The following is a 72,089-nucleotide window of genomic DNA, read 5'->3' on the forward strand; positions in this document are numbered from 1 at the left end:
GTGAGAGCAGGTCCTGACCTCTGTTTGCAGCCTGTAATGGTTTTCCTATAGATTTATTCATTCAGGTCTCTGCAGCTTCAGAAATATAGCACTCGCAGCCTTTCTGGATAAACACAGAGGAGAGAGAGTTAGCTGGTCTTTGTCTTTGTGTGTCTCGGACTCAACTGCTCCCTGAGGTCTCTGAGAACCATCCCATTGGGGTAGGATCCAATCACCACCTGTTACCAGGCAGAATATATCTCTCTCTGGTGCCAAAATGTCTGAGGACTCCTCTTCAAGCTGGCAGAGTGTTCTCTCCTTTAACTTCTGAATTCCTCACTCCTCTCCGCTGCTTGACTTAAAGACACATATTCATTAATCATTCATGGATCAAAAATGATAATGACAAAAGAAAAGGAAGGGGAAATAGGGGAATAAATAGTGTTGCTAACTTTTGGTTGGCTCTTAATTCGTAATTTGCTCTGTTTGTTTAACCTTGCTCTAGAGTCGCCAGGTATCTTTATGATACCGCCACGAGGTTCAAGTTCAAGTACTGATCAATAACTCAACACACCAATTAGTAAGATTCAAATCAAAACACATTTATTATATACAGTAAGTCACTACTTATGCATATAACTCTACTTTCTAGACTATTTCTATTACTAAAAGGCCTATACTTAGCTTCGGAATTGGCCCACCAGGTCAGGGGAACAAATGGCCTTTCATTCAGGCCCTGAGTCTGCAAGATTCAAAAGCTGGTATGGACTTGTAGCTAGGAGCGCCTATCTCGTAGCGAGCGTTGACTGGAGACTTACTTGGTTGGTGCGGCAGCTGGGCAGTTCACTCTCAGGGGTTGATTCGCATTGTTGAGTGACCCTGCCAAGAAGACCGATTTGAACTTGGGGGCTCTATAGTCCCCAGGGGCTTCCCGCCCTTCGGGGCGGACCCTGTACCTGGTTCCAAGTGATTGGACTGCGTTCCGATCACTTGGATCGATTTCTCCAATACTGGAGTTGTTCCCTGATACGCTGGGCAGTCCCTGAGTGTCCGTTGGCCTTCCTTTGTCTTGGCTCTTGCTGGCGCCGAGGAGTCTGGCTTGGCCTTATTCACCTGAAGTGTATCAATTGTGCCTGGGAATCGCCCATTACTATGCAGATGGCTGCTGGTTTCAGTGCTGTCTGGTTTTTGCAAGTTCCAATACACAGGATTTCTGCACTTGCTCGTTTTTGCCTGTGTTGGCCGAATTTCCCTTTAGTCTTTGCGGTTCTCCATTTTAAGTCGGGAAGTGGCCAACCCAGGTGGCTACAACAGGAAGGACCATTACACATCTCCGACTTAATAGAGACAGAGGTGGAAAAGTGGCATTGGGTTGCCCGCCTGGCACCCTCCTGCCCTTCATTGGGTCAATTAAGGCCCTTAAATAGCCAATTAATGGCCACTTAAAGGCTTCGCCCATCTGCATCATTATTTGACCCATGCCGGGGGAGGCCCACACCACGAGGGAAGCCTAACATCTTGAGTTGTGTGGGCTAGTGTTGAGCAAAAGGGATACCTCCCTCACCTTGAGGGAGGACAATAAATTCCACCCATTAAGTGCAAATGTTTCATAAGAGGCAGACATTGTAATGTTGATTGGGAACCTCAATGAACATTTGCTAAGGCACAGAAATTAAATGATATTGGTGCCGGCGGTAATTAGGAAAATTAATTCAAGCTTCAGACAAGAATTTTTTTCTCAGAATCATGGAACTAGACATGAAGAGTCCTTAAATCCCACAAATTCACAGGGACAATAATAAGAAACAGTTGCAGCTGGCAAGAGTTCTCAAGGACAAAGGCCAATGAAATAAGCGCGAATTAGCTTGTTCCAAAGGAGAGCATTCCCGTCCCAATAAAATCTGTGGAAGGTGAAACTGTCGAAACAATTACGAAGTTTTACTTTAGATGTAATGTTGACGTCTTTTAAATTCTGTGCTCCTAACAACGTTTAGATAGTGTCATAACCCCTATGAGGCCCACGGCGAAGCCATTATCGATCTCCCGATGGGGCTCATGGAGAATGAACTTGGATGGAGGCCAACTGGAGCTCGTCAAACTGAACATAAAAGCCGGCCCGAGCAGGGACCAGCATGTTGGTTGGTCGAACGGGTGCTGTGATGTGTACATGGTTACTGCCATGGGCAGAGTTAATGCTTACAGTAAATTAATTTTCAACTTTCCTACCACCGGCTTCCTTGGTAATTAAAGATAGTAACACTGAGATGGTAAAATAGGGCTGCATTTCACACTCCCCCACGGGTGGGTTTGAAAGCGGATGCGGGAGGCTTTTTTTATTCGTTCACGGGTGTGGGCGTCGCCGGCTGGGCCAGCATTTGGTGCCCATCATTAATTGCCCTTGAACTGAGTGGCTTGTTCGGCCATTTCAGTGGGGGGCAGTCAAGTGCCAACAGCATCTCTGTGTGGGTCTGGAGTCACATGTAGGCCAGACCGGGTAAGGACGGAGATTCCCTTCCCCTGAAAGACATTAGTGAGCCAAATGGGTTTTTATGATAATCAACAAAGGTTTCATGATCATCATTAGACTTTTCATTCCATGGGCGGGACTCTCCGACTCCTCGCCAGGTCGGAGAATCGCCGGGAGCTGGCGTGAATCCCGCCCCCGCCGGTTGCCGAATTCTCCGGCACCGGATATTCGGCGGGGGCGGGATTCACGCCAGCTCCCGCCGATTCTCTGACCTGGTAAGGACGGAGATTACCTTCCCCTGAAAGACATTAGTGAGCCAAATGGGTTTTTATGATAATCAACAATTATCATAATTGACGGCGGGCCCCCCCGGCATTTCTCCGGCCCACAATGGGCCGAAGTCCCACTGCTGGAATGCCTGTCCCGCTGGCGAGAATCAAACCACCTCTCTTACCGGCGGGACTAGGCGGCGCGGGCGGGCCTCCAGGATCCTGGGGGGGGGCGCGGGGCGATCTGGACCCGGGGGGTGATCGGGGCCCACCGATCCGCGGGCGGACCTGTGCCGTGGGGGTACTCTTTTCCCTCCGCCTCGGCCACAGACGTCACCATGGCCGACGCGTAAGAGACACCATCCCTGCGCATGCGCGGGGATGACGCCAGCAGCCGCTGACGCTCCCGGGCATGCGCGGACGTCTGCCGACTGGCAGAGTCCTTTCGGCCCTGGCTGGCGTGGCGCCAAAGGCCTTTCCCCCCCCGGTCGACGGCGCGCCAACCACTCCAGCAACAATAAAGGAACGACAATATAGATCGTCAAGATGGTTTCTGGGTTGGAGGGGAACTCCCAGGCGGTGGTGTTCCCATTGCATCTGCGGCACTTGTTCTTCTGGGTGATGGAGTTCGAGGGTTTGGAAGCAGCTGTCATCCCACCCTTTAACCCTCTTGAACCTTTCCCCATGCCCTACCCCATCCCCACACCCCATCTCATCCCCACACCCCTCCTCATCCCCACACCCCTCTCATTGAGACCCCGAGCCAGACTTAAACCTCGGTGGGAGGAGTCCCACCAATGGCTACCGCAGCTGAGTGGCACTGTTGGGACTACAATGCTCCCAGGCATCCGATTGGCCGACAAGAAAGGAGCAAAGGAGAACACCTTGCAAGCCCATTATACTTGTTTTCACAAAGACATTAAACCTGGAGGTTGCTCCCAGAGGGCTCTGTGGCCTCTGCATGATGTGAGACAGGGGCACGGGTTTGAGTTAGAGCTTTAACATTGTGGATATACGCCTGTCCACACTTCCACAGAGTGAGACTTCATCGGGAAGCAGTGGAGGATCCTTTGATAAACCCTTTAAAAGCAATGCATTCGCTGAGGTGGATTTTGGGGAGCAGAAAGAAGGCTGCATAAAAGTATTTTCTTTTATTTGTGGGGACACAGCAGTTAAATTGCACCCCCCCCCCCCCCACCCACATACAAACATTAGCCTAAGGCAGCTGCAACAGAAGGAAATCATGATCTGCATTGCAAAACTGTGCTTGTGCCGGAGAAGCATCACTTCAGTGATACAACGCCAGAGAAATAAAGGTCACTGTCCCATCTGATTCCACATTGAGGAAGAGGAAAAGTATCACCATTCTCCGAGCGGCTGCTTTGCCAATGTAAAACACTGCTGCATTTTCTCGATGTGACTAATTAATTTATTGCATGTGAACTGCTTTGAAATGCGTCTGAAAGACATGCTAAGGTGCGACATAGATGCATGTCTTTCCGAATCTGTTCCCTTGCTTTTAAAGTCACAAAACTAGCTGTTCAAACCGGCTGTCCTTCCCAGGAGCTGATGACCACAGGATTGAGAAGTTCTGGTTTTCTCCCAACTGTGTACTGACAGAAATGATAAGACAAGATCGACAAGGCTCCTTAACTTACCCGCCAAGATAGTGAGCGTTAATGCGCGTTGGAAGCCCACTATTAGAAGAAGCAGCTCCAGCTGCCACAGTTCAGTAGCGGCTTCATAGTCACGGCCAATGTTCCATTTTTCTTGGTAGCGTTGGCATGAAGCGTGATGCTAAGCAGCTTCACTTTACAGCAATCAAAAAACAGGCTGGATTAATCACATCTGACCTTTCAACATGTGTCTATTGATGCTGCTGACAAACAAGAATACAGGAGGCAACCTGGGATTATTCAGAGCCCACGTACAGGCCCGGATGATGACACAGAAGCATGTGGTTGTCACAAAAGCTGTAGAAAAAGAAGAGAAAAATTTCCATCAAACTGACATTATTAGCCAGTCATTAGTCAGGTTCAACCATTAACAAAGCAGTGGTTTAGGTTTTTTTTAAAAATATACTTACTTTAGTATAGATGTGGATCAATTCTCCAAACGGGTTGTGACGTAATATGCCTTTAAGGGATATTAGCATGACATCACTGTGCTACCGTGCTGCCCGAAATAAACCCAGAAAGTGATTGGTGCTTTGGTCTTGACAGTAAATAAATCCAAGGATTGGAACATTGTCGGAACAAGAGACATGGGGCTGGATTTTCCGTTCTAGACACTTACGGCTGGATTCTCTGATTCAGAGGCTATGTCCGGAGCATGTGTCTAGTCCTACGGCCAAAACGTTGGTGCCGCCCCCACACCGATGCACCACCCAGTGGGGGGGCTAGCAGCCACACCACGTAAAGCCCCGGCGTTACCTGCAGATACGGGTGGAGAATTGCCGGGTCTGTGGCTTTGCAAGCGCAGGGCGGCGACCTGAAGTGGTCACGCCATACAATATGGCGCCAGCCACGCTTCGCCCTGACCTGTCAGATGGTGCCCCCCTGTAACCCCACTCGCCATCCTTGGACCACCCCCCACCAGTCCCCCCCAGACCCTGTCGAAGCCCCCCTGGCCAGCGGAACGCCCTCCCCCCCACCCCCCACCCCCCCCCCCCCCCCGGCTGTGGCAGCGCTGTCTGCAGCCCCCAAGTGAAAACCTTGAGCACAGGCGACCCACGCCGTTGGGAAGTCAGCCCATTGGGGACGGAGCATCGAGGAAGGGCCTCAGGTGCCATCCTGAGACCGTCCCAACAATGTGCGGGGGGGGGGGGGGACATCTGAGAAACAGCGCCATCCCCGATTTTGGCGTAAAAACAGTTTCTCCGGCCAATTGCCGAACACAAAATTGGAAATTGGAGAGTCCCGCACTAAGTGCTCCCACCAATGGAGAATTGCTACTGGTCTCCGCTGGCACTCTGAGTGGTGCCTACATTCCCTCTTAAGGAGTCCCTCTCCTTACCTAGCCGACCGAGAGGTCAGTGGAGATATGCACATGCTAATTTCTAGAGTCAAAGAATTTGACATGTTCCAGACTTGATTATCAGCCCTGTATTGTGTGGGAACTATAATCTGGATTTGGTTTATAAATTTATTTAATTTGGATGTTGTTTGGGGAATTTTTAAGTTTAGGTATATTGTGGAACAAGGGGTACGTTCTGCATAAACTGTGTGCGCGTTGAGTGATTCATATACTTAATTGTCTTCGAGTAGTGTAGTCCTGTTCATGTATTCTCCGGCGCCGTTTTTCGGGCGGGGGCAGGATTCCCGCCTCCCCCCCCCCCCCCGGCGATTCTCCGGGCCACGATGGGCGAGCGGCCATCCACTTTTGGCCAGTCCCGCCGGCGTGAATTATTCACCTCACGTACCGGCGGGACCGGGCTGGTAAGTCGGCGGGGGCGGTCCTCGGGGGGGGGGGGGGGGGGGGGGCGGAGGGATCCGACCCTGGGGGGGGCCCACGGTGGCCTGGCCCGTGATCGGTGCCCACCGATCTGCGGGCGGGCTTGTTCCGTGGGGGCACTTCTTCCTTCTGCGCCGAGCATGTGCCAAAATATCATGCCGGCCGTTCCATGCATGCGCGAGATCACGCTGGCCCTTCGGCGCATGCGCAAACTCGTGCCATCCCGTCGGCACCAGCTGGAGCAGCGCCAATCTTTCCGGCGTCCACCTAGCCCCCGAAAATGCGGAGAATTCAGCAATTTTGCCGGCTGTTGATGACGGAGTGGTTGCCGCTGGTTTTCCCGCCTGAGTGGGGACTTAGTCCCCAGAAGGGAGAATCCCGGCCAACGTTTCTTTATATTGTATTCTTTAGAATGTTGGGTAGTAGCCTCGGCTCAGTTGGTCGAGCTCGCATCTCGGATTCAGGTCATTGGGTTTAGGCCCATTCCAGAGACCTTTGGGCATGTAACCTAAGCTGGCACACCAGTGCAGTACTGAGGGATTGCCTCTGTTGAAGATGCTCTGAATTTAAAGGAAAGGGTTCACATGAGCCCTGAAGAAGGTGGAGTACCTGTATTAGTACAGCACTAACGGTACTGTATTCCAGCTACACTGCAGTAGCCTGGATGGTACTGTGCAGGCCTTGTTCCAGAAGTAATAAGACTCAACTAAATTTAAAGGGACCACAGACCGAGAAAACTGGCTGCTTCAAATGTAATGTTGATGTGGAGACTCGGATTATCCTTATTGTCATAACTTATATCCCTGCCTAAAGTAGACATGGGGCGGGATTCTCCGACCCCACGCCGGATCGGAGAATCGCCGGGGGCAGACGTGGGGCGTCATTATCCGCCCCCCCAGAGGGTCGGAGAATGGCCGTTGGCCGCCGTGAATCCCGCCCCCGCCGAAGTCTCCGAAGGGAGAAAGGTCGGCGGGGCGTTAATGGCGCCGCTGCCGCGGAGAATGTCACAGGTCTGCGCAAGGCAGCCGATTTTCGGCCTGCCGATATTCTCCCTTCCGGATGGGCCGAAGTCCCGTCGGCGTGATGGCCGTTCACGTTGACGTGAATCAAACCTCCTTTTCATCGGCGTGACCCGGTGCTCCAGGCTCACGCCGACCAGCGAGGAGGTGAGTGACGGCCTGGGGGGTTGGCTCTGGGCAGGAAATGGCGTGGCCGCAGACTGATTGCGTGAGGAGAGGTGTGTCTCGGCTTGTGTGTGTGTGTGTGTGTGTGTGCGGCGGGGGGGAGGGGTGGTTAGAGTAGGCTGGGCTCCGTTAAGTGCCGGGAGGGGGTCCGTGCTGGGGTGGAGGTTGGGGGTTGGGGGGGGTCCGTGCCGGGGTGGAGGTTGGGGGTTGGGGGGGGGTCTGTGCCGGGGTGGAGGTTGGGGGTTGGGGGGGGTCCGTGCTGGGGTAGAGGTTGGGGGTTGGGGGGGTCCGTGCCGGGGTGGAGGTTGGGGGTTGGAGGGGGTCCGTGCTGGGGTGGAGGTTGGGGAGGGGGTCCGTGCTGGGGTGGAGGTTGGGGGTTGGGGGTTCCATGCTGGGGTGGAGGTTGGGGAGGGGGTCCGTGCTGGGGTGGAGGTTGGGGGTTGGGGGGGTCCGTGCCGGGGTGGAGGTTGGTGAGGGGGTCCGTGCTGGGGTGGAGGTTGGGGGTTGGAGGGGGTCCGTGCTGGGGTGGAGGTTGGGGAGGGGGTCCGTGCTGGGGTGGAGGTTGGGGGTTGGGGGGGGGTCCGTGCCGGGGTGGAGGTTGGGGGTTGGGGGGGGTCCGTGCTGGGGTGCAGGTTGGGGAGGGGGTCCGTGCTGGGGTGGAGGTTGGGGGTTGGGGGGGGGTCCGTGCCGGGGTGGAGGTTGGAGGTTGGAGGGGGTCCGTGCCGGGGTGGAGGTTGTGGGTTGGAGGGGGTCCGTGCTGGGATGGAGGTTGGGGAGGGGGTCCGTGCTGGGGTGGAGGTTGGGGGTTGGGGGGGGTCCGTGCTGGGGTGGAGGTTGGGGAGGGGCTCCGTGCTGGGGTGGAGGTTGGGGGTTGGGGGGGTTCCGTGCCGGGGTGGAGGTTGGGGATGGGGTCCGTGCTGGGGTGGAGGTTGGGGGTTGGAGGGGGTCCGTGCTGGGGTGGAGGTTGGGGAGGGGGTCCGTGCTGGGGTGGAGCTTGGGGGTTGGGGGGGTCCGTGCCGGGGTGGAGGTTGGGGGTTGGGGGGGGTCCGTGCTGGGGTGGAGGTTGGGGAGGGGGTCCGTGCTGGGGTGGAGGTTGGGGGTTGGGGGGGTCCGTGCTGGGGTGGAGGTTGGGGGTTGGGGGGGGGTCCGTGCTGGGGTGGAGGTTGGTGAGGGGGTCCGTGCCGAGGAGGGTGATGGGAGGGCAAATGAGTTGGTCCACCTGGCCAGGTGCCAGCCTCCAACAGTTGGACCCATGCGGTCCATGCCACCTGGCTGGGGGGAGGAGGGGATATGGGCAATGATGACATGTCGTCGTTCCCCTCCCCTCCACCAGGCCGTCATGTTTTCAGATCATCCAGCGATGTTGGCCGCCGTGGTGGCAGCCGCTCATGTCTATGTTGCCCTGGATGAGGAGGAGGAGGAGGCGGAGGAGCATGCCAGAGAGGCGGCGCAGGCTGCCGCAGAGGGGCAGGCGGCAGCCGCCCAGGCTGGAGGGACACCTGACCGACAGGACGAGGAGGGGGAGGAGGACGTCGCGGCCCCACGGCAACGGAGGCACCCGAGGGCGCCCCGTGTGTACCGGCCCCGGCAGTCATACCAGGACCTCACGGACCGGGAATGCAGGAGGAGACTCCGGATGAGCCGGGAAACCGTGGCACACATCTGCCACCTGCTGGCACACCTGTCACCACGTGGCACTGGCGGGGGACACCCTCTCCCCGTGTCCGTCAAGGTTACGGTGGCCCTGAACTTTTATGCAACGGGGTCATTCCAGGCACCGAGTGGGGACCTGTCCGGCGTATCGCAGACATGGGTGCATCGGTGCATCCGGGCAGTGACAGATGCCCTTTATGCCATGGCGCACCGCTACATCCGCTTCCCCGTGGACCGGGCCAGCCAAGATGCCCGGGCTGTGGGCTTCTCTGCCGTGGCCGGGTTCCCCATGGTCCAGGGCGCGATCGATGGGATGCACGTCGCCGTGCGGCCTCCTGCAGATAACAGGGCCGTGTTCACTAATAGGAAGGGGACCTATTCGATGAACGTACAGGTGGTCTGCGACCACCGCATGATGATCCTGCACGTCTGCGCCCGTCACCCAGGCAGTGTACACGACTCATTCGTGTTGTCGCGGTCATCCATCCCCGGCATGTACGAGGGACGGCATCCCCGGCTGAGGGGCTGGTTGCTGGGCGACAGGGGCTACCCATTGCGATCGTGGCTGATGACGCCGATACGGAGGCCACGCAATGAGGCGGAGAACCGCTACAATGATGCCCATGTAGCGACAAGGGGAGTGATCGAGAGGTGCTTTGGCGTGCTGAAGATGCGTTTCAGGTGCCTGGACCTCTCTGGGGGCGCCCTCCAGTATCGGTCAGATAGGGTCGGCCACATCATTGTGGTGTGCTGCGTCCTGCACAACATAGCCCAGCAGAGGGGCGATGTGCCGCAGGCAGAGGAGGGCGGAGTGGAGGAACAGCAGGAAGAGGCGCAGTCCTCCCCAGATGAGGGGGATGGGGGCAATGGTCAGGGCAGACGGGGTAGACACAGGCGGGTGGCTGTCCACCGTTACCGGCTGGCCCAGCGGGCACGGGACAGACTGATAGCCGCCCGCTTCACTGACTAGATGGGCGTGGAAATCGGGTAGTATGACCACAGACCGCACACCATGGCAACAGCCGACCACCCACACCCCCCACCCATCCACCCACCCAGCACCCTCACCCCCCTCCCCAACTCCACCCACCCCACCCGCATGCACACCACCCCCCCCCCATTGCCGATCCACCGGCGGCACAACGGGCCGGGCTCACACAGTTGCGGGTGGACGCGTGTCTATCGCAGGCCATGGAGGATGATGACAACCCGCCCTGCGATGAGCTCCTGGCTCTACACCGTTGGACTATGTCTGACCCATGGCCACAGTACCACCATCCACCCGGACCATCCCTGCATGCGGCTGTGACACTTCAGCGCACGGTCCCGTCCTCTGCCCGGGGGATGTTGATGGCGGCCCAGGGGGAAGGGGGCAGACTCACCTGGGGCTGAGGTAAGACCACCCCTCACACACACACTTGCGCTCAATGTACATGACACGCCCGCACACTTTGGACAGAGCACAAAGGCAGCTTTGGTAGGTGTAACATTGACTTTAATAACCAAAGGAGTTCATGCACGTGCCCCAGCCCCTAAAACTCATGTGTGCCCTGCACCCGTGCCAACTTGCTCAGTGTCTAATTGTTTGGCCTTACGGGCCCTTTGACTACGTCTACGTGGTTCCCCAGACGGTACAGCAGAACTGGAGGTGGACTCCTGTGATTCCTGCCCTCTGACACTGGATCCCTTTGGCGGCCGTTTCCTGGGGCGTCCTGGCCTAGATGGGCCAGGCTGCGGCCCGGGCGACTGGGATGGCAAGCTGCCAGCCTGTCCTGCCCGTTGCCCACCCGATGCACCTGGGACGGAAGGGGGGGAGTCCGAGGTGTCGCGGTGTACCGGGACCTCCCCTACAGAGGGAGCCGGGACGGACCACACCACCTCCTCCTCCCTCGGGGTGCCCGATGGCCCCCAGGCCTCTACATGGGTGGGGGATGCGAACGGACTGGCCATCCGACGCCCCCCCCCCCGACATCTGGCGCTGCCAGTCCTGGAGGCCCGTGCTGGTATCGACAGGGGTCTGCAGGTTTGCAGCCATGGAGCCCAGGGTGTTGGCAAACCCTGTCTGTGACAGTGCGACGCCGGCTCGCACATGGCCACTGGCGCCGATGCCCTCAGCGATGGCCTGCTGAGACTGGGCCATGGCCTGCAGAGACTGGGCCATGGCCTGCTGAGACTGGGCCATGGCCTGCAGAGACTGGGCCATGGCCTGCTGAGACTGGGCTATGGCGCTGAGCGCCTCTGCCATCTGGCGCTGGCAGTGGCTCATGGCCTCCTGTGAGAGGGCAGCCATTTCCTGGGCCACAGACGCCGCCTGCACGGAAGGCCCCAGGCCTCGCAAACCGTTCCCCATATCTGACACCGTCGCAACCATTGCCTCCACCGCGGACGCCACCCGTGCGGTGTCAGCCTGGGTGGCACGCATGACCGGGACCACTCCCAGCTCCTGGACGCGGGTGGACTCCTCCACCTGCGACCGCAGCCGCCGCAAGCCGCCCGTCACCCTCTTCGCTCGTCTCCGGGTCGGTGGTTGCATCGGATCTATGTGTGGGTGTGGTAACTGCAGGAACCCGGGATCCATCTGGGCGGCAGATGTTCGCTTGGCCTGGGCTGCCCTCCGACCGCCCGGTCCCTCTGCTGCTCCTACCTCCACCTGCTGTACCGGGACGGCTGTGTTGTGCGCACCAGTGAGTGTACCAGACGCCTCATCACTAAAGTGCCCAACCGTGGTGAGTGTTTCTGCGATGGTGGAGGGTGTTGGTGACAGCAGTGGCGTTGTGTCGTGCTCTTCGTCCCACTCTGACTCCATGGCACTTTGGGGTGGGGGTTCGTCTCCACCCATCCACTCTGAGTCACTGTCCGGTATTTCGTCTTCCCGGGTAGGGGTGTCCTGGGTCGTGCTGTCCCAGGTAGGGGAGTCCTGGGTAGTGGAGTCCTGGGTAGTGGTGTCCTGGGTAGTGATGTCCTGGGTAGTGGTGTCCTGGCTCGGATGTGACGGGGGCCTGTGGCTGCCCCCTCATCGCTGGGTGGTCGCTCCTGCACGTGACGGGGGTGTCGTCTCCCTGTTGCTCCAGGTCTCTCCGTCTCCCGTGGTGTGCGAGGGGCATCCTGCGGGCGTCGCATGCTGGAGGGTCCGGGTCTCTCCGTCTCCCGTGGTCTCCGAGGGGCATCCTGCGGGCGTCACATGCTGGAGGGTCCGGGTCTCTCCGTCTCCCGTGGTCTCCGAGGGGTATCCTGCGGGCGTCGCATGCTGGAGGGTGCGGGTCTCTCCGTCTCCTGTGGTCTCCGAGGGGTATCCTGCGGGCGGTCTGCATCTGCAGGGATGGGTGCCTGGACGTTTGGTCCTGCGATACACAATGAAGCATGCATGGTTAGACATCAGGCAGTGATCAGGTGATACGGGGGAGGGGGATATAGGGGAGGGGGGATATGGGGACGGGCTGTCGGTGGCTCACTTGCTGGTGCGCCCCCGACCTCTGCATCAGCAACCTCCCGGTCCTCAGGTCCGCCAGCCAGTTCCAGGGCCCTTTCCTCGTGTACGGTCAGTGGCCTCTCATCAGCGGGCCCTCCTCCAGTCCTCACATGCTCCCTATTGTTGTGTGCGCGCTTCTCCTGTGGGGGGGGCGGGGTGGTGGCAGGGGTAAAAGGCAACAGTGTTAGGCTGGTATATGAATGCACACCATCGGTTGCGCGTGCATTGCAGAGGTTAAGGCTAGGGCTGGATTCACTTGGGGATATGGGGGATATGGGGGGGGGATATGGGGGAGGGGGGGATATGGGGGAGGGGGGATATGGGGGAGGGGGGATATGGGGGAGGGGGGATATGGGGGATATGAGGGAGGGGGGATATGGGGGATATGGGGAGGGGGGATATGGGGAGGGGGGATATGGGGGATATGGGGGATATGGGGGAGGGGGGATATGGGGAGGGGGGATATGGGGGATATGGGGGAGGGGGGATATGGGGGAGGGGGGATATGGGGTAGGGGGATATGGGGGATATGGGGGAGGGGGGATATGGGGAGGGGGGATATGGGGGATATGGGGGAGGGGGGGATATGGGGGAGGGGGGATATGGGGGATATGGGGAGGGGGGATATGGGGGAGGGGGGGAGGGGGGATATGGGGGAGGGGGGATACGGGGGAGGGGGGATATGTGGGATATGTGGGAGGGGGGATATGGGGAGGCTCACCCTGCCTGCTCTGACGAGGTCGTTCACCTTCTTGTGGCACTGGGTGCCTGTCCGTGGTGTTAGGGCCACAGCGGTGACGGCCTCTGCCACTTCCCTCCACAGACGCCGGCTGTGGCGTGGGGCAACTCTGCAACCGTGCCCGGGATACAGGGCGTCCCTCCTCTGCTCCACCGCGTCCAGGAGCGCCTCCACATCGCGTGACTCGAACCTCGGGGCTGAGCGACGGCCAGCCATCCAGTCGGGTGTTGCGGTCGGGTGTTCCGGTCGGGTGGGGGGGTGCTGCGCGGCCTTATGAGCCGTCACGCCGTGCAGCGCGTATGACGCTGCACGGCGTGAACCACTGCGCAAGCGCGGATCCTGTTACGTCGCTGCTAGCCCATTTCAGGCCGGAGACTATCGTCCCATTTTTATGACGTGACGCAAGTGGGATTTGCGCCGTTTTTTGCGCCGATCGGCAGACTTTCCGCCGATAACGGAGAATTTAGCCCGTGAATCCCGCCCCGCCGTGTCCCGAAGTCTCCGTCACCAGAGATTCGGCGGAGGCAGGAATTGCGCCGCGCCGGTCGGTGGGCCCACCCCCGCTGATTCTCCGGCCCGCGATGAGCCGAAGTCCCGCTGCTGGAATGCCTGTCCCGCCAGCGTGGATTAAACATTTTGAACAGCGGTACAAGGCGGCGCGGGTAGGCTCTGGGGTCCTGGGGGGGGGGCGCGGCGCGATCTGGCCCCGGGGGGTGCCCTCGTGGTGGCCTGGCCCGCAATCGGGGCCCACCGATCCGCGGGCGGGCCTGTGCCGTGGGGGCACTCTTTTTCTTCTGCCTTCGCAATGGTCTTCACTATGGCAGAGGTGGAAGAGACCCCCTCCCCTGCGCATTCGCGGGGATGACGTCAGCAGTCGCTAACGCTCCCGTGCATGCGCCGATCCGCATCACCCGGCGAAGACCTTTTGGCCACGGCTGGTGTGGCACCAAAGGCCTTTCCCGCCAGCCAGTGGAGCGCAAACCACTCCAGCGCAGGCCGAGCCCCTCAAGGTGAGGACTTAGCCCCTAAAGGTGTGGATTTTTAAAAAAAATTTATTCATAAAATTTATCATAAGCATTACAGAACATTTCAAATCAAATTGTCTTGACTGTACATTTCCGGCAGAGTTACACATTGCCTTGACCTGCTTCCATTCAATTTTGATAATGTTATACACATATCACTCTTTACATTACAATTCCTTCTTAAATATTTACATTGTCATGTTTGTTTTATACATTGGAGTGTTGGTGGCCCAGACCGAGGGGGGTTTACACTGTTACCCACCCTTCGGTGTACATTTGCTGGAAAGACCTTACACAGTGGTCTTTCCCCATTGCGCCTTGGCGGCAGCTGCCCCAAGCTTGAATGCGTCCCTCAGCACGTAGTCCTGGACCTTGGAATGTGCCAGTCTGCAACACTCGGTCGAGGACAATTCTTTGCACTGGAAGATCAGCAGGTTTCGGGCAGACCAAAGAGCGTCTTTTACCGAGTTGATGACCTTCCAGCAGCAGTTGATATTTGTCTCGGTGTGTGTCCCTGGAAACAGTCCGTAGAGCACAGAGTCCTGTGTCACAGATCTGTTCGGGATAAACCTTGACAAATACCACTGCATCTCTCTCCAGACCTTCTTTGCAAAGGCACATTCCACAAGGAGGTGTGTGAGTGTCTCATTTCCCCCACAGCCACTCCGAGGGCAGCGTGCATTGGCGCAGAGCCTTCGGGTGTGCATGAAGAATCTGACAGGGAGGGCCCTTCTCACTACCAGCCAAGCTAGGTCTTGGTGCTTGTTTGAAAGTTCTGGTGATGAGGCGTTCTGCCAGATGACTCTGACAGTCTGCTCAGGGAACCATCCAACGTCCTCCACGGTCTCCTTTTCCCTGAGGGCCTCGAGGACATTACGTGCTGACCACTGCTTCATTGCCTTGTGGTCAAAGGTGTTTTTCTTCAAAAACTTTTCCACGAAGGACAGGTGGTACGGTACGGTCCAACTACTTGGAGCGTTCCGCGGCAATGAGGCCAGGCCCATCCTTCGTAACACCGGGGACAGGTAGAACCTCAGTATGTAGTGACACTTGGTGTTTGCATACTGGGGGTCCACGCACAGCTTGATGCAGCTGGACACAAAGGTGGCCAACAGGATGAGGGAGGCGTTGGGTACGTTCCGCCCTCCCTTCTCCAGAGGTTTGTACATGGTGTCCCTTCGGACACGGTCCGTCTTGGATCGCCAGATAAATTTGAAGATGGCCCGGGTGACTGCTGTGGCATAGGGTCGGGTTATGGGACAGACCTGCGCCACGTACAGTAGCACCGAGAGTACCTCACACCTGATGACCAGGGTTTTGCCCGCAATGGAGAGGGAGCGTTGCTCCCACCAGCCCAGTTTCTGCCTTACCTTTGCTATGCGCTCCTCCCAGTTTTTGGTGCATGCCCCAGCAGCTCCGAACCATATCCCCAGCACCTTCAGGTAATCTGACCTGACAGTGAAGGGGACAAAGGACCGGTCGGCCCAGTTCCCAAAGGACATGGCCTCTCTCTTGTCACGGTTTACCTTGGCTCCCGAGGCCAGTTCAAACTGGTCGCAGGTGGTCAAGAGCCTGGAACGGAAGATAACCTTGGAGGCCTCCGAGGTGTAGAGCGAGGCTTGCTGGCTCTTCACCTCTTGGAGATCCTCCTTGAAATCCACCCCCATCGACTGCAGCTGGAGCAAATTTTGCATACTTTTCTGGAGCCTGGACATGACCCCTCGTCTCTCTCTCACCTTTTGAACACCCTTGAGGATGAAAAACCTCTTGATATTCCCCTTGATTGCTTCCCACCAGAGGTGTGGGGCCTCAAAGAGGGGTTTCACGGTTCTCCAACCTTTGTAATCCCTCCTGAGTTCCTCGAGGTTCTCAGGGGTCAGCAGTTTTACATTTAGCTTCCATGTCCCCCTGCCTACCCCCTGGTCTTCCTGCAGGTGGCAGTCGGCCAGTAGGAGGCAGTGGTCAGAGAAGAGCACCGGCCTTACGTCGGTGGACCTGACCGTGAAAGCTCGGGACACAAAGAAGAAGTCTATCCTGGAGCGGACGGACCCGCCTGGCCGTGACCATGTGTATCTACGCTGCGCTCCGTCTGCAGGGTTGCTGCAGACGTCGAGCAGCTTGGCGTCTTTTACCGTTTCCATCAGGAGTCTGGACGTAGCGTCTAGTTTGCTGTCGGCTCTGCCGGATCGTCCAGCCGCATCGATGATGCAGTTGAAGTCACCACCCAGGATGACCGGCTTGGAGGTGGCCAACAGCAGTGGGAGTTGCTGAAGGACTGCCAGCCTCTCACTTTTTACGGCCGGGGCGTACACATTAATAAGTCTGAGAGGGGTGTTTTTGTATTTCACGTCTGCTACGAGGAGGCGCCCGCCCACCACCTCCTTAACGTCGGAGATGGTGAAGTTGCCTCCCCACAGCAGAATACCCAGGCCGGAGGAGCGGCAGTCGTTTCCTCCTGACCAGATGGATGGCCCGTGGGACCACCAGCTCGACCAGCGCCTGTAGTTGCTGAGATGCGGGATTCCGCACTCCTGCAGGAACAGTAGGTCAGCTTTCACATTTGCTAAATAGTTGAGTGTGGCTACACACCGCGAAGTATCTTTGATGCTTCGCACATTTATGGATGCAATTTTTAAACCCATTATAAAAAGGTAGATTTACCAGTCTCAAGAGTCCAGAGTCTATACAGTTGGCTGTTCCAGCTGTTGGATGTTCCCCAGCATGCCGGTGGTGCTCGCAAACTTTAGCACAGTTGCAGGGCTGAGAAAACTGTTCTGGTCCGCACTGGCCCCGTGAACTTGATGCAGATGCATTGGGGGGTTGGTGTAGCCCTGGCGTTCGTTGTGGCAGTCAGTAGGTGTTGGGGTTGCAGGCCGGTCTTCGCCTGGGTTGTTCTGCTTGTTACTTTCGGGGGTTGGTCTGTGACCTTGTTTTCAATGTCCGGCGTTTGCTGGCCGTTGGTCATATTGCTGTTCCCATGAGCCAGGGGTTGATTGTCTCGGCAGGTTTTATTTTCTTCCCGGTCTGTGGTCTGGGGGGTCTGTGCCTCCCATTCCACATTGGTGCTTTGCCTCTTTATTTGAGGCCGATTCTTGTCTTGTTTTCCCTCATCGGAGGAGGTGTCGGCGCTAAGTGCGCTGGCTGAAAGGTGTCGCTTTTTGCCACTCCCCATCGGGGGGTTCTTCAGTTTGTTTTTTTGTTTTCTCTTTCGTTTGTCCCTGTTCACTGTTTCTCAGGGCTCTTTATTCTTTGTCCCATCCTCTTCCTCTTCCATTGAGTGTTCCTCATCAGATGAGGTTGGGGTTGAGTTGTCAGGGTGAGCTGGGGCCTCCTCTTTTTGTTGGGGGCCCTTCTGTTGCTTTTCCGCATTCTGTGCCGTGGTGTCTTTTTCGGTGTAGGGTGCATGAACCTCCTCTCTGGTCGCCTTTTTAACTCCGCTGATGATGATCTGTGCATATGTCGCCCCGCGTTTCGGGCAGGCCCTGTAAAGATGGCCGGCCTCCCCACACAGGTTGCAGCACTTGTCTTCTTTGCAGTCCTTAGTCATGTGTCCCTCCTGCCTGCAGTTTTTGCAGAAGGTCACACTGCAGTTTGCGGCAACATGCCCCGTTTTGCCACAGGTGTGGCATACTCGTGGCTGTCCCACGTAGTAGAGGTAGCCACGATTTCCTCCAATAGCGAAACTGGAGGGGGGATGCAGGATGGTTCCGTGTGGATGTCGCATTTCATTCAACCCCCACTATCTGGCCTGGGCTTGCGATATCCTACTAACTGTCCTGGCTTGACACAATTCACACCTCTTTAACCTGGAGTTACCCCATCTCTGGATCTGTAAAGATTTAATCTCCTGCTATTGCTCGTATTCTAAGCATTGTCTTGCATCTTTGAATTTGTCTATATATATGTTTCTGGAACCTACCTCTTCATTCACCTGAGGAAGGAGCAGTGCTCCGAAGCTAGTGTTTGAAACAAATGTGTTGGACTTTAACCTGGTGTTGTAAGACTTCTTACTGTAAAGTAGACATACCATCTGACCGATGGGAGGATGTGGCAAGTCGCTGGCAGGAACTTACAGGATTGGTCCCTAACAGCTAGGTGAATGGGAAATTAGAGAGGTGTTTACGTGGAGAGAGGAGATTGTGAGGCAAGGGAAGCCCAGGCTTCCTGGCAAAACCTAGAGCAGGAAGTGGTGCACCACCAGGTCAAGGAAATCTTGCTTTAAAAAATAATTAAACTTGCCTGCACAGGCCTCGCCTGTCGCAGTTCCTCCTCCCAACATTGTTGGTCTGATGGGAAAAACAAGCACTGTTCCCTCACTAAAGCCTCAGGTTAAAGTAACATATAGGACGGGATTCTCCTGCAATCGGCGTGGCGGACCGTACCGGCGCCAAGAGCGGCGCTAACCACTCTGGCGTCGGGCCGACCGAAAGTTGCGGAATCCTCCGCACTTCCAGGGGCTAGGCCGGCGCTGGAGGGGTTGGCGCCATGCCAACCGGTGCTGAAGGGCCGCCGCGGGCCGGCACGAGTTGGCGCATGCACAGAACTGCCGGCGAGTTTGCTGCGCATGCGCAGGGCGTTTCTTCTCCGCGCCGGCCATGGCGGAGCCTTATAGAAGCCGGCACAGAGGGAAAGAATGCCCCCACGGCACAGGCCCGCCCGCAGATCGTTGGGCCCCAATTGTGAGCCAGGTTCCCGATGCGGGACACCCCCCCCCCCCTGCGGACTCCGCAAGCCGCCCTCCAAGCCAGGTCCTGCCGGTGGTATGGACCATGTCCTTTTCACGCCGGCAAGACTGGCCGAAAACGGGTGGCCGCTCGGCCCATCATGGCCCGGAGAATTGCCGGGGGGCCGCTACCAACGGCCCCCGACCGGCACCGCGCCATCCCCGCCCCCGCCCAAAAACCGGCGCCTGAGAATTTGGCAGCCGGCATCAGAGGGGCGGGGCGGGACTCACCCCCCCCCCCCCCCCCCCGGCGATTCTCTGACCCGGCCCGGGGGGGAGGGGGGGGGCGGTGTCAGAGAATCCCGCCCATATGGTCCCAAGTGTATCATTGGGTCCAATCTGAAGATTTAAACCGGACCCTTCCATCTTTGTTTGGGTGTCCTGCTTTCCTGCTCAAAAGTGCTGATCAATATTTGGACCAATTGGGGAAGCAGGGTTCAGTGGTTCCTCTCAATGCAACTTTCTCCCACTCCTTCCCAGTTTCCAATAGCAGAGGCTTTTAAAATATGAAATGCAGTCTTCTGCATGAGACATTAAACCGAGTCTACCCTCTCAGCTGGACATGAAAATTCCCACAGGATAGTTTTCTATGTCCTGGCCAATATTCAACCCTGAACTGACATCTAAAACCAATGATCTGCCCATTATTTCATTGCTGTTTTTGGGAGCTTGCAGTGTGCAAATTGGCTGCCAACGTTCCCTGCATCAAAGTAGTGTCTACACTTCAATTCAAAAGTACTCAATTGACTGTAAACCTCTCTGGGACATCCTGAGACCACGGGCGAAATTCTCCCGAAACGGCGCGATGTCAGACGGGCATCGCGCCACCTCAAAGGTGCGGAATGCTCCGCATCTTTGGGGGCCGAGCCCCAACATTGAGGGGCTAGGCCGACGCCGGAGGAATTTCCGCTCCGCCAGCTGGCGGAAACGGCCTTTGTTGCCCCGCCAGCTGGCGCGGAAATGACATCTCCGGGCGGCGCATGCGCAGGAGCGTCAGCGGCCGCTGAAAGTTTCCCGCGCACGCGCAGTGGAGGGTGTCTCTTCCGCCTCCGCCATGGTGGAGACCGTGGCGGAGGCGGAAGGGAAAGAGTGCCCCCACGGCAGAGGCCCGCCCACGGATCGGTGGGCCCCGATCGCGGGCCAGGCCACCGTGGGGGCACCCCCCGGGGTCAGATCGCCCCGCTCCCCCCCCAGGACTCCGGAGCCCGCCCACGCCGCCTTGTCCCGCCGTTCAAAAGGTGGTTTAATCCACGCCGGTGGGACAGGCAATTTATCGGTGGGACTTCGGCCCATTCGGGCCGGAGAATCCAGTGGGGGGGCCCGCCAACCAGCGCGGCCAGATTCCCGCCCCCGCCGAATATCCGGTACCGGAGTCTTCGGCAACCGGCGGGGGCGGGATTCACGGCAGCCCCCAGCGATTCTCCAACCCGGCGGGGGGTCGGAGAATGACGCCCCATAAAAGTACTATTTAAATATAAGTTATTTTGGTCTTTCTGCTGCCTTTTCATACAATCGAAGTATAATTGGTTTCTGAACTGAAGTTTCTTCACTTCTTCGCCCCTATCACTTCCAAGCAAAAGAAAAATGACTCTTTGTCGCCCTCCTTTGTATCAGCCGTTGTCATCACTACACTTGGCTGTCCTAATGAGACTGAAACCCAGCATGCCCACGCTCACTGACTATGTAAAATTATACCTACCCACACGAAGAAACGTTCTACACAAAAATGCAACCTTCTGTCGGCGTGCGAGGTGGGCGGAGTGAAACAGTGGTGGGAAGGGTTGTTGGCCCAGGATTCCCACTGCTAATCTTCAAACATCATCTCGGGATGACATCATTGGGGGGAAGCAAGGGTGGATCGAGAAAATAGAAAATGAAGCAAGGTACTGAAGGAAACTTCGGTGCCACCTCAGGTTTCCTGAAGAAAAATAACAGTTACAGTTTGGACATTTGTTTTTCCACGGTATTTTCAGGAGAACAGAGGCTTGTTCCCAACTTTGAAACTATCTAGTGGAGAAAATTGCTGCTACGCTTTGCCTAATTTCCCTCCCTTTTGAAAATGTCTGTGGATAACAATTTATTAACAGTTTCCTTTTGTGTTAACAGTAACTTACGTTATGGTGCACGTTCAATGTGATCAAGCATCACACAGTGCTTCACAGATAGAAGCAGGCAGAGCTCAGCCACATAGTGTGATATTGAGCCACATTGACTCAAATCTATGACAGGACCTTGGTTCCTCATATTATAAAATTAACTTAGAGGAGCTTGGAAGAAGTTACAATGTTTACTGGAATTATACTGGAACTGAGAGTTCATACCTATCCGGAAAGTTTAACCATTCTGGAGCTCTGAGGTGACCTGAGATAGGCCTTTAAGATTGTGGGTTGAATTGTATGCTGAGCGTGGGCTCCCTGCTCCCCAGCATCAATGTAGAAAGCATGCCCACCTCTGCCTGACCAGCTTGCCCTGCTTTAATGTGTCAGGCGACGGCCCTTTCACTGGTAGGGGCTGCACACTGAGCGTCAGCTTCTCCCACCTCCCACTAAATCAGAGCGGCGGTGAGTTGAGGTCCTTAATTGGGTGTTAAAGCCAAGATAATGGCCTCAGTTGGGCCACAAATGGGCGCTCCACCCGATTGTGACAGGAAATGATGGGCACAACGCCAATGGCGCAGTGCCAGATCCTGCCATTTGATTTCCTATCGCGAGTGGACAGCCCGATGAAAAGGTTTGATAGGGTCGATATAGAGAAGATGTTTCCACTGGCAGACGATATCAGAACGAGAGGCATAAACATAAAACAAATCATTAATAAATCCAGACGGGGTTTCCAGACACACATCTTTGTTTCGAAAGTGGTTAGAATGCGGAGCTGACTACTACCGGTTCAGCCAAGACATATTCGCAATTCAGCAGACAAATTTTAAAGTCCGCTTTCGGGAGCTTTTAATGGGGTGACTCTCGGCAGCTGCAGTGACGAGAAACGCCACCGCTGTTCAACAGCACGTTGCCGTATTTTTGACTTTGGGGAGTTTCACCCCACCGAAGCTGCACTGACAGGGATCCCCTGCTGGCGAGCTGATCTCACCAGCAGGAACAGCTGTTCGCAGATCGGGCACCATTTTGATCAGCAACCCTGATATTTCCACCCATCCCTTTCAGGCTCCCTCCCACTTTATTGCCCACCCCAACCTTGTCGAGGCCCCTTGAGCCCCCCTCACTGCCCTACAAGTTGCAAGGCACCCCCCTCCCCCCCCCGCCCCACAAGGGCCTGATCTCTGAAAGTGCCAACATTCAGGCACCCAGGCACTTCCAGTTTGGCACCCTGGAAGTGCCCCTGGCACCCTAGCATTGCCACCCAGGGTGCCACACTCACAGTGCCAAGGTCCCTGGTTGCCAAGGCGCGTGCCAGGGTACCACCCTGCCCTGTCCCCGACTACCTGGGGGTCTCCAATGACCTGCGAGACCCCTCGAGGTGCTGCCAAAGCTGGTTCATGTTTGTGGGGCCCAGTACCAAACGATGCCCTGGCCAGGCCTCGCAGGCATGGCTGTGGAGTCCCAGGCGCTAGGTGAATCTGGCATTGGGGTATTTAAATAAGTCATTCGGCTCATTTAAATATGCCGATCTGGATCTTGCCCAGCGAATCGGGTGACTGGCGATCGGCCCAGTGCAGAGCCTAATTTGTGCTCTTGCACAATTCATCCGTTACGCCCAGCTCCACACCGGGTCGCTGAATCACACCCATTGATACCGTTGACAGGATACTAGGTTAAGAGATGAGGGAGAAAGAATCAGCAGGATATACTGATGGAGTTAGGCAAAGAAAGTGGGGGAGGCTGAGTGAGTCGTAAACAATGACCTGAAAGGCTTGTTTCAAAATTTTATATCTGGCCTGTGCGGTTCAGAAATAGGTCATCAGTGGATACGCAATAGTTGGACAAAGCCGGAAAATTTAAGTTGAAGTGTGATACTTTTCCTCAATCTCTGTTGGAAATGTTGCATGTGTTTGGTTGAAGATACGATCTGGTCAACAGTTTGCGTCAAGACTCTGTGGGCAGTTGGATGAGTAGCTGGAAGGCTGCCAGTGACTGTGGAGAGATACTGCAGCATGAGTCACTACACTGGAGGGGAGGAGTGGAGAGAGGGAAGAAAGTTGAAAACAAACAAATCAGCACATACGCTGCCTCGGGTTTCCTCTTACTAGTCTAAGGCCTGGAGCTAGTGCAAATAAAATAGGGAAGATGCTGTTGCACATTTACTTCACACCGTCTGGGGCCTCTTCCAACCATTTCTTCCTCCCATCGTCTGGCCATCTTCATTGGAATCTGGCTGGCTTCTGCATAATGATAAGCCAAAAGGTTTTATTCTTAAAGAGTGCACTTTGGGAACCAGAAACACTATCGTGTTGTGTACTCTGTATAACCTTTCAACCTCCAGGACTGTAAATATCTTCCTGGCAGAGACATTTTTAAAAATCTGGTCAAATGAATAAAAAAGGCAGAGATTTTGATTTTCATTGCTTTGGTCAGTTGAGAAATACAAGTGAGACCCCCGTTAGCCCTCTCAACTGGACAGTTTTAAAAATTAATTCATGGGAGCTGGACCAACATTTATTGCCCATCCCTAATTGTCCTTGAACTGAGTGACTTTCAGAGGGCATTTAAGAGCCAACCACACTGCTGTGGGTTTAGTGTCACATGTAGGCCAGACCAGGTAAGGTTGACTGACTTCATTCCCTAAAGGACATTAGAAAGTGCATAGTGGGCTAAACAGCTGGCTTGTAATGCAGAACAATGCCAGCAGCGCGGGTTCAATTCCCGTACCGGCCTCCCCGAACAGGCGCCGGAATGTGGCGACTGGGGGCTTTTCACAGTAACTTCATTGAAGCCTACTTGTGACAATAAGCGATTATTATTATTATTATTATTATTATTATTATTATTAATAAAAAGATCCCACGGTGCTAGTTTGAATAATGGTGGAATTCTCTCAAAGTCCCAGCGAATATCTATCAGTCTTCTCAAAGACGAATAGGAATGGACAACAAATGCTGTCCTTGACAGCAATCCTTGAATCCCCAAAACAAATTTTTAAAAATTCACCCATACCACTAAAGCACATTATGTGGTCATTATCACATTGCAGTCTGTGAAATCTTGCTATGTGCCAAATTGGCTGCTGTATTTCATATGTTACAACACTGACAATAAATGTACTTCATTGGGTGTAAAGTGCTTTGGGCCATACTGAGTTCATGAAAAATATAAATTCACATCTTTTTCTTTCAAGGGCTATTCACTGTGTGAATCACTTTGACAGGCTTCAAAGTGATATAGAATGCAAGTGTTTGGTCTGATTATATTGCTATGCAGTCAAGTTACTCCACCAATTGGAAATTGTATTGGTTGAGAAACTGGACACAGACTAAACTTATAGCTTTTTTCAAATATTTCTGTTCAAATAAGGAATATACATAACAACATATAAACAATCAATCAATAATAAAATAAACAAAATACAACCCTCCTAATTTGAGACTTTTTCTCTTACTTCTATTAAACCATTCCCTCCCCCCCCACCCCCATTCCATCTCCCCTACCCCCTCTCTTTACCCACTGGCAGCAAATAGATCTGTAAATAGAGACAAGAACAGCTTCCACCTCATCTAGAATTCCCCATCTGAGCCACAAAGGGCAAACTTAATTCTCTCAAGTTTAAAGAATTCCGCAAGATTCCCCAACCATGTCGATAGTTTTGGCAGATCTTCGGATTTCCATTCTAATAAAATCCACCTCCGGGCGATCAATGTGGCAGAGGCCAACACATCAGCTCTTTTCCCTTCTATTAGTTCTGGTATTTCCGACACTGCAAAAATTTCCTCAAGAAGTCTTGATAATATTTCCACCTCTACAATTTTTGATAATGTTTTAAACACCGAGGTCCAAAATCCCACTAATGGTGGACATGACCAGAACTTGTGGACATGGTTAGCCGGTCCTTCTTTACACCCCTCACATTTATCTTCTACCCCTGTGAAGAATGTGCTCATTCTTTCTTGTGACATATGGGCCCTACGTGTTACCTTGATTGGTATTAAGCTTATTCTAGCACTTGAAGATGAAATATTGACCCTGTGCATAATTTCACTCCATAATCCCCATTCCAATTCCATATCCAACTCTTTCTCCCACTTTTGTTTTATTTCTTCAATCAATGATTTCGAAGTGTCCATCAGCCATCTATCAATGTTAGTAATTTTCACATCTCCCAAATCATCTGGTAAGAGCAATTTATCAAGGAGGTTGGTATCTGGTAGTCGAGGGAAAGAGGACCTCTTTCACCAAATTTTGTAATTGAAGATATTTAAACTTTTTTCATAGAATTTCATAGAATTTACAGTGCAGAAGGAGGCCATTCGGTCCATCGAGTCTGCACCGGCTCTTGGAAAGAGCACCCTACCCAAGGTCAACACCTCCACACCCTATCCCCATAACCCAGTAACTCCACCCAACACTAAGGGCAATTTTGGACACTAAGGGCAATTTATCATGGCCAATCCACCTAACCTGCACATCTTTGGACTGAGATGGGAAACCGGAGCACCCGGAGGAAACCCACGCGCACACGGGGAGGATGTGCAGACTCCGCACAGACAGTGACCTAAGCCGGAATCGAACCTGGGACCCTGGAGCTGTGAAGCAATTGTGCTATCCACCAAGCTACCGTGCTGCCCTTCTCCTTCTGCATTTTATGTTTTCCCTCAATTCTTCAAACAAAACATATTTCTAAGGTATGACTTTTACATCAGGTTTAGATGAGTACCAAAGTTTATATTAGCACCTTACACGTCTCACTGAGTAAGCACAGTTAAAATACCCAAATCAGAAGTGGACCAACTGTAAATGCATAATATTCGTTAGTGCCCCTTTTTCTCTCTTGCTGTATTCATGTTATTCATGTATTCACTCATGTCTTCAGTTGAAATGATCTGCTTCAAGGTCTTCATCAATGCTGATGTACAACTGGCCTCAGGGAGACATGAAGGAGTCTGCCAGTGGCATCCCCCCTCTGACTTTTCCCATCTTCTCTATTTCCATTCTTGAAGATGTAGACAGATGGTCCATGGTGCTGGACTCCATCAAGGGAAAGGCCACGTGCTACGTGCGAGGACTTCACAGGAAAAGTGGCAAGGTCCAACGTAGTCGGACTTCACCAAGAGAAAGAGCGAGCAGGACAGGAAGGGAAATGTGCACAGCTCAAATCTGAAAAAGTGATCAGGAAATCAGCAAACTTCTTGGTCCTACCACAGTGGAGATTAAGGAGGAAATTAATGCAGGACGGAATATCTGAAGCTTAAAGGAACGGAAGAGGAAAATTCAGAGGGGCACTTATTCTTGATCAAATTATAAAGAAGAGAAACATTAACTTCAATAGAAACAAAATGGAGAGAGAAATATGTGGCCAATCTAATAGCAGAAGTTTACACTATTGGCAAATGGCAAAATTACTCTGAGTTGTCCTTGGTAACAGCAAGGCTTAGCATGTCCTCACCTTATGTTGAACTGGGATCTGAAGTATGTTGAGTCGTTGGACAGTTACACACAACAATAAATTATATCCTCAATTCCATTGCATACCCGTGGTTGACACATTAGTTAATACTGAGAATTTATCCCACAACCGCATCGTTGTGAAAAGTGATTCTCCATCAATATAAACTGACCCTGAGTTTCCTTTAAGTTGACTCGCGCTTCAGATGGTTGTTAACTCCATTTCTCCAAGTGTTATTCTGCCAAGGGTATGAGGGGAAATTTGGAACAGTGCCTGAAACAATTTTACTGAGAAGAATAATTTCTGCCTGAGCCTCAGTTGTCAGGGCCTTGCTGACGTTCCTGTTGCAATGTGCAATCTCTTTGTATGTGGCAATTGTTTTTTCTTCAAGTAAAATGTTAGTAACAGCAAAAGGAAGTCTCAAAACCAACACAAGCCCATTGATAGAATCTGCTCCTTCAACAAATCAGAGCTGACCGTCACATTGGAGGTGGAACAAAACCAAAGATGAAGATGGAAAAAAAAATACAAATTAAAGGTCATTCCACACACTGAATATCTCAAAAGCTTTCCTAACTGATAAACACGTGGAAAAAACTAGTCGGCAGATTGTGACAAGTAACTGGAGTTTCTCAATCATTCCTGCAACCTGTGTAATACCCATACGGTTAATGCTTTCCCTGTACCAATCCAATGCCGATACCAACTCCAAAAGGCATAAGGTATGGAAACAGGTCATGTAGATTGGGTTACATTTCCTGGAATAGAGAAGATTAAGCAGTGATATAATTGAGGTGTTTAAGATGATTAAAAGATATGATAGTGTGGAGAGAGATAAACTATATTCCCTCGTGGGAAAGATTCCAGAGCAAGGATTAAATTAGCTCTGGGCCGTTCAAGGGTTGTATCAGGGAATATTTCTTTACACAATTCGTACATGGTGATGTGTTGGGTACTCTGCTACACAGACGAACCAACACGGTTGCGAATGGTACAACTCAGTTTTATTACTAACATTTATTTACAGTGGTAAACTGGTTACTGAGGTTCGATCATAACCCTAGAATCTGTGGACCTATTCCTAATACCATCTTGGTGTGGCACTCAGCACATGGTGGATGTCTGAGTTGCTTGCTGTGAGCTCTGTGCACTGAGCTGTCTCCCGCTGGAATGCCCGGGAAGTGTCGTGTTCCCTGTTTTGTAGTGTGTATGCTCTTGCCTGTGATTGGCTGCGGTGTTGTGTGTGTGTTGATTGGCCTGTTGATCTGTCCATCAGTATGTATGTATGTTTGTACCATGATGTTTACCTGAATATCATGACATCCCCCCTTTTTTACAAGAACATGTGCCTATGTGGTTATAAATATAGATGTGTACTGAGTGCAGCTGGATGTGTGTGTGTGCAATATCTACAGCAGGTACATGGGGCTAAATTATATACAAGGGGCGATGTTGGGTGCGACATAGCAACGAGGTTGTACCATAAACAAAGAACGGGGAAATGTTGAACGACAAAACAAACTCCTGTAACGACAAGGAAGAACAGAAACATATTAACACATTTTCTATTTCTACCAGTGCCAGGTCACAGTATATTAAATTTATGAGGAAGAGTTTACCTCAACACTCTTACCAAAGGTGGGGTAGGAGAATGAGGGAGAATTCCGAAAATCAGAGAGTAAGGCCGACAAGCATCTTGGGGGCCCTGATCTAGATTTTCCTCCTAGAATCGTAGAATCATAGAACTTACAGTGCAGAAGGAGGCCTCTACCCTATTCCCGTAACCCAGTAACCCCACCTAAACCTTTTGGACACTAAGGGCAATTGATCATGGCCAATCCACCTAACCTGCATGTCTTTGGACTGTGGGAGGAAACCGGAGCACCCGGAGGAATCCCACACAGACATGGGGAGAACGTGCAGACTCCGCACAGACAGTGACCCAAGCCGGGAATCGAACCTGGGACCCTGGAGCTGTGAAGCAACTGTGCCTATTACTGTGCTACCATCCTGTGCATCTTCCCTTCCCTCACAGCAGGGTAATTTTCAACTGCAGTGCCTGACATAATAAGGTGGTGCAAATCATCGCTCCATTGGAGATCAGTAAGAAATCTAATTAATTTTATCCCTGGGTTAACATGGGACTGAGTACAGTACTTTCCACACAATGATGTAAGACGGAGCGGCACAGTGGCACAGTCATTAGCACTGCTGCCTCAACGCGCCCAGGGACCTGAGTTCAATTCTGGCCTTGGATAACTGTTATGTGGAGTTTACACATCCTCTCCGTGTCTGCGTGGGTTTCCTTCGGGTGCTCCGGTTTCCTCCCACAGTCCAAGGATGTGCAGGTTAGGTGGATTGGCCGTGCTAAAAATTGCCCCTTAGTGTCCAAAGATGTGGAAGTTAGATGGATTGGCCATGATCAAGGGTTACGGGGATAGAGAGGGGGAGTGGGCCGAAGTGCAGTGCACTTTCGGAGGGGTAATGCAGACTTGGTGGACCAAATAACCTCCTTCAGCAATTTAGGGATTCTATGGATATCAAAAACATGAGCCATACCTCAGTTGGACAGAGACATGAGTAGAAGCAAGCATGGAGACAACTCCTATATGGATCTTTACTGTCTAGTAGCTAATAACTACTTACTGTTGAACTATCTAAGTTCATGATTGCTTTAGTAAGACTCACCAATCTACACCCAACACCTTAAAATATTACCCACTCATAGGATTATAAATTACCCTCTCCCCGTGCAGAATTTTTAATGTCTCTGTGTAATTCTCACTGAATGGCTTGCGTGTATTATGTTACTGTTGTCAAGAGAATGGTTACAGTTTGTGTACACCGTGACGTTGACTGCACTGGTTTCAGCAATGTAAGGAGTACACACTCAGCATTTGTGCTGACAAGGTAATCACGCTAGCATGCAAATCTCTGATTGCATTAATGTATGAGTTGTCAACCTCAGATCTGGCGGTCGTTAAAGATGCATGGAGTGAATATGCGGTTTGTGCATCCAAAAAATGAAAATGAATGTTGATTTTCACAAAATTAAAAAAGTGGGAAAGTCACCAAATTGAAAAATACGTGGATCAGGTATTTTTTCCTCCCCTTCTGGAATGAAACAAAACTACCACATCCAAATATGTATTGTGTAAAAACACTCAGCATCCTGGACTACAGCCAACTTATCTCTAAGCGCCAATGACTGCTGGGAACCACTTCCCCCACATATCCGTAGTTTGGTAAATGTTATATTCATCAAATGACATCAGCAGTTGAAATTCCAGCTTTCCCTCTTGGAAGTTGGCCGATACTCCATGTGTCCCCAGTCAGTCATAGGCTCAGCAATTATCCTCTTGCTGAGTTTTCCGTGGGGTAGTGTGAAAATAAGTAGTCAGGAGGCGGTGCATCCATATTTGCTCTGAATAATATGCCAGCAATCTAGAATTGAGCCTGCACTTGCAGATTGCAAAGACTTCCCCAACGGTGATCTGATTTCACTGTGCTGACTGGTGCAATGGGAGTACGAGCAATCTGAGGTTAAGAACTGAGGATATTTGCCTTTTTCCCCACACTGAGCCACGTTACATCTGCTAAACAGATTGAAGCATGTTCGCCCCGATCTGGACCCTTTGCATTGTTAACACACTGGAGATTTATTTATATGTGGGGGAGTAAGGTTGCACATCCTTATTGAGAGGTAAACCACCGAGGAAAATTGGGCACATACAGTACTTGTGAGTAATAGCAACATGACGCAAACAGTTTACTTTACGTAAACCACGAGTTCCTAACATGTATTCTAATAATGAAACACTTTGATATGCGTTGTGGGTGTTTATGCCTTGTAACTGCTTGCTGGGTAGGTTTTTCCTGTAAGCTTATTGATCTGACAAGCCAAGACATTTTTAATTGATTGTGGGACGCAAGCTCATTACGCTGGATTTTACCAGGCAGCTGGAGATGGGCTGGGAGGCAAGTTGGCCCATATAGTGATTTAGGGAGGTGGGATGGATGCATATTTGCGAGCTGGGGGGGCGGGGGGAGGGGGGGGGGGGAAGCATACCTGAAATTTTTCCGTCACCAAGCTACCTTGCAAGAGCTCAATTGAGCTGCTTGAGCGGCCAATTAAGGGTCTCTTCCTGCCTCTGTCGTTGATGAGGAGCAGCCCCAGCTCCCGCTGACTGCAAAGTGGGGTCACGCCAACTCCCCCCCCCTCACCACTGTCACCCCCTCCCCGATGTCTTCCTGCACTGAGTAATTCCGGTGAGTGGAGCTCCTCAGTGCAGGAAAAGGGATTAAGTGCGGCCTCGGCAGGACGTCCCCCGCTGAGGCCCTGTATTTCAACAGAGTCCTGATAGATAGAGTGGTCTTTCCCAGCACTGCGAGCTCATTATGGGACTGTTCCAATTTGGTTAGATTGCACCCCTTGCATTTATGTAGCACCTTTCATGATCTCAGGATGTTCCCAAAGTGCTTTCCAACCGAGTAAGTACTTTTGAACTGCAGTCACTGCTATAAGTTTGGAAACGCAGCAGTCAATATGTGCACACAGATTCCCACAAACAACGATCAAATTATCTCTTTCCGTCATGTTGGTTGGAGATTAATGTCCAAGTCATTCACCTTCTCTGCTTTGGAATGGTGCTGTGGGACCTTTTAAATCCACCCGAGTGGGCAAATGGGGACTGAGTTTAATATCACATCTGGGGCGAAATTCTCCCCCAACGGCGTGATGTCCGCCGACTGGTGCCAAAGCCGGCGCCAATCAGACGGGCATCGCGCCGGCCCAAAGGTGCGGAATGCTCTGCATCTTTGGCGGCCTAGCCCCAACATTGAGGGGCTAGGCCGACGCCGGAGGGATTTCCGCCCCGCCAGCTGGCGGAAATGGCGTTTGTTTCCCCGCCAGCTGGCACGGAAATGCGGCGCATGCGCGGGAGCGTCAGCGGCCGCTGACAGTTTCCCGGCGCATGCGCGGGAGCGTCAGCGGCCGCTGAAAGTTTCCCGCGCATGCGCAGTGGGGAGAGTCTCTTCCACCTCCGCCATGGTGGAGGCCGTAGCGGAGGCGGAAGGGAAAGAGTGCCCCCACGGCACAGGCCCGCCCGCGGATCGGTGGGCCCCGATCGTGGGCCAGGCCACCGTGGGGGCACCCCCGGGGTCAGATCGCCCCGCGCCCCCCCCCCAGGACCCCGGAGCCCGCCCACGCCGCCTGGTCCCACCGGTAAATACCAGCTTTGATTTACGCCGGCGGGACAGGCAATTTCTGGGCGGGACTTCGGCCCATTCGGGCCGGAGAATTGAGCGGAGGGTCCCGCCAACCGGCGCGGCCCGATTCCCGCCCCCGCCCAATCTCCGGTACCGGAGACTTCGGCGGGGGCGGGGGCGGGATTCACGGCGGCCAACGGCCATTCTCCGACCCGGCGGGGGGTCGGAGAATGATGCCCCTGATGTTTAACCTGCGACAGTGCAGAACTCCCTCAGTACTGCCCTGGAATGTCAGCCCAGGTCATGTTCTCAAGCCTCTGGAGTAGCATGTGAACCCACAGCCTTCCGACTCCAAGTCGAGTATGCTGCTAACCAAACCATAATATAACAGGATCATTTTGTAAGCTGTTCAAAGTAAATGATACTGGTTTTCAGTAATTCCTGCAAACGTCCAACAAACACACCCAAACCATGTCACAGCCTGGTAAGGAATAACCTGATGATTATTCTTAAAACACGATTACATAAGCAGATGATTTTCCAGTATTCTAATGCCTTAGCACCTCCTCACATATTTATTGATGAGGTTCCTACCGATTTCATTTTGATTAGTTTTTCTGCTCTTCGAAGTGTAGAATCTTTTAACTGTGGCTAATCTTTGCAACCCATCTGTGTACGGAATTTCCCCCCCAAAATGACAAAGTGTCAGGTTCTGACTGAAAGCCAGCCCGCGGGATTCTCCGTCGGGCTCATCCGCTTCGCCAGCAATGCACCCATGCCCACGGGTTTCCTGATGCTGTGGGGTTGCCACAATGGCCGGCTGCAGAAAAGGAGAATCCCGCTGCCGGCAGGGGCATGCCATGCCGGAAAATGGGGCTGGCGGGATGAAGAATCCTGCCCAGTGTGTTTCTCCGCCAGAGAAACAGCCAGGTTTTTTTCTCCGGACCTTCTGACACTCAGTCAGTTTTGCACCCTCAGTTTTGAGGGACGGGGCCTAAAGATGATGCACACCCAGTCCCACAAAGATTGGCGCACCGTTTTTAAAGAGCACCCCTATCTCAAAGAGAAACTGAAGGCCCTCCCCCAACACCACTACCGGCATTGGGGCTTCATTCCCCTGCCCTGGCCACCCCATCGCTGTGCCCAGCCCACCCCCAAACAATAAGAAACCCATCCCCATGGGGTTTCCTGGAAGCCCCGCACTCAGCCCTTGCCCAGCCACCTGGCAGCTCCAGGTTGGCACTGCTAGGTTTGCACTGATAAGGTGTCAAAGGCAGTGCCAGGATGCCAGGTGGCAGTGTCAAGGCATCACCCAGCCATGTACCTCACCAACTGGGGACTATACTCATCTATCAGCCCCGGCATGGCCATCAAGACTGGTTTCCATTTTTGGAAACCTGTAGTGATTCCCGCCAGTGTGACATCTCGCCAGCAGGGGCGAACATTTGACGTCCCAAGATGCCAGAGCATTAAGCTGTTTAAGCATATCGAAATGAATTCCAATGTACAATAATCAGGTTCATGCATTCGATGGGTGTGAACCTAATTGTATAAGTGGAGAGGAGCCAGGTACATCGCTTGCAGAATTCCCATAGGCACAAATCCTATGTTTGGCCTCTCGCAAGAGTTGGTGGCCATACGAGATTTGCGCCTGTGGCGAATGGGCCCCAAAAAGCACGGCCTGGGTCTCAAGTAATGTCAGATTTTGTACTGCTTGGGTCAGGCACCGTGTTAATGCCCTTCCTCACTATTTACTCTATCAGTGCATTTTACCAATTGTAGTGACTATTGTGCATGAAACTATTCATTTATTTCTAGATTGTATGAAAATTTAAGGGGAGATGGTGGCCTCGAGGTAATGTCACTGGACTATTAATCCAATTACACCTGGCTAATCCTGCTGACATTTAAATTTAGTTCATAAAATCTGGAATTAAAGGATTGTCTCAGCAATGATGACCATGAAGCTATTTTTTGAAAAACTCCATCTGAAACACTCATGTCCTTTAGGGAAGGAAATCTGCCATCCTTACCGGGCCTGGCCTAGATCCGATACCAGATTCACAGCAATGTGGCTGACCCTTAATATACTCTCTAAAATGGCCCAAAAAGCCATTTAGATTAAAGGCAATTGGGGACGGGCAACAAATGCTGGCCCATCAGGCGATGCCCGCATCCAATAAATTGCAAAAAAACGTTCTGATTGTGTTTGACAATCTTTCACTCAACAGATGCTTTTCTTTTTATTAATTTTTTATGGGATGTGAGCTTCGCTGGCTGGGCCAGCATTTATTTCCCATCCCTAACTGCGCTCCATTTCAGAGAGTATTTGAGTGTCAACCACTTTGCTTTGGATCTGGACCACACCTAGGCCAGACCAGGTAAGCCCAGCAGATTTCCTTCCGTAAAGGCCATTCGTGAACCCGATGGGTTTTCACGACAACCGACAATGGCTTCTTGGACATCATTAGACTTTTTAATTCCAGCATTTTTCAAAATTTCGAATTTCACCATCTGCCGTGACCTTGCCCTGGGTCTCTGGAATACTGGTCCAATGATGAATCCACTGCCTCCCCATGAACCATAGAATATAATGAGAAGGCTTCACAAGTTCATTAGTTTAGGTTGCTCAGTTCCATTGTATGTGCAGAAATCTATGAGTGGGAATTACATTAAAAAATCAAAAATGGGACTGTTACTTCGATATCAGAAAGTGATTTCAAATATACCTTTGAAAAATGCAGCATTTTCCCACTATCATCTGCTAGTAAATTTATAATTCTGTATAGTTCTATTTCTCTTAATAAATATGATTTCATCACTTAACCTGAACTACATGGTCTGTAGTGTAGCGTTTTCCCACTGGCCAAGAGAAATGAGATATACATGATGACAGCCTATGCCGCTTGCAGTACATTTCTGGAAGTACAAATATGTACTTTTCACACGTTGGCCCTTGACCCTTGGAATTTCACACAGGTTAAGTTTTTGTTCATATGGGGAAGACAAGATTGTCTTTGGAAATTGACTTTTGCAGAGCGCACAAACAAACTCTATTGGGAGATAGCCTGAATCATGGCACTAAATGGAGGAATAATTGCTTCATATTTAAAATTTTGGACTCATAGAATAGCCAGCTGCATTGTGCAGCAACTGCTGATCCCACTCAATCTTTCAATAGGAAAATGGATCAATCCCTAAATGAATAAAGTCGCTGGATAAAGATTTTACAACAATCTCTGTATCCCACTGGGGTTATGTGGAAAAACCTTACTCCAAAGCTGTTTTCAGCATTCTACTGTTCCTGATGTTTTGCTTGCACTTGAACAATATAACAAAATCGTTGGAGGGTTTATTCCCGATCACTATGGAAGTCAACCACATGTGTTTGAAAGCAGGGGGCCTGATGTAAGATACACTCACCAAATGTGAAATGGCACCAAGAGAGGAGCTGGAGGTTGGTTCAATGCAAGTGTTGAGTGATGCTGGCATGTCTAAGTGAACTACAGGTAAACCATTCCTCCCTTTCAGCTTGTTCTACCATTCAATTAGATTGTGGGCGACCTGTATCTCAATTCCACCTATCCTCCTTGGCTCTGTAACTGTAACCCGCTTGACGAAAACATCCATCGATCTGAATTTGGAATTAAAATGAAGCTTAACTTAAAATTGGCTTCCACAGCTGAGTTGCGAGAGAGAGTTCCTGTTTGAGCGTCCTGACAGCTCCCCTGACCAACTGAGCTCTAACTTTGAATTTATACCCCTTTATGCTGCACCCTGCATCAGAGGAAATAGTTTTTCTCTCAATCTGCCCAATCAATTCCTTTAATTGACACAAAACACCCTTTAATCTTCTATGCCGATAGAAATTTGAGGGTGACTAGTTTTCCTGCTCTCTTGCATGGCTGAGCCCAAAAGAGAAAGAAAATAAATAGGACTCAAAATGCGCTCTAATGTCTGTGTGGTGTGAACAATTCACTGCTAGTTTGAGCTTCCATTGTTCATTTGACAAGGGTAATTGGTTTGAATAAAAGCTCACAACAACAGCATTGGATCAGCCATGTCACATCAGTGGCAGAACATAATATATGTTCAGAGGATCAATTTTATTCCAGGAACTTAACATTTTCACTGCAGCCCGCCTTCCTTTCAAGACCATGGCAGCTGTGTCGAATAATTAGTTTCTTGATGAAAACAAAAAGGCCCTTTTATCAGCTGACTATAAAATGAATTAGTGTGGGACCCCACACTGTGTCAATTTTATGCACAGTGCTATCATGCTCGGCTATCTTGGGCAGCTTTGTCACACATGAATTACATCTGCCGCTGCAATATTTTTGGAACTTGAATGTTCTGGTGTAATAGCTCTCTGCACATTTGCCAGAGACTCTTTGTCCTTCTGGGATTGCTGACAACGCACGGGACCTCTCGGAGAAGGCAAAGTCAGGAAAATAGTGCTGGGAAGGTCACTGCGTTCTACTCTGTAGATGCATCAAACCAGTAAACCCCAGTGGAAAAGCCATAGATAAGGGCCAAGAAAAAATCAGCTGTGGAAAACAGCCTCCTATAAATATGCAGGATTCTGAAAACAGTCACCGGCAGTCTGCTTATTGATATTTGAAGGTTGTGTAATGTCTAATTTTCCCCATAGGGCCACAATGTAGGAACAATGTAGTTCAACAGTTTTAGATCATAAACTCTGCCCCATTTTGTTTTGTGTTTTTCTGCTGGTTTATTTTATTTCTTAATCCCTTTGCTTTGTGTTTGGACAGCTGCTATTCTGCCATTCGCACCTCCTCTGGGTACATCTTCCATTTTTTTTACTTGTCCCATTAGGGCAGCACACTAGCGCAGTGGTTAGCACAGTTGCTTCACAGATGGCAGGGTCCCAGTTTCGATTTCCGGCTTGGGTCACTGTCTGTGTGGAGTCTGCATGTTCTCCCCGTGTCTGCGTGGGTTTCCTCCGGGTGCTCCAGTTTCCTTCCACAAGTCCTGAAAGACGTGCTTGTTAGGTGAATTGGACATTCTGAATTCTCCCTCAGTGTACCCGAACAGGCGCCGGAATGTCAAGACTAGGGGCTTTTCACAGTAAAGTCATTGCAGTGTTAATGCAAGCCTACTTGTGACAATAAAGATTATTAATTATAATTATTAAATATCTCTTCATTGGGCCTCATCCATCGTGTAACCTTTTGTTATTGAATCTCTCCTGCCCTCCACCCTGTCACAGATTTTCCTTTCTATCCATTTCCCTGTTTTTCACTTGCTCAAAACCTCTAACATGCCTCAGTTCTGATGAAAGGTCATTAGCCTGAAATGTTAGCTCTGCCCGGGATATTTTAGCCCCTTTGCAGGGAACGCGGCAGGTCAGCCAAAAGTCCATCAACGTTTGGTGGAACTGGAAGATCCTGGTGACAGATGGGGCTGCAAAATCACAGCCTCTGGTTCTCTCTCAAAGATGCTGAATTGCTGAATATTTCTAGCATCTTCTGTTTTTGTTTCCGATTTCCAGCATCCGTGGTATTTTGCTTTTGCATAATTATTGGTTGTTTTGCTTCAATATATTACAAATCTTCCATTTGCTGCTTGTGCCACAATGTTTTGGCTATGGAGCAAAATTCTGGACTGGACCTGCTTCCGAGTCAGAAGGTGCAGCAGCTGAATCCCACTCCAGATAGTCCAGGAGATTGTTCAGTTCCAGCTCTGAATTCTGGGTGGACATCCAACTGGGTGCTCACATTTGATTGGGTGTATTTGGTCACCCCTCATTGTATGGGCTGTGGGGCCCCGTGAAGTCCTCCCGCAGTGTAGGGGGAACCCATCGGTTGGCATAACGATGGGCATCAGGCTGTCAATCAGCTTGCCCATTCACCCACTATTCTCCGAGGGTACAGCACCGCAAATATGGTAGAATTCAATCTGCAATTTGAAAGAAAGAAGGTAGAATCAGATGTAAAGGTGTTACAGTTAAATAAAGGTAACTACAGGGGCATGAGGGAGGAACTGACGAAAATCGACTGGGAGCAGAGCCTAGTGGGAAAGACAGTAGGACAGCAATGGCAGGAGTTTCTGGGAGTAATTGAGGACACAGTACAGAGGTTCATCCCAAAGAAAAGAAAGGTTATCAGAGGGGGGATTAGGCAGCCATGGCTGACAAAGGAAGTTAGGGAATGCATCAAAGCAAAAGAGAAAGCCTATAATGTGGCAAAGAGTAGTGGGAAGTCAGAAGATTGGGAAGGCTACAAAAACAAACAGAGGATAACAAAGAGAGAAATAAGGAAAGAGAGGATCAAATATGAAGGTAGCCTAGCCAGTAACATTAGGAATGATAGTAAAAGTTTCTTTAAATACATTAAAAACAAACGGGAGGCAAAAGTAGACATTGGGCCGCTCCAAAATGACGCTGGTAATCTAGTGATGGGAGACAAGGAAATAGCTGAGGAACTAAATAAGTACTTTGCGTCAGTCTTCACAGTAGAAGACATGAGTAATATCCCAACAATTCAGGAGAGTCAGGGGGCAAAGTTTAATATGGTAGCCATCACAAAGGAGAAAGTGCTAGAGAAACTAAGAGGTCTAAAAATTGATAAATATCTGGGCCCAGATGGGCTACATCCTAGAGTTCTAAAGGAGATAGCTGAAGAAATAGTGGAGGCGTTAGTTATGATCTTTCAAAAGTCACTGGAGTCAGGGAAAGTCCCAGAGGATTGGAACATCGCTGTTGTAACCCCACTGTTCAAGAAGGGACCAAGGAAAAAGATGGAAAATTATAGGCCAATTAGCCTAACCTCGGTTGTTGGCAAGATTCTAGAATCCATTGTTAAGGATGAGATTTCTAAATTCTTGGAAGTGCAGGGTCATAGATCATAGAATTTACAGTGCCGAAGGAGGCCATTCGGCTCATCGAGTCTGCACCGGTTCTTGGAAAGAGCACCCTACCCAAGGTCAACACCTCCACCCTATCCCCCATAACCCAGTAACCCCTCCCAAGACTAAGGGCAATTTTGAACACTAAGGGCAATTTATCATGGCCAATCCACTTAACCCGCACATCTTTGGACTGTGGGAGGAAACCGGAGCACCCGGAGAAAACCCACGCACACACGGGGAGGATGTGCAGACTCCGCACAGACAGTGACCCAAGCCGGAATCGAACCTGGGACCCTGGAGCTGTGAAGCAATTGTGCTATCCACAATGCTACCGTGCTGCCCGGATTAGGACAAGTCAACATGGATTTAGTAAGGGGAGGTCGTGCCTGACAAACCTGTTAGAGTTCTTTGAAGAGATAACAAATAGGTTAGACCAAGGAGAGCCAATGGATGTTATCTATCTTGACTTCCAAAAGGACTTTGATAAGGTGCCTCACGGGAGACTGCTGAGTAAAATAAGGGCCCATGGTATTCGAGGCAAGGTACTAACATGGATTGACGATTGGTTGTCAGGCAGAAGGCAGAGAGTTGGGATAAAAGGTTCTTTTTCAGAATGGCAACCGGTGACGAGTGGTGTCCCGCAGGTTTCAGTGTTGAGGCCACAGCTGTTCTCTTTATATATTAACGATCTAGATGACGGGACTGGGGGCATTCTGGCTAAGTTTGCCGATGATACAAAGATAGGTGGAGGGGCAGGTAATATTGAGGAGGTGGGGAGGCTGCAGAAAGATTTAGACAGTTTAGGAGAGTGGTCCAAGAAATGGCTGATGAAATTCAACGTGGGCAAGTGCGAGGTCTTGCACTTTGGAAAAAAGAATAGAGGCATGGACTATTTTCTAAACGGTGACAAAATTCATAATGCTGAAGTGCAAAGGAACTTGGGAGTCCGGTGACAAAATTCATAATGCTGAAGTGCAAAGGGACTTGGGAGTCCTAGTCCAGGATTCTCTAAAGGTCAACTTGCAGGTTGAGTCCGTAATTAAGAAAGCAAATGCAATGTTGTCATTTATCTCAAGAGGCTTGGAATATAAAAGCAGGGATGAACTTCTGAAGCTTTATAAAACATTAGTTAGGCCCCATTTAGACTCAGGAAGGACATACTGGCACTGGAGCGGGTCCAGCAGAGATTCACACGGATGATCTCAGGAATGGTAGGCCTAACATATGATGAACGTCTGAGGATCCTGGGATTATATTCATTGGAGTTTAGGAGGTTGAGGGGAGATCTAATAGAAACTTACAAGATAATGAATGGCTTAAATAGGGTGGATGTAGGGGAGTTGTTTCCATTAGCAGGGGAGACTAGGACCCGGGGGCACAGCCTTAGAATAAAAGGGAGTCACTTTAGAACAGAGATGAGGAGAAATTTCTTCAGCTGAGAGTGGTGGGTCTGTGGAATTCATTGCCACAGAGGGCGGTGGAGGCCGGGACGTTGAGTGTCTTTAAGACAGAAGTTGATAAATTCTTGATTTCTTGAGGAATTAAGGGCTATGGAGAGAGAGCGGGTAAATGGAGTTGAAATCAGCCATGATTGAATGGTGGAGTGGACTCGATGGGCCGAATGGCCTTCCGCTTCTATGTCTTATGGTCTAAATAGGAAACCCACAACATCATTATTCTGGGAATAACGCTGTTGATTTTATCAAACTATGTCAAATGAAATCATCAATTCTGCTGCAACCACTCTTGCTTGTCGCACGAGACTGATAGTTGACTGGGCACCCATCTGTTAACATTTCCTGAGGGGAAAAAAAAGTTGAGCAAAAACATCCTGAGCATCATTTTTCAGGAAATGGTGTGTGCCATGGTAATGTAGCAGGAGTTGAATCTTGCCCGCATTCCTGTTGGGAAGCACCCAGCACTATTGGTGCTCCATAGAATTATGTCACAAGCAAACACACATTTCATAATAATGGAAAACATCAGAGGGAAGATGTACTAAGGTGGTTCCAGGAGTGCCAAACTGTGCTTACAACACCCGCAGGCCTAACATTTCTGCTTTTCTTTAGTTCCATTACTCAGACAAGCTTTGTTCCACTACTCATGTATTCTTAACCTTTTGCGAGTTCCTACAATGGCATTTGTTTTTCATTCTCCAGATAAATAAAGTACCTGATGTGCTTGGCTTTGTGCAGCCGGGCCAGCAAGTGGTGAGGAGTGAACAGCTCCTTGTGCTTCCAGTGTTCTCGCTGTCAAACCTTTCCGCTGTGCTATGGCCATTGCTGATTCTGGTCACAGCTGCTCAAACTCCAGTCAGAAACCTGCCTCCGATCCTGGCATTGGCAAGGGTGAGAACACAGCGACGAGCAAGAGCGGGCCGAGCAGGGTAATTTCCCTCCCCACCAAATCGTTCCAACCCAAGGTCTCTCGACCATGGAGCAGTAGAGCAGAGATTGGAAAATTGCTGAAGAATTCTGTTTGGGAAGAGGGCAGTAGCTCGTTATCGGATGCAAGCAATGCTCTCCGAGCTTGATGAAGGTTGTTAGAATGTAGTTACGATGCTGGTGACTGCTGTCAACATTTAGAGTCAGTGTGTATGAACCACTTCCAACAGTGTCGCCGCTCTCCTTTCCTTCTTACAACTGAACGTTCTCCCCATTGCCTTGATTGATTATCCAAGTCCACGGGTGCCCCCTACATACGAATAAAGACTTGCATTTATAATGCACTTTTCATGACCAGGCAATCTTTCAATGTGCTTTTAAAATGAAGTATATTTGAAGTGTAGTCACGGTTATAATGTAGATAACATAGCGGCCAATTTGTACAGGTCAAAGAACAACGTCAGAATGACTCGATAATCTGTTTTGTGATGTTGATTGAGGCATATATATTGGACCAGGGCACCAACAATATCTTCCACGCTCTGGTCTGAGATAGTGGCATGGGATCTTTTAGTGTCCACTCAAGCAGACAGGTGGGGCCTCAGTTTAACATCTCATCGAGAAGCCAACACCTCTGTCAGTGTAGCATCCGCTGAGTGGGACACTGGAGCGCCAGCCTTGATTTTTGTGCTTGAGTGCTGGAGAGGGCCTTGAACCCAGAGCTTTGTGATTCAGATGCAAGGGTGTTTCCTGGGATGAAGAGGATGTCTATGAGAAAAGGTTGTGCAAGTTGTGCCAATACACATTGGAGTTTTGAGGAATGGAAGGAGATCTTATTGAATTCTGAGGAGATTTGACAAGGTAGATGCCGAGAGGATGTTTCTCCTCATGGGAAATCTGGAACTAGGGGCCAGTTTCAAGATGAGGGCTGGGATTCTCTGAAATCTCGGCCAAGTATTGACACCGGCCTCAAAACCGGTGCGAGCGACGCCGACGTCAACGGGCCTCCAGGCCCAGGTATTCACCCCTTACTAGGGGGCTAGAACGGCGCCTGAGTGCTGTCTGCTGCTCCGGCGCCGAAAGCCGGCGCGGGTCCACACATGCGCGCCACGGCCGTCTCCGCGCCAGCCCCCCCGGCAACATGGCAGAGCCCTACAGGGGCCCGGCGCGGAGGAACATAGTAACCCTCCGGACTAAGCCCACCCACCGATCGGTTGCCCCCGATCGCGGGCCTGGCCACCATGGAGGCCCCCCCCCCTGGAGTCGGCTCCCCCCCCCCAGCCAGAACTCCAAGGTCCCGCCGGGTAGGACCATACGCAAACGCCGCCGGTGGGACTCAGCGGAACTCGGCGGGCACTTGGCCCATTGAGCGTGGAGCATCGCCGGAGGGGCGCTTTCAACGGCCCCCGACCGGCACGGCGGCGACCGCGCGGGTGCGGTTGCCGCAATTCTCCGGTCGGCAGAGAATCACCGGCCCGGCGTGGGAGCGGCGTGGCGGGATTCGCGGGGGCCCCCCCGCCGATTCCCCGACCCGGCGTGGGATCGGAGAATCCCGGCCAAGGGATTTCCCATTTAAGACAGAGTAGAGGAAGGATCTTTTCTCTCCGATGATTGTTAGTGTTTGGATTTTTCTCCCTCCGTAAGCAGCAGAGGCTGGGCCATTGTATATATTCAAGGCTGTGTTGGAGTTTGAGAGACAAGGAAGGCAAGAGTTGAGGGGCACAGGCAGGAAAGTGGAGTTAAGACAACAGTCAGGTCAGTTATGATCATAGTTACTGGGGCAGCAGGCTTGAGGGGCCGAATGGCCTACTCCCGCTCCTTGTCCTTATTAAGCTATGGCGGACACAAAGGTGTGATCGAGCAATCTCTGCCAAACCCTTTGATAGTCGTACTCTATAGGCCGTGGTTTGTGGTAGCGGCACGATTTGCCATGTTATTGGAAAGCAGGGCTCTTCCAAACATGGCATCTCATGGCAGAGACTGGAAATTCGTGGTTCCAAATTCCATCTTGATTTCAACAGCAGGACACCGTGCTCCATTTATATTTATTGCAATAGACCTTGGGCACTTGGAAATTTATAGTTGCTTCCCCCCCACTGTCCCCCTCACCCCCTCCTTTAACTGTTAGGAACTTTCTAGGTCTTGAATATTTGGAAAAATACATGTATTTTTTGTGGTTGTTTTGAATGATTTTGAAACATTTTTGTTTTAATCATTTCGCTTTTATTCTTTTGCCTTATTTCTCCAAATTGCAAGGACCCCTGCTGGAAATTGCATTCGGGAACAAGAAGGACAATTCAGACCAACTGAACTTGTTCAAACTGTGAGTGATTGGGGTTTGGAGCAGGAGCCTTTTTATGTGCACTTCATAGATTTAAGAAGCTCAAACCTATGAAAAGCCAGTTTAATGAAAATACTACAAGACTGAATTTACCAGCTAGCCAATGTTGTACGTGGGTGGATTCAATTATTGTTGGAATAAAACTAATCTGAGTTGAATCTGTGTTGCTTGCTCTCAGAGAATCCCTACAGCGCAGAAGGAGGCCACTCGGCCCATCGGGTCTGCACCGCGCTTCAAAAGCGCACCCCGCCCAGGCCCATTCCCATAACCCCACCCAACCTGCACATCCCCTGGACACTAAGAGACAGTTTTAGCATGGCCAATCCGCCGAGCCTGAACATCTCTGGACTGTGGGAGGAAACTGGGGGAAACCCACTCAGACACTGGGAGAAAGTGCAAACTCCACACAGGAGTTCACCCAAGGACGGACTTGAACCCGGGTCTCTGCTGCTTGGAGGCAGCAGTGCTAACCACTGTGCAACCATGCTTTTATAATTCTAACACCAGCATAATTGCTTCCACATGGAGGTGGATATTTCATTTATTCATCTGCACTATTGCAGGAATCATTCCCAAATACAAACGCCGAAGAGTGCAGATGCTGAAAGTCTGAAATTAAAATGTTGGAAATACTCAGTGTGCTGGGCAGCATCAGCAGTGAGAGATACAGAGTTAACGGGCTACACTTTATGTGCCCCCGCTGGGTGTGTTCCTGGCACAGAGCGGCACACCCCAGCATCTTTCCCCCTCCCCCCCCCCCCCCATCTCACCCCCTAATATGATGGGGTGGGCAGGCACTAAAATCTTCAGTACACACACCATATTCAAATAAACAATCAAGACTGGTTCCCAAGCAAATTGATCCTGCTAAAACACTGCCGACACCATAAAACGTTTTGAGTAGGCAGCCGGCTGAGAGAGGGCAGCCTCGTTTTTGAGAGGTGACCTTCCATGGCCACGAAGGGAGAGGAGTTATATCATCGGAGGAGGGGGGGGGGGGGGCTACCCCTTGTGGATTAGGAGGCTGATGCATCCTCCCCCTCACCAGCCTTCAATCCGAACGCCCCACTTCTCCTTTCCCCCTCCCAGACCAGCTGAAACCCTCCTTAGCCAAGGTTCTGGACTTCTCAGCTTTGGAGAGTCCTGTGTCATCTCTATCTTCCTCTTGCAGTCCTGGCAGCAGCTACTAACGCACTCTTGGTGCTGCTGCGACCGATGGAGCTGCTGGCCAATTGTATGAGCCAACAGCTCCAGAAGGTGAGGCCTCCTGCTCAGCAATGGGTGGAAGTCCCACTTGGCCCTGTTAAGTCCGTACAGATTGCACGTTGTGGTTGCTGGGTGGACATGAAACAGGCAAGTTCCACAGAAACTTTGCTTCTTGGGGAGGGGGGGGGGGGGGGGCAGTGCAAAGGGGGCAAGTTGTCTGCTGTCCCCACCTGTACCCCAAGTTTATTCAGCCCAATGTTTCAAGTCAATGGCTCTCTATGAATACAGGAATTCACTGTCTAGTCGAGGGGAGTGGTTGGCAGATGGGTAAAGGGATAATGTGCGGAGACATTTTTTGGTTGAGTATCAGCTTGGGTCCTTTGACCCCCTTCATTCCATCAGTTGGTTTTGCTTCCCACGGGGTAAGATTGCTAACTCTGTTTGGACATATTCCTGAAGGTTTAATCATATGCCTGCCCTGCCCCCACACTCCCATCACAGGACATTCAACATGTCCATTCACCAGGCGCAGCATCTTCCTGAGCTAATTGAAATGGAACATGCTTCAGTTAGTCGTACTTTCGCCTCTAAGCCAGAGTTCGTGGCTCCAGGTTCCAATCCAAGACTTGAGTTTTTTAAAATCTGACATTCCAGCGGAATGCTGCACTGAGGGAGATCCTGTTGAATATCTACAGGGGCAAACTGTACCCCCAGTTGTCTAATTGAGGTGCTCCACCCTGCTGTCCTTCGCTGGCAGTAACAGAGTTGCATATCTCTTCAGAAGAGGTCACACAGAGTTAGACTGCTTTCACCAATAGGCGGTACGGTAGCACAGTGGTTAGCACTGCTGTCTCACAGCACCAGGGACCCCGGTTCGATTCCCGGCTTGGGTCGCTGTCTGTGTGGAGCTTGTAGGTTCTCCCCGTGCCTGTGTGAGTTTCCTCCGGGTGCCCTGGTTTCATCCCGCAGTCCAAAGATGTATGGGTAGGTGGGTTGGCCATGGTAAATTGCCCCTCAGTGTCCAGGGATGTGAGGGTTAGGCTATGAGGTTACGGAGGAAGGGGGAAGGGGGGGGGCGGGTTGGGTGAGTGGACATGGGTAGAGTGCTCGCTCGAATGTTCGGTGCAGACTTGATGGGCCGAATGGCCTCCTTCTGCACTGTAGGGACTCTATGATCCTTTCTGTTTATCAGTGTGGCCCACTTTCATCTTGGAAATCATAACAGCTATTCCCCCCCCCCCCCCCCCCCCCCCCTCCCAGCACACATTGCAGATCTTCCAGCACACAGAAATAGCTGCTATTGTTATCCCGGCAATTCAGCTTGCGATAAAGGTAGCAATGCAGACAAGGAGAAGCAGGGTGCAGTGGAACAATTAAAATGTGAGAGAACACAGCCACAGCTCTGGTCTAAAAATAGCTCCAGCAACAGCAGTGACGCTCCTGGGGTTTTTTATTTGTCGATAGCATCAGATTGGACCATCTGCTTCAGGATGTCGGGGTAGCCCCCCGCTCAGTGACTCCGCGTATCAGGCGCACAGTGCCCTCCCCTGCACAGGCAGCGCAAACACCGATGGATAGCACAGGATGATGTCACTTGTTTTTGCAAAGGGAGAACCCTGTTTCCATTAGAACATTCAGCAAAGTACAGCCTGAAATGTATTTCACTCAGCCACCCTCCCCAGGGCCTCCTGCTGACTGCATTTTCTTCATGTAAACGGGCAGAGTGTTCAGTCCTCAATGAGCAAAGGTAGATCATGATGGAATTACCCCCGCTATACTCTGATCAGGTTGTCTTGTTTTTCCACGTTACACACAAAGAGACAAATTAGTAGTCTGCTCAGCTCAGCCCATCGATCCTGCCCAGCCACTCGATAAGGTCATAGCTGATCTGATTGTAACGTCCACTCCACACTCCTGCCTACCTCCTATAACTTTTATGCCCCTGGATTGTCAAGAATCTGTTTACCCTGCTTTGAAAATATTCAGAGACTCTGGGCGGGATTCTCCGTCACCCGGCGGGCAGGCCGTACCGGCGGCCAAAGAATGGCGTGAGCCACTGCCTCGGCCGGCGTGAGTTGGCACATGCGCAGGAGCGCCTGCGTGTTCCCAGAACCGCTGCTGTTATTCCTGCACATGCGCAGGGGGTTTCTTCTCCACGACGGCCATGGCGGAGCTTTAGTGTGGCCGGCGCGGAGAGAAAGAGAGCCCCCACGGCACAGGCCCACCCGCAGATCAGTGGGCCTGGATCGCGGGCCAGGCCACCGTGGGGGCCCCCCCGTGCCCCCCCCCCCCAAGTACTCCGCAGGCCGCCCACAGAGCCAGCTCCCGCCGGTAAGAACCTTGTGTCATTTACGCCGGTGGGACTGGCCGAAAATGGGCGGGCTTGGCCCATCGTGGAGCACAGAATCGCCGGGGGGGGGGGGGGGGGGATATCTTCCCCGTAGAAGATAGAAGCTGGAAAACAGGAAAGAAATAGGAAGCACCACACTGAGATTGATGAGCAAGAGGGTCACCCAAAGTGGGTCTTTGTTCACCGCAAAGCTTGACAGGCCTGCTGGGTTGCTAGTCCTGCCCCACAATGCAGTACGATGGTCTCGGTGAAGGAGAAAATCCGTCGCTGGAGAAATGGGTGGGGGAGAGTTGGGGAGAAGGAGCACAGGAATGGGGGGAGTGCGTAATTGCCAGTCCAGTTTATGTTATATCCCGGATCTATGCAGAGATGATGTTAGTTTCTCTGGGTTCAACAGGTTTTATTCACCGTGCTTTCAAACATCTACTCCATTCTTCATTTCCTGCTTCCAACTCTTTCGGCAGCTTTGTTTAATTTTTCCCTGAGTCTACACCCAGGCTTAATTAATCAAGCACAGTGAGCATAGATCAGTTATCAGACTCACATAGTCTGTGTGGCGTCTGCATGTTCTCCCTGTGGCTGCGTGGTTTTCCTCCGGGTGCTCCGGTTTCCTACCACAGTCCAAAGATGTGCAAGTTAGGTGGATTGGCCATGTTAAATTGCCTCTTAGTGTCCAAATGAGTTGGGTGGGATTGCTGGGTTGTGGGGTTGGGGTGGAGGTGTGGGCTTCAGTGAGGTGCTCTTTCCAAGGGCTGGTGCAGACTCGATGGGCCAAATGGCCTCCTTCTGCACTGTAAATTCTGTGATTCTATGAATCAAACACAGAACAATGTAGGTAGGAGTGGTTTGCATTTTTAATGTGAAGCCAGAAAATAGCACTCCCACTCCCCCTGACGGCATTGCATTCAGTTGAGCAAGAAAACCCTCACATACCACTTATGTCAGCAGTGGTCCCTTTAAGGGCCTTGGATTTGACAGTTCTGCAGCCGAGAGAACTGGCAGGTGCACATTTGGCACAGCCTGTGTCCATGCACTAACCATTGCCAGGAAGGTGCCCTGTAGTAGGTGACCCATCGTCTATGCAAATCAGACAGTCTCATGGCAGGTCTAACTCTCCTCCATGTTGCTCTTAGGTTATGTGTTACCCTTTGGTGATTAAGCGGCGGCACGGTAGCATAGTGGGTAGCACTGTGGCTTCAGAGCGCCAGGGTCCCAGGTTCGATTCCCGACTTGGGTCACTGTCTGTGCGGAGTCTGCACGTCCTCCCCGTGTCTGCGTGGGTTTCCTCCCGGTGTTCCAGTTTCCTCCCACAAGTCCCGAAAGACGTGTGAATTGGACATTCTGAATTCTCCCTCTGTGTACCCGAACAGGTGCCGGAATAGCGCGACTCAGGGCTTTTCGCACTAACTTCATTGCAGTGTTAATGTAAGCCTACTTGTGACAATAAAGATTATTATTATTAATATTATTGTTAAGGTCAACTTTTCAGCTGTTGATGGGATTTCACAGCTGAGCCCTCTCCGATCCTCAATCGACAGCACAGATGCATTTTACTGCTGAGCCTCTAGTTTTACCAAGCCTCGGTCAGACCACATCAGGAGTACCCTGACCAGTTTTGGGCACCGCCCCTCAGGAAACTATATAATGGTAATGAAATTGGTGCAACGCATATGTAACAGACTGATACCAGGATTTAAATGATTCGGTTATGAGCCCAGGTTGTGTAAACTTGGTTTAGAAGATTGAGAGGTGAGCATTTAAAAGATTTGATAAGGTAGATGTAGAGAAACTATTTCCTCTGCTGGTGAGATCCAGGAACAAGGAGGCAGAATTTTAAAGTTAGAAACAGGCTAACTAGGAGTGAAATCAAGAAATATCTTTTCACACAACGGGTAATGGGAATCTGGGGATCTCTCGCCACAGTGGCTGTGGGTGCTGGGATCAATTGGCAGTTCCAAGACGGAACTCGATAGATTATTGTTGGGCGAGTGTATATCTGGGGGTATGGAGAAAAGGTAGATAAATGGAGCTGAAGTACAGATTGACCATGAACTAGCTGAACAGCTTTGAGGGGACAAATGCTTATTCCTATGCCTATGCGACGGAATAGATGTGAAGCAGGAACACAGGTTAAATGATCTCTTTTCCCAAACTGTGGGCCTGAAGTCAGGTTATAATATGTGCAATTATCCTCAGCTAACTCCACATAAAGCAGATCAAGCTGCAGCCTTTTCTTGTTACACCATGGGATGCATTGTTATTCCTCTTCTAATGGCAGTAGATATCATTTAGTTGACTACGTTTTGGCTTCAGTTTTATACCACTGCCCTACTTTAGATACTGACCATTAAAATTGCACTCTCACGGTGGTGAATGTCATTGTAGCACACAAATTTACATTCAATAATCTCTATCATGCGGACCGGACCATTTATAGCAGCCCCTCCCCCGTGGTGGAGGTGTGATGTAAGAGATGGATGTGAAAAGCAAACAAAACATCAGGGATGGAATTCTCCGGCCTTTGGGATCCTCTGTTCCCGACTTTACTGTTTTCGGAGATGTTCTAAAGCTTTGAGCTGGATCACTCTGTTGTAACTCATTGACAGTTGTCCATATCCTCAAAATAACAGTTAGGGTTCCTTCTTACTGCCAGCACTTAAGCCTGTATTTTCAGAACAATCCTGATTTTCACACTATGGTATTATCATAACTGTAAGAACTGCAAGGGTTAATGAAGTTTCTAGAGTAGCCGCAAGAGGGAGCTACAGTTACAGGTATATAAGCAGTGATGCTAAGCCTTGTGAAGAGTGTGAGCAGGAGTTAGCTAGAAAGAGACAGAAGTACAAATAGTGTGAGTGAGAGCAGATCATAGTTTGTATCCGTCTTAGGATTGGCTGCAGATAAGTGCAGTTTAAATGTTAATAATCAATTGTGTATTCTTTAGGAGTACGTGTCGAATCCAAATGAAGAGTGTAAATAAATTTATAGCTTTGTTTAGTGTTCAAGCTATTTTGTGGTCTTTTTGAACACTATGCCAACCATCCTGAAATAAGCAACAAAAAGAAGACCACACAATACCACATTCTAACTTCGTCAAACATCCGAGAAAAACAAACGCACACCTGTGACTCTAACGAGCCTGGAACATGTAAAACTTGCCAATGCCTGTGCATCAGGATTCCTATAAGCAACTAAATAACTAACTTCAAACAGTTTATTTGCCTCACAGGTCCTGGTACAAACTACAAGGGACAGTCGGAATGGACTTTAGCTGGAGCAATGATATTGACTAATTGAGGAAAAGTTAATGCTTGTGGTTTAGGTGGTTCTTCTAACGGTTCAGTCTTGATATTGGGCTAATTGAAAGTTCACCCGCAGTCGCATTTATTCAAGATTGTTTGACGTTTAGATTTGAATTGCCCGATTAACTGTCAATACAAGGAGCTGCCTGCTTTCTAACAGATGTGAGTTTAATGAAGGTCACAGCACAGCGAGAGGAGCACAAGACTCACAAGATTGTCATTGTGGTTTATGTGGGGTTGCTGTCAATCATCTCCCGAACGTACGGCTGGATCATCAGTAAACGTGTGGACGGTGAATGTTTCATCCACAGGAGTGGGGATTTCCCTGCATCCGATCTGAGCATGGTTTTGTCCGTTGGAATCTCTCAGATCATGAGCAGAGTTTCTGTGCTGGAGTCAGTATCTCGATTGTATCAGAGCTGGGGGGTAACTGGCATTAGCCAATCAGGCGGCATGTAGTAGCTAGGGAGAAGGAGAAATTAGGGTACAGCGAATGGGTATCTTTAAAGCAGAGGGGGCAGAATATTCCTGGCTCCATGGGAGCTGCTTTGGAGGCGGGTGGAAGGAGGATGTGTGGAAAATCGGACTGAGGTGTGACAGCGCTGCTCCTGACCTGTTCCGTCTCCAGACAATTTTCCCAGGAAAGGCCTCCTTTCCACAGTGGATAGCCAACCAAGTAATTAAAAGGGAGGGGGGTTGGGAGGGGAGGGGTTCAGCCTTTAATGCACTGCAGTGCAATCTTAGGGAAGGTGAGCAGGCACAATGCTGTATTGGGGGTCCAGGAGCACATCATAGGCGATCTCATGGCATGAGGTCAAAGGGGTATAGGCAGCTGCTGCCCATGCCACTGTTATGGGCAAAGATAAAATAGGCACAGCCAAAAGCATTCTTCTAAAGGGCTATGATACGCCGAACAGCTTCATTTGATCATTGAGGCCCCATTCTTATACATCCCTCTGAAACCTTTTGACATTGCCTCCATTTTGACCCCGCTATCTAACGGGATGCTGCAGTTTTTTTGGCCTCGGTGGGGAATACTCCGCCGTGGATGCACTTACCTCATTTTCTGCACTGACAGCTTCTGGACGCCCCCCCCCCCCCCCCCACATACACACACCTCTGCCCCAATCTAGGAGGTCCTCGAGCCCCCCCCCCTCGCCCTACCTCTTAAGGGCAGGGCACCCCCAGTTCCCTACCCTGGACCAGGAAACGTGGCACCCGGTAACCTTGGCACTGCCATCCTGGTACCATGGCAGTGCACCTGACAGCCTGGCAATGCCACCCATGCACCCTGGCAATGCCAGGGTAGCACTGCCAGGGTTCCTGGGTGGCAGTGCCAATATACCAGCCTGGCAATGCCAAGGTCCCTGGGGTACCACCCTGCACAGAGCCTGACCACCCGGAGACCTCCAATGGCCTGGGAGACCTCTGCTCCCCCCCCCCCCCAGCTGCTGTACGCTTGGTCCATATTTGTGTGGTTCAGTTCTAAACCAGGCCGTTAGATCATGCCCTAAAATGTCTTGTAATAATCTTAATACAAAAAGGCTGAATAGCAGAATGAGCATTTGAAAATGACTTTGTGTCTAAGTAATAGTTCCTGACATCCACTAATTGTTGCTGAATCCTATGTATTTCGTGACAGATGAAATCTGCATTTGAAGTTAGGTCAAGGCGGATGCTGTTAAATTCACTCTACTCAGATTTGTCAAATAAGCTTTGTTTGGATCAGCCTACGGTGTCTGAGCCCTCGCATGTGCTGTTGGAGCGAGTCTGAATGTTGCAAGAACGCTCCACAAATCTAATGCGCATTGGGGGCTTCAAGTTACCCCAGTGTTTTGAAAGACTGGGTAAGTCTAAGCCCACCCGATGAAGCACTGCTTGAGGTTCTGGCCTGTTCTCATCGTGATTTTGTGATGTTAATGGATTTCATTACAAGGACTGAGTGGATGCTGTCTGGTTCAGTAGTTAGCAGCTACAGTTTGAATGCACTTGGAACCACAAGAGGTGCCAACAAACTTCTCAGACCTCTCCGTGAATGGGATTTGTAATTGTGCCAGCTGTGGGGAGACACAATATGAGCCAGCCTTGGTGTTTTTTTGTCTGCATTATACATATAAGATTAGATCGAATTAACAAGGTGGTCCAATCACTACATTCTGGCTTACCTCATGTTGTTTGCTCTTTCAAACCTTGGTGCCTTTCATCTGGGTTGAATATTTTACCTTGACTTTTTAATTAAAAAAAAAAATTGATGCTGCCGCTTGCAATTTAAGAGCCCATCACTCCAATCTTCTTGGAGAATAACACTGCAAATCTTTCAGGACAATAATTTGATTACACATTCTGTAACTTAAAAGTGATGCAATAATTGGACGTGCATGAGACAAAGTAGACATCAGAGGCAAAACCTTCAAGCCACAGTGCTGAAATCAGCAGATATTTTTGGCAAGTTCTTCAGTCTAATTGTCTCTTTATTTCTTACCTTGAGATAGTGATTCATGTCAGGACCATGACTCCAGGGCCATAGGCTACTTGCATTGCCCATATGTGAGTGGGGAGAGATCACCAGGAGGCTAATTATTCCATTTGGAGGCGACAGATATCACACGGAGCCCAATTTTGTCCTCACTGGACAGCAACATCTGGACATTAGTATCATCTCATTGAATGGAGGAGGTGACTCGATGGGCCGAATAGCCTAGAACATAGAACATACAGTGCAGAAGGAGGCCATTCGGCCCATCGAGTCTGCACCGACCCACTTAAGCCCTCACTTCCACCCTATCCCCCTAACCCAATAACCCCTCCTCATCCTTTTGGACACTAAGGGCAATTTACCATGGCCAATCCACCTAACCTGCACATCTTTGGACTGTGGGAGGAAACTGGAGCACCCGGAGGAAACTCACACAGACACGGGGAGAATGTGCTGATTCCGCACAGACAGTGACCCAGCAGGGAATCGAACCTAGATGCTGGCGCTGTGTAGCCACAGTGCTAACCACTATGCTACCGTGCTGCCTACTTGTGTTTTTACGTCTAATGGTCTTATGCATATGGATCGGGGTTCTACCTCGCCTTTTGAGTCCAAATGTATTGTCGCTACATCCACCCTGACTGCACACAGTTTGGGATCAATCTTGGGGCCTTCTTGGTACTTATAACCTCGTACCTCATGGTGCTACCAGGAAGTACTTCCTTCGTTTTTAAAACTGTCGTTCACAAGCACCAAAAGCTGCCAGGCCAATTGTTTCCCTCTCCTGGGAGATGCTTAGCATGTGAGTACTAATTGCCCCTGCCAACAATCAACAGCTGTGTTCTGTGAGTCATGACAGAAAAGGATTACAGAGGTGTAGAATTCTGTCCTCAGTGAGACCGGACATCAGCAGCTCACAGGCCAACTGTTTGCAAGTAAAGTGAGAGAATTGGGTTGCTTGCTGTTTGGTGTTCTGTCCATTGTTGCCAAAGGAAATGGCTGCTGCTGAACTGAAATCTGCTTGGCGTACTGAACGCATGTTAATCATTTCCCCACTGCCAAGAGAGAAATTTACTGAGACAGGAGCAGATTTTCTCAAATCCGCTCGGTCTAAACATGGGCTGCTGACTGCCAATGAAGACCACCTTGCCCTCAAAGGTCACAGGTCAAATTACCAGTTGGTGCTTATCCAATTGTATCAGCCAGTGCTCATTAATGCATGGTGCAATCTGCATTTCTAGATCGTCAGTAACTGTTGTAGCTGGATTGCTGTGGTGGTTAAACTTGAGTCCTGCTGGGTAACGTTCATAACGAGTAGTACTTTACGTTGGGGTATCTGGAATAGACCGCAGTCAGATCATGCTGCTGTATTTATATATTTGCTATTCCTCACTCTGCACTGTAATAGCTATATATAAATTACCCTCATTTGGCAGCATTGTCAAAGCTAGGGATATGCTGTTCAATGAATTAGAATTGAACATGCTGAAAAACAGTCTAATCATGGAAGGTGATTTTTGTTTACAGATCGGGAATGGTTTGATTTTAAAGCAATTTTCAAAAAGAGAAATTCATTATGAGAGCGATTTTACGGCCTCAATGCGCCCGGAAAGCAGTTCACCACGATGCAGCGATCCTGCGAGACTTTGTGATGTGATTCCTGCCCATTTTGGAAAGTCGGCATATAAAAGCGAGAGAGCTAATCTCACTTTAATGTGCAGTTTCCCGAGGTACCCGAGGCGTTGAGATCTATCCCCTTCGCCTCGGAGATCTGGGGCGAGCGCCGTTCAGTACTGGTCTCCACAAACGGGGTTGGCACTCGTGGGGGGTCTCTCAGGGCATCGGAGGGCCCCAGGTGCATGCCCATTGGGCAGGGTGCCAGCCTGGCACTGCCAAAGCGGAGGGTTGGATTCCAACAGCGGAGGTGGCTCACCATTGCCCGCCGGCGGGGTCTTCCTGTCCCGCCGGCGGGGTCTTCCTGTCCCGCCAATGTCAATGGTGTTTTGCGTGGCTCGCCCGCCACAACACTGCGGTACCCGCCACGCCACTCTGGTACCCGCCGTGGGGGATCGCCTTCAGCAAGTCCGTAAAATCTCACTGGTGCGAAGGGCCGGAAAATCCCACCTGGAGTTGCTCACTTGGTCTCTCTTGCCAAAACAGCTGGTAAGAGATAGAATCAGGAGTAGGCCATTTGGCCCTGCAAGCCTGCTCTGCCACTCAATTGCCTCATGACTGACTTTATACCTCAACGCCATCTTACTGCACTATCCACATATCCCTTAATTCCAATAAAGAATTTAAAAGACACCTCTTTACCCAAAGAGTATCAAGAGTACGGAATTTGCTAACACAGGGAGTGGTTGAAGAGAATAATATCCAAGCCTTTAAGGGGAGGCTAGACATGGATGTGAGGGAGAAGAGAATAGAATGTGATGATGTAAGATTTAGATGAGAAAAGGAGTGGGCTCGACTGTTGTATAATGACCGACAACGACTGGTTGGGTTCGATGGCCTGCTGACCCCCTTAACATCCAAAAATCTTTCATGATCTGTCTTGAGTATACTCAATGACTGAACAACCACAGATTTCGGGGTAGAGAACTCCAACTGTTTGAGCGAAGAATGTTCTCTTACTCTCAGTATTAAATGATCGTTGCCTTATTCTGAGACTGTGGCCTTGTGTTCTAGGCTCCTCAGCCAGGTGGGACATCTTTCCTGCATCGACCCTGTCAAGCCATTTGAACATTCTCCATTTGAGGGGAGATAGATATCGGACAGATGTCAGAGGTAGGTTCTTTACTCAGAGAGTAGTAAGGGCGTGGAATGCCCCGCCTGCAACAGTAGTGGACTCGCCAACAATAAGGGCATTCAAATGGTCATTCGATAGACATATGGATGATAAGGGCATAGTGTAGATGGGCTTTAGAGTGGTTTCACAGGTCGGCGCAACATCGAGGGCCGAAGGGCCTGTACTGCGCTGTAATGTTCTATGTTCTATACTTCAATGATATTATCTTCCATTCTTCTAAACTCTTTGGGTGTGAATTACTGGCCTCGTCCTGCCAGAATCGGGGCACGTGGCAGCCGGTAGATCCCGGGAGACGCCTCCCCCGGGATCCCCGGCGGCTGTTTTGCAAATGCAAATCGCTTATTGTCACAAGTAGGCTTCAATGAAGTTACTGTGAAAAGCCCCTAGTCACCACATTCCAGCGCCTGTTCAGGGAGGCTGGTACAGGAATTGAACCGTGCTGCTGGCCTGCCTTGGTCTGGTTTAAAAGCCAGCGATTTAGTCCAGTGAGCTAAACCAGCCCCCCACAATGGGCGGGATCCAGAATCACATGGCTAAGTGAGTTTAGGAACCCATTTAGCCATGCTCGCAAGGGGTTAGCACGGTTGCCTCACGTTGCCGAGTTCCCAGGTTCCATCCCGGCTCTGGGTCACTGTCCGTGTGGAGTTTGCACATTCTCCCTGTGTCTGCGTGGGTTTCGCCCCCACAACCGAAAAGATGTGCAGCGTAGGTGGATTGGTCATGTTAAATTGCCCCTTAATTGGGAAAAATGAATTGGATACTCTAAATTTTTTTGAAAAGCCATGCTCACGCCACCCGGCATCGATCGGCCTTGCCCCAGCCGGGCGCTGTTCAGTACTGGTTCCCACAAATGCTGATCAAGTGGAATAGTACCAGGGTGGGGGTGGGGGTGGGGGTCTCCCAGGTGATCAGAGGTCTGCAGGTGGTCGGCCTCCAAAAGAGTGGCACCCTGGCACTGCTAGTGACACCCAAGCACTTTGGCACTGCCAGCCTGGCACCATGGCAGTGCCACCCAGGTGCCAGCCTGGCACTGATAGGGTGCCCAGATGGTACATCCAGGCTTGCCGGGCACTGCTATAGTGCCAGACTGGCAGTAATAAGGTGCCTTGCTGACATTTAGCCTACGCCAGGATCTGGCCTGTGGGCGCCCGGCCCGTGTGAGGTGTAGTGCCGAGGGTCTCAATGTCCCCCTTATGGGCAGCACGGTAGCACAGTGGTAAGCACTGTTTTTTCACAGTGCCAGACTCCCAGGTTCGTTTCCCGGCTTGGGCCACTGTCCGTGCCGAGTCTGCACGTTCCCCCTGTGTCACCATGGGTTTCCTCCGGGTGTTCCGGTTTCCTCCCACAAGTCCCGAAAGACGTGCTGTGAGGTAATTTGGACATTCTGAATTCTCCCTCTGTGCACCCGAACAGGCACCAGAATGTGGCGACTAGGGGATTTTCACAGTAACTTCATTACAGTGTTAATGTCAGCCTACTTGTGACAATAAAGATGATCATTTACGGGCAGCACGGTAGCATTGTGGTTAACACAATTGCTTCACAGCTCCAGGGTCCCAGGTTTGATTCTGGCTGGGTCACTGTCTGTGTGGAGTCTGCACATCCTCCCCGTGTGTGCGTGGGTTTCCTCCGGGTGCTCCGGTTTCCTCCCACAGTCCAAAGATGTGCAGGTTAGGTGGATTGGCCATGATAAATTGCCCTTAGTGTCCAAAATTGCCCTTAGTGTTGGGTGGGGTTACTGGGTTATGGGGATAGGGTGGAGGTGTGCACCTTGGGTAGGGTGCTCTTTCCAAGAGCCGGTGCAGACTCGACGGGCCGAATGGCCTCCTTCTACACTGTAAATTCTATGATAATCATTATTAGGTGAGTTGGGGTGTTGGGGCGGTCGGGAGTTGTGTCGGGCGGGGGGGGGGGGGGGGGGGGGGTCGAGTTATAGGTGCGCCGATACATACGCAGAGATATGTGGATAATTCGTTTCAGTTGTGTTAATTCAGATTCACAAAGAGGGGAAGGAGGAGGTGCCAACTTTGAGCAAACGTTGTCAGCCCAAGCGTCGAGCAAAAGTGATTGAAACTTATGTACCAAATGTGAGTCCTCCTGGGGCCTGCGTGTTGCATTTCTGTCAACCCATTGCTCAATATTTTTTTCTGCTTTTGTTTAATGTACTGCCATCCATCAAGATCAACAAAAATCTGTTAATACTTATCTCCAGAAGAGTAACAAGAATAAATCTCCTTTCCTCTGCACAGCAGCACCCACAGTATTCTCTGATGTGTTGGGTGCTCTGGATCCGTGGAACACATACAGGCCACCAACACTTAAAATAGTGCAACACTATTTTATTAAGTTAGAAACTGTTGAACATACTTTCACTGTGGGTTAACATGATGTTAGATTAAACTAAAGACCTATGCCTGTCCGAACCAGTCTATGCACTCAGCACATGGTGAGGATCTGTGCTGTAAGCTGTAAGCTCTGTCCTTGTAGGAGGCTGCATCCCGAATGAGCGGGAACTCTGATGCCCCCTGTCTTTATAGTGAGTGTGCTCTAACTGGTGATTGGCTGCGGTGTTGTGTGTGTTGATTGGTCTCGCTGTTGGTTCATCAGTGTGTGTGTGTCTGCACCATGATATACTGGTGTATATTATGACATCCCCCTTTTATAAAAGAATGTATGTGTGTGGCAATAAATAATGTATGGTGAGAATGTTCCTAACTACATGTGGGATGCTGAGACATATTTACAGGACTACGTACATGAGACTCAAGCTATTTACATGGGAAGGTGCCTGGTGCAGAGAAGCAGTATGCAACAAGAATAACGAGATCAACACTATATACAAACCAGGGAAATATCAAACAAAGCAACAAAACAATTCAGAGAGTCTGTAAGTCCTCAAAGTTCACAAATTAAGTCTCGGAGGTGGGCGACGAATTCTGGTTGACCGTAAGGGTGGCACACCACTCATCGTCTGGATCGAAGCTGTATACTGATAGAGGCTGGATTCTTTGCTTCGGGACACCCTGTTTTTTGTAACGATACCGATTCGAAAAGGTGCCTTCGGGTCCTCGGTGTGAATATCGGGTAGTAGGTCCGCATCGGACTCAGTGACCGTGGGTTGAATGGCCCGGCCAGTTTAGCAAGGCTGGCCGGAGCGATACGAATTGGCAGGCCGAGCTGATCTGCATAAAGCAGCATAGTGGCCAAGTTTGCCACATCTCAGGCATTGTCGGGATTTGGCAGGGCATTGCCGCTTTAAGTGGGCGGAGCCAAAGTTGCCGCACGTTGTAGTGTCAGTACGTTCGCTGCGCCATCCTGCATGCGCGGTGCGGCCGTACTGGTGCGCGCCTGTGCAGTACGTTCGGCAACGTCGCCGTCCCCTCGTTTGGTGCGCACAAGCGCGGGAATCCGCGAAAAGCAGGCGAAATGGCCGCCCTCATCCAGGCTGAGGACCTGGAGTTGCTCGATTGCTTGGACCCGTTCTGCCTCGTGGGGACCTTGCCGTGCCATTTCAACCGCTTGGATGTGGGAATACCGACTCGTGGCATTTTCGTGTAGCACGCAGGTCTCGATGGCGGTCGCTAGGGTGAGCTGCTTTACCTTGAGGAGCTGCTGGCGTAGGGGGTCCGACTGAACACCAAAAACGATCTGGTCGCGTATCATGGAGTCGGAGGTGGGCCCGTAATTACAGGACTGTGCAAGGATGCGGAGGTGGGTAAGAAAGGACTGGAAAGGTTCATCCTTACCCTGCAAACGCTGTTGGAATATATAGCACTCAAACTTTCATTCACCTCTATGTTGCAGTGAGTGTCAAACTTGAGGAGGACACGTCTTGAATTTTGATTTATCTTTATCATCAGCAAAGGTGAGAGAATTGAAAATGTGGATGGCATGTTTCCCGGCCGTGGATAGGAAGAGAGCGATCTTCTTGGTGTCCGAGGCATCTTCCCGGTCTGTGGCTTCCAGGTAGAGCTGGAAGCGTTGTTTGAATATCTTCCAGTTGGCCCCCAGGTCACCGGTGATGCGGAGCGGCGGCGGCGGGCGGACGCTGTCCATTTTGCAGGATGGCTGTATGCTGGTGGAAGGCAGATCACTTGCAGGTAGGTCTAAGAAGTTCTAATATCCCTCAACACCTGGTGTCATGATGTTTTGGGTGCTCTGGATCCGTGGAACACATACAGGCCACCAACACTTAAAATAGTGCAACACTATTTTATTAAGTTAGAAACTGTTGAACATACTTTCACTGTGGGTTAACACGATGTTAGATTAAACTAAAGACTTATGCCTGTCCGAACCAGTCTATGCACTCAGCACATGGTGAGGATCTGTGCTGTAAGCTGTAAGCTCTGTCCTTGTAGGAGGCTGCATCCCGAATGAGCGGGAACTCTGTGCCCCCTGTCTTTATAGTGAGTGTGCTCTAACTGGTGATTGGCTGCGGTGTTGTGTGTGTTGATTGGTCCCGCTGTGTGTCCATCAGTGTGTGTGTATCTGCACCATGATATACTGGTGTATACTATGACATTTTCAAAAGCTAAATAAAAAGCAGTCAGGAGGTGTTTCCAGTGATGTTGGTGTTTCCCTATAATTAAACACATAACAAAATCTCAATCTCAGTCAGAAATCTACACCCGCTGCAATTTCATTAGCAGAATGTTTATCTCAGGCAGCGAGAGATAAAAGCGTTTTCCTCATTTTGTTTCTCAACAAGAGGTTTTTCAGACCCTGGTGTGGTTTTACCATTTAAAAGACAAGGTATGTCTGGATGTATCTAGACACACACCTAAAATGAATCATCGTGCATCTTAATTTGTGGGAATGCCTTAAGAGAAAATAATCACAGAGTTTGGGCAGCATTGTAGCCCAGTGGTTAGCATAATTGCTTCACAGCGCCAGGCTCCCAGGTTCGATTCCTGGCTTGGGTCACTGTCTGTGCGGAGTCTGCACGTTCTCCCCGTGTCTGCGTGGGTTTCCTCCGGGTGCTCCGGTTTCCTCCCACAGTCCAAAGATGTGCGGGTTAGGTGGATTGGCCATGATAAAATTGTCTCTTAGTGTCCAAAAAGGTTAAGTGGGGGTTGTTGGGTTACGGGGATCGGGTAGATACGTGAACAAAGAACAAAGAAAAGTACAGCACAGGAACAGGCCCTTCGGCCCTCCAATCCTGCGCCGACCATGCTGCCCGTCTAAACTAAAATCTTCTGCACCTCCGGGGTCCGTATCCCTCTATTCCCATCCTATTCATGTATTTTTGGATCTCAATATGACCCAGGCTATCTACACTCCCTTCTCCAGACTCAACAACCACCAATTCCTTCTCATTGGTGAATACTGGTGCATAGTATTCATTTAGTACCTCGCCCATTTCCTCTGGCTCCACACATAGATTCCCTCGCCTGCCCTTCAGTGGGCCCGCCACGTGGGCTTGAGTAGGGTGCTCTTTGTAAGGCCCGGTGCAGACTCGATGGGCCAAATGGCCTCCTTCTGCACTGTAAATTCTATGATTCTGAAGGTGACCTTGCAGAATGAAAGAGAGCCAGTCATTAGCCCCAACAGATTCATGCTAGTGTTTATGCACCTCCTCCCACTTTTCTTTATCTAACCCCACCTCACACTATACTCCAGCAACTTCCATCTTCAATTTATCATCTGTTTTGCCACCTCCAGCCTGGTGTCAACCACCAAACACATCTTCCCCACGCCTCAACTTTCAGCATTCCTAGGGCACCCTTCCTCCAGAACAACCTGCTCCACTCTTCAATCGCCCCCAGCACCCTATCCTATGCCATTCCCACAGCACCCGCCCGGGCAAGCACAGGAGATGGGACGCTTGTGATTTTAGCTTCTCTCTTCCCACTCTCCAAAGGCCCCAGACACTCCATCCGGGTGAAACAGCCTATGATGTGCTCACTGCTCTCGTACTGACGAGACAAAATGCAAATTGGGCAGTCACTTTGTAGAGTCTGCAAGAAGAACCCTGAGCTTCTGGTTGCCTGTAATTTTAATTCTCCATCCCACTCCCCTCTGATCGCTTTGTCCTTGGTCACCTAATTTGTTCTCTTGAAGCTCAACGTAAACTCGAGGAACAGCGCCTCATCTTCCCACTGCTACAGTATATCATCTATGCTTTTGTCCCTCCAGTGTTTATCTAGCCTCCACTTGACTGCATCTGTGCCCTTGTCCTCAACCCTGCTTGTGACTGTGAGTTCCATGTTCTAATCCCTCTCTGGGTTAAGAGGTTTTTCTTGAATTCCCTGTTGGATTTGTTAGCGACAATATTTATAGCCCCCGATTCTGGTTTCCCTCCAACTGGAAATGCTTTCTCTATGGTATGCCCGATCAAACCCTTCCTTGATTGGTACTCTTTATTTCACATATAATCACATATATTTTGATGCCAGTGCTCATCAGCGGGAGATGCACAGCTGCATTCGCTTCAATTCAGAGGCTGGCTGTGCAATTTGGCTACAATTTAATTCACGCACAGACACACATAAAATCCGCGCTGATCAGCAGAATTCAGCTGCAAAGTAGATCTATTAAGGAAGGGAGAGATGAATGGGCCATGGCTACCAATCCTCAAAGCATCACCCCCCCGCCCCGCACGCCACCCCCCCCCCCCCCCCAACCCTCTGATATGAACCGCCAAATTGACATTAAATCATTCGCGAAAAATCTCTTTGAGAAGATGCCTATTGAAGTCAGCGGCATCGTTGTCCATTTGTCCATGTGCACCGTACTGTGACACAGTGACTGCAGACCAGCAGGTGACAAAGACTTAACCAGCTTTCCATGTGAGGTGGAGGCTGTTATCAGAATTCCTTTGTTTAGCCGAGGCTTTACCGGGTATTCAACTGGAACATTGGATAGATTAGGGGCTGTGAATGAAATGAAACAGATCATACAGCTCCCACTGGCCTGTTGTGAAGCTCTGCGAAAATGATCAAACCTAATATTCACAAAACAATTGTAGCGTCTCCCTGATACGATATGGAAAGTGTGGAGGGGGTTATTCCATAGGAATTATTCTCCTTTAATAGGCAATAGTAAGTAGCCCACTTACCTAGTCAGAAGATTACTAGTCCATACCCCACGCTAAGTATTTAATCTAGGCTGTCACCTCAGCATCTCATAGAATCCCTGCCGTGCAAAACAAGGCCATCCCCTGAAAGAGGACTTTACCTCGCCCACTCCTCCGCCCTATCCCCATAACTTGTACCTCTTTGGACACGAAGGAGCAATTTCTCATGGCCAATCCACCTAACCTGTACATCGTTGGACTTTGGGAAGAAATCAGAGCATCCGGAGGAAACCAACGCAGACACGAGGAGAACATGTAAGCACCACACAGACAGTCGCCAAGGCCGGAATTGGACCCCGGTCCCTGGCCCTGTGAGGCAACAGTGCTAACCACTGTGCAACCATGCTGCCCGAGCTTCTGTGGTTCTGTCTAATGCTGTAAAGGGAGACTGAGAGCTACTGTCTAACTTACTGCACACAAGAGCACCATGTTGCATTAAGAGCACAGAACCATTTAACACACTTGTGCTGTGTCCCTGACCCCTTTGCTTCATCATCTCTCTCCTCCTTTATGACACCCCTTAAAACTTCCTCTTTGACCAAACCTTTGGCCGCCAGTCCTAATGCCTCAATTTTTGCCTCCATGTTAAATTGTTTCTCCGACAATCCTCCTGTGAAGCAGGATGTTTAACTACGCTAAAGGCATACAATAAATAGCTTTCCTCCTTCTTACAGAGAGTAGCTCATCATTGCTGTACCTCTCTTGACCTGTATCTCTCCACTTTCCACTTGGAGTGCCACGTCAGATGGGTATCGCATTCCCCCAGCATTTAACAGAACACTCCATGTGTGGATACCTGATTAAATATCAACTGAACCGCAGCAAATTGTTTCCTCAGACGGACCTGAGCTGTTAATGTGCCAGCTGTGACCAATTTGTGGCAGCTTTAAAAAAAATCAGGGGCGAGATTCTCCGGAAACGGCGCGATGTCCGCCGACTGGCGCCCAAAACGGCGCAAATCAGACGGGCATTGCGCCGCCCCAAAGGTACGGAATGCTCCGCATCTTTGGGGGCCGAGCCCCAACCTTAAGGGGCTAGGTCGGCGGCGGACGAATTTCCGCCCCGCCAACTGGCGGAAAAGGCTTTTGGTGCCCCGCCAGCTGGCGTGGAAATGACATCTCTGGGCGGCGCATGCGCAGTGGAGGGAGTCTCTTCCACCTCCGCCATGTTGGAGACCGTGGCGCAGGCGGAAGGGAAAGAGTGCCCCCACGGCACAGGCCCGCCCGCGGATCGGTGGGCCCCGATCGCGGGCCAGGCCACCGTGGGGGCACCCCCCGGGGCCAGATCGCCCCGCGCCCCCCCCAGGACCCCGGAGCCCGCCCGTGCCGCCTTGTCCCGCCGGTAAGGTATGTGGTTTAATTTACGCCAGCGGGACAGGCATTTTAGCGGCGGGACTTCGACCCATTCGGGCCGGAGAATCGAGCGGGGGGGCCCGCCAACCGGCACGGCGCGATACCCGCCCCCGCCGAATCTCAGGTGCCGGAGACTTCGGCAACCAGCGGGGGGTCGGAGAATCTCGCCCAGTATTCTGGAAAGCCAGTGCTGGGGAAGAGACTACAATAATTGATATATGCAGCACATACATGTTCTGCATATTTTGGTTCCTTTCCCACAGAGGTTGATAGGCCAAAGCAATACGTTAAATACCAAATTAAACACCTACCTTCTAAAACCCATGTTGAAAATCGTACAACCACTCTCACCACTCTGGGAGCACGTATCGGGCATTTTAATGTGAATCGCTGTGTTAAATGTCCAGTTGCACTCGGGAGCTCTGACCCTTGTCCATGTTCAGCTCTAGCCCATCACACTTGAAGATATGTTGCCCCATCCCGGGCAGCAGCGTAGATTCCCCAGATGGATACCAGGGCTAAAAACGTTCAATTCGGATGCTCAGTTGCATAAACCTGACTTGTGTTCCCTTAGAATGCCACAGATTGAAGAGTGGCCTAATCGAGGTGTTTAAGGTGATAAATATACATGGGTGATTATGACGTGCTGGTAATGCCACAGGACTAGTAATTCAGATGCCCCGGCAGGTGGGTTCAAATCCAACCAAGGCAACTGGTGGAATTTGAAGTTCAGTTGATAAAATCTGGAATATAAAGCTAGCTTCAGTAATGGAGATCACTATCACCGATTGGGTCAAAACTGGTGTCATGATATTCAGGTGAACATCACAGCATATACATACACACATACTGATGGACAGATCAACGAACCAATCAACACACACAACACGACAGCCAATCACGGACAAGAGCATACACAGTACAAAGCAGGGAACACGACACTTCCGGGGCACTCGAGCAGGAGAGAGCTGAATACCAGAGTTTACTATGTTTATAGTTCAATGAAATAAAACTGCGTTGTACCATACGCAACCGTGTTGGTTCGTCTGTGTGTCAGAGTACCCAACACTTCATGATACCAGGAGTAAATTGACATCTACCCACAAATCTGCCATCCTGCGTCATGGACACCGTCAACACGCCGCAGCCGCTGCAAGTCGCTGGAAACCTCGGCGTTAATTGGAAGCTGTTCAAGCAGCGCTTCCAGCACTTTCTGGAAGCCAATGAAAGAGGGAGCGTCTCGGACACCAGAAAGATCGCCATCCTCCTCACCACCACAGGTCAACACGCCATCCGTGTCTACAACTCCCTGGTGTTCGCGGAAGGCGAGGACAAGTCCAAATACAAGACGGTCCTTCTCAAGCTCGACCAACACTTCAATGTCGAGGTCAACGAGAGCTTCGAGAGATATGTCTTCCAGCAGCGCCTGCAAGGTAAGGATGAGCCCTTTCAGTCATTCCTTACCCATCTCCGCATCCTCACGCAGTCCTGCAGTTACGACACCACCTCGGACTCCATGGTTCGGGACCAGATCGTTTTTGGGGTCACCTCGGGCACCCTACGCCAGCAGCTTTTAAAAATAAAAGGCCTCACCTTAGCCTCCGCAATCGAAGCCTGTGTCCTGCACGAAAACGCGACTAGCCGCGATGCACAATTTCAGGCGACCGAATCGGCACGGCGGGGGTCCTACGCAGCCAGATCGGCGAGCCAGGTGCCCCACGAGGCCGAACGGGTCCAGGCGATCGAGTTCCTCTCGGCCCGCGGCCCGGACGACGTCGGCCATTTCGCGCGCTTTTCGAGGTCTCCCGCGCTTGTGCGCGCCAAAACCTACGGCAACACTGAGGGATGTGACGCGCATGCGCGCCCGACGCAAGACCGAACTGCGCATGCGCAGTGGTGCAACGAACGTCATGACGTCACGACGTGCGGCAACTGTGGAGCTGCACATTTAAAGCGGCAATGTCCTGCAAAAACCCGACAATGCCTACGCTGTGGCAAGGTGGGCCACTACGCTGCTTACTGTCGAGCAGCTCAACCTGTCAATGTTCCCCAACTCCGACAACCTCGCAGGGACGTGCGGACCATTCAGCCTCCTTATTACGAATCTTGCCCAGACGACATCCAGACCGGTGACACAGATGACCGAGACGCCTTCCGTGTTGCAGTCATTGATGTGAACCGAGTTAACACGATCAATCCGGGTGATGAATGGAGTGCCACCCTGACGGTCAACCAATCGCCGATAACGTTCCGCCTGGACACTGGCGCCTCCGCCAACCTCATAGCATGGTCAGCCTTCTACGCCATGAAGGTCAGACCACCAATTCGGCCGTCCCGGTGCAGGATGGTCGACTACAACGGGAACGTTATCCCGGCTATGGGGTCCTGCCAGCTCCAGGTGACACACAACACACACACGGCCACACTCTCATTCGAGATAGTCGGCTCATCGAAGGACTCCCTGCTAGGCGCACAGGCATGCAAGGCTCTCCATCTCGTGCAACGAATCCTCTCTCTCTCTCCAGACGGAATGTCTGACTTCCCGGATGCAGAGTTCAGGGCACAGCTCCAATCGCTCCTCGCCCACAACCAGGAGGCATTCGAGGGCATGGCAACACTGCCATACACCTATAGAATTCGGCTCAAACCAGACGCCACCCCGGTCATTCACGCACCTCGCAGGGTCCCTGCGCCACTCAAAGACCGCCTCAAGCTGCAGCTGCAGGATTTCCAGGACCAAGGGGTCCTATCCAGGGTCACGGAACCCACGCCATGGGTCAGCTCCATGGTGTGTGTCAAGAAGTCCTCCGGCGAGCTCCGGACCTGTATTGACCCAAAAGACCTCAATAACAATATTATGAGGGAACATTACCCCATATCCAAACGGGAAGAGATTACGAGTGAAATGGCCCAGGTGAAAATATTTACCAAACTGGATGCCTCTAAAGGCTTTTGGCAGATCCAACTAGATCCGTCCAGCCGAAAGCTGTGCATTTTCAACACCCCTTTCGACAGATTCTGCTACAACCGAATGCCATTTGGCATCATCTCAGCATCCGAGGTCTTTCATAGGATCATGGACCAGTTGATGGAAGGCATCGAAGGGCTGCGCGTCTACGTGGACGACGTCATCATCTGGTCCACCACACCACAGGAGTACATCTATCATCTCCAACGCGTCTTTGCACGCATACGTGAAAACGGCTTGCGCCTCAACCGAGCCAAGTGTTCTTTCGGCCAAACCGAGCTGAAGTTCCTGGGGGACCACATTTCCCGGTCAGGGGTCCGTCCGGATGCAGACAAGGTGAGCGCCATTACAGCCATGCCGCAGCCAGCAGACAAGAAAGCAGTACTAAGCTTCCTAGACATGGTCAACTTCCTGGGGAAGTTCATTCCCAACCTTGCCTCCCACACGACAGCTCTGCGCCACCTTGTCAAAAAGTCCACGGAGTTCCAGTGGCAGCACACACACCAGCAGGAATGGGAGGAGCTCAAACTCAAGCTCACCACTGCACTGGTACTGGCGTTTTTCGACACGTCTCGTGCCACTAAAACCTCGACTGATGCCAGCCAGTCCGGCATTGGGGCGGTGCTCCTACAGCGGGATGACACTGCGTCATGGGCCCCGGTCGCCTATACCTCGTGGGCCATGACCCCCACAGAGCAGCGCTACGCGCAGATCGAAAAGGAGTGCCTGGGCTTGCTAACCGGTTTAGACAAGTTCCATGATTATGTGTATGGTCTTCCCCGGTTCACTGTTGAAACTGAACACCGCCCCCTGGTCAGCATCATAAACAAGGACCTGAACGAGATGACCCCTCGCCTCCAGCGCATCCTACTTAAACTCAGGAGGTATGACTTCCAACTGGTCTACACCCCAGGGAAGGACCTCATCATTGCGGATGCCCTATCGAGAGCAGTGAGCACGCCGCCAGATTTGGAGGGGTTCGTATGCCAGGTCGAGGCGCAGGTGGCGTTCACATCGGCAAATCTGCCAGCTGACGACTCCAGTCTGGCCCGTATTCGCAGAGAGACTGTGGCCGACCCCCTTCTACAACGTGTGATGCGCCACATGACGGGAGGGTGGCTCAAAGGGCAGTGCCCGCAGTTCTACAATGTCCGAGACGACTTGGCCGTCATTGATGGTGTCCTTCTGAAGCTGGACCGGATTGTGATTCCGCACAGCATGCACAAGCTGGTTCTCGACCAACTACACGAAGGCCACCTGGGGGTCGAGAAGTGCAGAAGGAGGGCCCGAGAGGCAGTATACTGGCCGGGCATCAGTGACGATATTGCCAATATAGTGCTCAACTGCCCAACCTGCCAAAGGTTTCAGCCGGCGCAACCTCCTGAAACGCTTCTGCCCCATGAGCTGGTGACGTCCCCATGGGCGAAGGTGGGTGTGAACCTCTTTCACGCGCTCAGCAGGGACTATGTAATCGTCGTTGACTACTTCTCCAACTACCCAGAAGTCATACGCCTGCACGATTTGACGTCGTCCGCTGTCATAAGGGCCTGCAAAGACACCTTCGCTCGCCACGGCATTCCGATGACGGTCATGTTGGACAATGGGCCCTGTTTCGCCAGCCAGGAATAGTCATCGTTTGCTGCCTCGTATGGCTTCACACACGTGACATCTAGCCCTCTGCACCCCCAGTCCAACGGAAAGGCAGAGAAGGGCGTTCACATTGTCAAGCGGCTCCTCTGTAAGGCTGCTGCTGCCGGATTGGATTTCTGCCTCGCCCTGCTGGCCTATCGCTCGGCCCCACTAGCCACTGGTCTCTCACCAGCCCAGCTGTTGCTGGGTCGCGCCCTCAGGACTACTGTGCCTTCCATTCTGGCGCCCACAATCGACCATGCTCCGGTACTGCACAGGATGCAACTGCAGCGCGGTCGCCAGAAGAGGTCATATGACACACGGGCAACTGATCTTCCCGCCCTGGCCCCTGGAGACGATGTCCGCATCCACCTACCAGAAGGCGGCTGGTCAGCACCTGCCGAAGTTTTCCAACGTGTGGCTCCCCGCTCGTTCCTGGTTCGCATGCCTGATGGATCCGTTCGTCGGCGCAATCGCCGGGCTCTTCGCCTGCTCCCACGCTCGCTACGAGACCTTACACCGACACCGTGCCCTCCTGTAGTTCCTGATTTCGACTTTGTGGAGCTGCCTGCTACCATGCCCCTTCCGTCGTCGCCCGTGGCAAGGCCCGTTCCTCAGCCGGTGGTTCCAGACCCACCCTTGAGGCGGTCAACCCGAATTCGTCACCCACCTACTAGACTGGACTTATGAGACTGTTTATACATTGAACTCATGCAACCACTTTGTTAATATGTTTATGTTCTTATCGTTCCAGGACTTCGCTTTATCGTTCAACATTTCCCCATTCTTTGTTCATGGTACAACCTCGTTGTTATGTCACACCCGACATTGCCCCTTGTATATAGTTAAACCCCATGTACATGCTGTAAATATTGCACACACACACATTTAGCTACACTCAGTACACATTTCTATTTATAACCACGTAGGTACATAATCCTGTAAAAAAAGGGGGGATGTCATGATATTCAGGTGAACATCACAGCACATACATACACACATAATGATGGACAGATCAACGGACCAAGCAACACACACAACATGACAGCCAATCATGGACAAGAGCATACACAGTACAAAGTAGGGAACACGACAATTCCTGAGCAGTCCATTAGGAGACGGCACAGGGCAAGGACCTCAAAGCCAGACACTCACACAGTCACCACGTGCTGAGTACCAAGTTTGTTGTATAAATAGTTTAACAGAATAAAACTGCGTTGTACCAATCGCAACCGTGTTGATTCGTCTGTATCTCAGAGCACCCAACACTTCACCCCCGACACCGGCACCTAATTCTCCACAGAGCAGAGAATTCTCGTTGTAAAAAAGCCGGCGGGAACTCGGCGTGGAAATCTTTCGGATGCACATATGGCAAGTGGTAAGAGCAGCAGAGTTTCCTGGTTGGCCAGAAGTGTGTGGGTAGGTGCTGTGTACCACCCTCTCCACGTTAATAGACTTCACATGCAAGCTCAACTGGTTCCATTGTAAGCATCCTTTTCGCTTTGAGGGGCTGCTGGAGAGAGAGTGTTGTGCGTTTTTCTCTACTACTAGGTCTTTTCTGTGGCTCTGTTCCAATTAGGGCAATCCTTCTTTCTATATTGTCTATGTCCGAATGCTTAGTGTCACCAGGTATCAAATGATACCACCACAAGTTTCAATCAGCTACCAATCAAAGAGCCAAACACCAGTTGGTTAGTTCAAGGTCAAGGGTACTTTATTTACATACAATCAGTCATGCAACATAAACACGACTAGTCAAATGCACCTATTACTAAGACAACCTGTACTTAACTTCGGGCACCCGGCTTAGGTCAGGAAACAGTGACCGCTGGTCAATTCTGGATCTCTTGGATTCGAAGGGGTAACTGCTGCTCAGCTGGGCTCATCCGTCTGGTAGCGGGCGTTGAACTTGAACTTGCTTCTGGTGTTGCTGCAGTTGGCGATGGCCGTGACCGGGGTACCAAGGCCAAAAGAGAGCAAACATATGGCGAACTCTTCCTTTATACTTGAGGGGGTTTTTCGCGCTCTTTTGGGTGGTCCTTCGATTTGGGCCTTACTAATTGGGTGATTCCTGATCACTCTGTTCGATTCCTTAGCCAATAGGTGGGCAGGAATCTGGATGACTGGGCGTGTCCCAAGCGGTCATTTACCCCGTTGTTTGCAGTTCCCTTGGACAGGGAATGGCGCTGAAATGTCTGGGACTGTCCCGGCTGCTGGAGAACCAGTCCTTTGTGCTGGGGGAGATGGGCCATCACCTGCTAATCGGCCTGATTAACATGCCAATGGGACGGAGTTTCGATGCCGTCTGGACTTTGCTGACAAATATGCATTTCAGGCTCTGAGCCTGTCTGATTCTTGGCTTGTCCATTTTACCCATCAGTCTTTGTGAGTTGCTCTGTACCTAGTTGGAAGTGGCCATGTCAGATGGCTACAAGAGAATTGAACGACGGAGCAGGTTCGAGGGGCTGAATAACCTACTCCTCTACCTCACATGTCTGTATCAGTTGCGTGAAAGCCAAACTGTCAGAGGATCAGCAAGTTCAAGCCCAAAAGCCCAATGAGGTGAACACTTGTTCTAGTGTTCGCAGGTCATTGGTAAACTTCCTGTCCCTTGAATTGACAATGTATTTGAGTAAAACTGTGAAGAGAAAAGGCCATGTGGTTGTTGAAAATCCGATGGAGAGGTGGATCTGCCTCCCCTTGAGATAAATGAGTTTGACAAATGAGAAGACGTCCTGACACCAGGGTCCAATGTGTGTCTGCATGGATGGGTCGTATGTGGGACCTTTCTTTGCGACCTTCCTATCGATATACAATTAGCATCTGGCAAGCAGGAGAAAGATCCATAAGGTCAATGAAACGTCAGTCTTGGGACGGCAAATGAGTTACACACTTACAGGGCATTCAAAGGGCTGCTCACCAAGAGTGGCTAAGCAGAAATGGCTGGAGTCAGTGGAAGGATGCCTCCCTGGAGATGCTCCTTACGGTGACAATGGAACAGAGTGAGAAAGAGAGAGAGTGTGGTCTCCCCAGTGGACCTGAGGAGGGGGAAGGTCACAAGCATCATGAAAACGGCCTTTTTTGAGGTGACCAAAGAAGTGAGCAGCCGTGGAATGGTTCCAACGTGGGTATAATGCCATAAGCATTTTGATTGCCTGGTGTGGTTGGCACAGTGAGAGGCATTCATAAAAGCAAAGTCATAAGAGGCCCAGCATGCCCTAAACGACGGAAGGTGAGGCGAGGTGGCCAGCTCATGCATCGGGAATAACCAGGGATTTCTAGAAAAGGTAACTAATCTGTCAACAGAGGCTTAGAGCTTGAGCGGAGCCATCCATGTCAACTGTGGTTGACCAGGAATCTCTCTCACTCTTAGCACCAGCCATTGGCGCGTTTGGAAGGATTTACAGGTTGACACTCAACCTGTTGGAACGCAACTTCCTTGACCATCATGTCCTGGCGTGGGGCTCGAATCCAGAGCTTATGGTTCAGAGGTAGGGTTGCTACCTAGTACACCACAAGACCTCCTAAGGAGAGCAGTGAATGCTGGGTAATTAAATATTTTTCAGGCTGAATGAGATAGATTCCTCACTGCAAAAGATGT

This window comes from Scyliorhinus torazame, chromosome 3 (assembly GCF_047496885.1).
Source record: "Scyliorhinus torazame isolate Kashiwa2021f chromosome 3, sScyTor2.1, whole genome shotgun sequence".
NCBI lineage: Eukaryota > Metazoa > Chordata > Chondrichthyes > Carcharhiniformes > Scyliorhinidae > Scyliorhinus > Scyliorhinus torazame.